This window comes from Oreochromis niloticus, linkage group LG3, assembly GCF_001858045.2.
Source record: "Oreochromis niloticus isolate F11D_XX linkage group LG3, O_niloticus_UMD_NMBU, whole genome shotgun sequence".
Classification (NCBI taxonomy): Eukaryota; Metazoa; Chordata; class Actinopteri; order Cichliformes; family Cichlidae; genus Oreochromis; species Oreochromis niloticus.
Genome location: NC_031967.2, coordinates 63,039,858 through 63,111,946, shown reverse-complemented (window position 1 = coordinate 63,111,946; position 72,089 = coordinate 63,039,858). Strand labels below are relative to the sequence as shown.

The 72,089-nt window shown below is 40.0% G+C and overlaps 3 protein-coding genes and 1 long non-coding RNA gene across 4 annotated transcripts; 2 read left to right on the top strand and 2 right to left on the bottom strand.

Annotated features, from left to right (window-relative positions):
• Window positions 1-13,467: 13,467 nt before the first annotated feature.
• LOC109196616 (Fc receptor-like protein 5) lies at window positions 13,468-41,080 on the bottom strand. Its single transcript, XM_025905187.1, has 5 exons — window positions 41,047-41,080; window positions 22,540-22,779; window positions 22,215-22,460; window positions 21,985-22,053; window positions 13,468-13,583 (listed from the first exon to the last, which is right to left on the bottom strand). Exons 1-5 carry the CDS (start codon window positions 41,078-41,080, stop codon window positions 13,468-13,470), a joined length of 705 nt encoding a protein of 234 aa, XP_025760972.1.
• Window positions 41,081-43,878: 2,798 nt separating this feature from the next.
• LOC102079180 (uncharacterized) lies at window positions 43,879-48,014 on the top strand. Its single transcript, XM_019357032.1, has 3 exons — window positions 43,879-44,129; window positions 47,065-47,400; window positions 47,639-48,014. Exons 1-3 carry the CDS (start codon window positions 44,060-44,062, stop codon window positions 47,764-47,766), a joined length of 534 nt encoding a protein of 177 aa, XP_019212577.1. The 5' UTR covers window positions 43,879-44,059; the 3' UTR covers window positions 47,767-48,014.
• A 5,705-nt stretch (window positions 48,015-53,719) lies between these two features.
• LOC112846359 (uncharacterized) lies at window positions 53,720-57,219 on the bottom strand. The gene is made up of 3 exons (XR_003219297.1): window positions 57,109-57,219; window positions 56,664-56,733; window positions 53,720-54,161 (listed from the first exon to the last, which is right to left on the bottom strand). It is a non-coding gene; the product is annotated as an uncharacterized LOC112846359 (long non-coding RNA).
• On the top strand, window positions 57,120-58,739 carry LOC102078707 (nuclear factor 7, ovary-like). Its single transcript, XM_019356969.2, has 2 exons — window positions 57,120-57,220; window positions 57,322-58,739. The coding sequence occupies exon 2, from the start codon at window positions 57,339-57,341 to the stop codon at window positions 58,722-58,724; it is 1,386 nt and encodes a 461-aa protein (XP_019212514.1). The 5' UTR covers window positions 57,120-57,220; window positions 57,322-57,338; the 3' UTR covers window positions 58,725-58,739.
• The last annotated feature ends 13,350 nt before the right edge of the window (window positions 58,740-72,089 follow it).

Here is a 72,089-nt window from a genome sequence, read left to right as displayed (position 1 = left end):
AAAGTAGGAAAGCTATGACTATAAGGCTTAATGCAGACTTCTCCTTACATTTTCGTCTTTAACAGGTTAAACCACAAGAAATAGCAATAGCATATACATGGTGTGTGTATGGTCTGCCTTTTATAACCCCAGTGATTTTCCTGCAGTTTGAAATTTCATGTGATCTTGGGAATTTTGTGAGTCCCGGCAACTAACCACTCTTAGTAGATTGTATCACATCATCTTAACAAGAAAAAATTAAGTTGCTGAATTTCATACAGATACTACATGATTTAATTACATTCACCATAGAAACATGAAATTATTTTTCAAGCATCCATCCCTACTCAAATGGCCTCAGTCAGTTTTTCTTTAGCTCAGGTTTGTTCTGCTAGCTCTGCTGCCCTCTTGTATCAGTGTTATACAATCTCATCTTTGAGAATGTGAGAGCTCACCTGAACTAGACAATACATTTTATTTAATTTTTCTTACTTACACCATTACACCATCTCTGAATCAAGGAGGGGGGCTAAGGGTACATCTTTCACCAACCTAGAATGCTGTGATTGCAGCCATTCCCCAACTCTTTGTGAATGGTACTCATGGCCATTGACCAGTGGTTGTTGATCAATGGTCATGAGAATTTGCATAATTATGATGAAGGAACTGACCTCCCAGACCTTAGACATTTTCCTCTCATTTGTTCTATTTTTCTATTGTTAATACATTTTAAATTACGTTTTCTATTGGGTATATATGATGAGAATCACAGCCCTCTTAGTGTCTTTATGGTGAAAGTGTACACCTTTGTATCTCTGTACCTATAAAATGTTTTTAGTAACATGCTATGCAATGGCTCTGTCTTGTCTTGGAACAAGATGGCATCGGTGGGCAAAAGATGAAAATAGGGCGCTGTTGTAATGCTACTACGCAAGTAACCCCAATTTTTGATACCCTGCATCCAGATTGATGGAGAAACAACTAGTAGCTCTGTGTTTAAACATTTGGACAAAGAAATTAGAAGGGGGGATCACCACCTGGTACAAGAGATTGGGTACCAAGAGGCCATCGTAGTATACAGAAACATCTGAGACAAGAATGACCTGGAAGTCCCAAGGTCGATATGAGAAACACCCCCTAGGATGGTCAAGATGGTCAATGGTCTTTCTTTCTGATGGAGCTAAGATCCTGCGAGACTTCCATATTCGGACAGACAAAATGATGATGGCTAACCAACCGGACATAGTAACGGTAGCCAAGAATAGGAAGACGGGCATGGTGTCGGCCCTAGAGATACCGAATGACAGCAATATCAGGAAGAAGGAACACAGCAGTGGTGTTGTGTTTACTGTGTTTCTCTCGTTTTGCCCGTTTTCTCTTTTTTTTTCTTTTTTCTCTCACCAGGTGGTCCAGTTGATTTTTTTGTTTTTGTTTTTGTTTAAAGTGTCTTCTCTTACTGTCCCTCTTCTCCTCTTTTTTTTCTTTCCCTCCCTTTCTTTCAGCAAAGCTGCGATGATCCACCTGGTAAAGTAAATACATTGGGCACCTTTCTTGGCCTTCAGAGAATAATTCAGATGGCTAAAGAACAAACAGGACAGGCAAAAAACAACCAAACAAAAAACCAAACAAACAAACAAAGAAGAGATCTCTGTCCAGAAGAGCCCAGTCCTAGGAACAGCTGTGCAAGTTCCCAGGCCTCTGACCTCTGCAATTACAAACTCTGTTTAAACAATCTTGGTATCATAATAAAGTGAACTCTTTTGAGATTTTGTAAATGACGAGTAAATATTACAGCATATGTTACTGTGTCAAAGTTACTGAGGCTGGAACACAGAAAAAGTAAGTAATTTTTTTCCTTGCCTAATTTATTTTTAACCCATATAACCCCTTTAGAAATCTGCTTTAGTTCACATTTTAATCTAGAAAATCAGCAATCAATATATAAACATCATCTGTGCAAAGATGTATGCTTCCAACGTGAAGCAGTGAAAAATTACAGCACTTTTACTAAATAAATGTTCAGATGTTTTTTAGATATTAAACAGGAGAAATGATTTAATTTCATTAAAATGCCGATAACTCCTTGTTTTTTTAATATTTTTGAAGATTTAACCACACATTCAGAAGCAGCCGGGTCTTTCTGTCATACACAAGAAGAGTTTAAATTGCCTCTGGCACTTGAAACTCTGAGGCGTTGTAGCTTTGGCTTCTCTTAGCTAATGTGGATGATTGACAGCTTGTTTTTAATAGTTTGAGCAAATAGAATTATGGTAGCGATGCCGTGTTCACATAACTTCAACCAATCAGAAGTTGCAAGGGCAGACCCCATGTGGCCCCAAAGTTATAACACGCAGTGTCTGTCCAGTCACGTGTCTTTAATGGGCCTAAAATGACAATTGTTGATCGAAGTGGCTCTGTTGCGTCATATTGCCAACACTCACGCTACATGATGTCTTGCTGTTTCATGATGACTGTTTGCTGCACCTAACTGAAGCATATATTGGTTAGCCACAGCCGAACTGGAACAATTCACATTTTCCATTTGACACATTTTTGAAACCCACATGAAATCCCCATGAGAAAAACACGTGAGAACAAGTTTATTAATCCTGCAGAGTATGGAGGACCAGAAGAGCCACGCGCATCGAAATAAAAATTTCTGTTCTTTAATAATGAATTGTAGAATAAATTCTGCAATTGTAAATTCATTTTTGAATTCCAATTTAATAAACTGCATTTCAAAATCCTTTTTCCAATTGCATTTCAAAATCCTTTTTCCAATTGCACTTTAATAAACTGCATTTTAAAATCCTTTTTTCAGTTGCACTTTAATAAACTGCAGTTCAAAATCCTTTTTCCACTTGCAATTTAATAAATTGCAGTTCAAAATCCTTTTTCCACTTGCAATTTAATAAACTGCAGTTCAAAATCCTTTTTCCACCTGCAATTTAATAAACTGCAGTTCAAAATCCCTTTTCCACTTGCAATTTAATAAACTGCAGTTCAAAATCCTTTTTCCACTTGCAATTTAATAAACTGCAGTTCATAATCCTTTTTCCACTTGCAATTTAATAAACTGCAGTTCAAAATCCTTTTTTCCACTTGCAATTTAATAAACTGCAGTTCAAAATCCCTTTTCCACCTGCAATTTAATAAACTGCAGTTCAAAATCCATTTCCCTTTCCTGTTCGCTCCTGGATTAGCTCCTGGATTAGCTGCTGGATTAGCTCTTCGATTAACAACTTGCTGGAGGCTATTCAAATTAGCCACACCGTGGGATGTAAGGAGCTCTCTGATTGGTTGGTCAGACACAGGCTGTCTGCCAGCCTGGATTTTTCTAGCTCATAGCTTCTCCCTGCTACGAAGCGTGTGTGCTTGTACAAAGGCCGTTCAGCGTCGGGATTTACACTCGGCTCGACACGGATATGTGAAGAATGAAGGGAGCCTGCAGCGAAACGGAGAGCCAACCTCTGACTGAGTGCCCGTTTACTCAGTCTGACCACCTGTTGAAGGTAAGGTGCTAACGTGGCTAACGCTAGCATCACCGCACGTAGCCCCGTTATTTTAAGATCATCTTAGCTAATGAAAGTTTTACGTCGCAGCTGTACGAGCTCGCTACGTGTTTTGTAAGCTGCTGTGCTCTTCACAAATAAAGCTGGAAGCAGCTCAGACTGTTAGAACCAGCACTGAGGCCTGTTACATTTATACAGTGTTAGAGCAATGGCTGTAACCTACAGCCTTTAAACTAGCGATTACAATGCTGACAGTAAACTCGTCAGTCCAGATGTTACCACATTACTCTATGGTACTTAGAGTTAAAACAAACGAGACAGGCTGATTAAAATAACAGCTGTCAGTTCTCTCATTCCTTATATCAAGACTGGAGATGACACTACTGTGATCAGTTCATTTAATATGTGAGTGCACAGATTCATTCTCAACTGGACATAAATGATGATCAAAGGTTGTGTATATATGATGAATTCATCAAATCCCAGCCTCTAACACAGTGCGCTGAATCTCAGCTTTGAATGTCCAGTATATTCTAATCAGTGCAATGTAAGCATTCACTGAACCTACAGTATCTACACCTGTGTGGCAAATGTGTGGTAAAGATACAGATAATGAAATTGAATTATTAATACAATATACATCATGAAAAATGAAAGCTGAAATTGATTCAGTTTAGTACTTTTCTCTGTATGCTCTGTGATTATAAAGGCCTTAAATTCTGTGATATATACTGTAAATGATTTTCACAGAGGTCTTAAAGTACTTAAATCACTGCTGATAGTCTGGTTGTTTATATTTTCACATGTTTTTGTGTCTGTAAGGCTGTTTGATGACGATTTGGACTCCTCTGGGAGATGAGGACACACCCACATCTGTTCCATACTGCAGCCATTGATGGTGTTACAGCTCTGAGTCAGCTTTGGGCCATCAGACGCACACACTGGAAAACCAGTGCCTGTACTTCATGCAGGAGAGACGGCCTCGGTGATGTAGGTTCATAAGCGAGTTCAAACATTTCTGGCCTCTTATCACTTAGATTTTGAATGCATTTAAAGCAGGAACTGCACACTAGGGGTGGGTTTTAATAATCGATTCATCGATTAAAATCGATTCTGGCTTGGATAACGTGAAATCGATTCATTAAAATCCTGAATCGATTTTTTAATATAAATTTATTTTGCCCGAAACGCCAGAATCTCAGGTGAAACCTCACAAAATTTCAACAACCACCAAAAAGCTAAGACAGTAAATGAGAGCAGGTACACGGATTCTGCACAAGGACGTAAACACACAGCGCGACCCGCGGATCAGAAAAAGTGAGATGTCGCCTTTCTCACCCGACGGGCGCTGCAGCTTTAAGCGTCTGCGCGCGACGGCAATCACTTTCTGGCACAACAACTGCACGGACACGGTCGGTGCCGAAAGCCGACAGCTCGCTGATTCTGATATTTCGGTGGGTAGCACTTTGTGTTCACGTCATTTTTGCGCTGATTCTAAAGCTGTTAGTTTTATCTCTCTCCAAACAATATTGACCGAACCAGCAGCAAAAGAAGATCCAAACTACGCTTCACGTAAACATCGTCATGAATTTCCTCTGACTTTTACTGTTTTGCTTCACCCACGATAAAATCACACTTCATGCACAGCTCTCTCTCTCTCTCTGTACTGTTTTCTGCATTATTTGCTTGCTTGTTATGCGCAACTCTACTGTTGTTTACAGCGCTGTCGGCCGCTGTTTTTTTTTTTTTTTTTTTTTCGTTTTACATACTTCTGAAAAGAAAACCTAATTTCTGCCGTTCAATACTGAACAAATTTAAACTTTTTAAAATTATGCGAAATGCAAAACGCTTAGCCGTGTCTCTAATAAAACCGCTGTAACGTCAGAGGTAACGTTCATATTTTGATTAATGGTTTTCTTTCGTTTTTGATGTACTGCAGATGCATATTTTTATAAAATCTCAGGCCAGGAAATCCACCTTCATGTTTTTCTGTTTTATCTTCAGCTACTTTGACACAAAGGAATCTGCTGTGACGCTCACACCTTTGATAGTCTTGCGTGTGTCAGCTTCCTTTTTATAGATACAAAAATATGTCAATGTACTGATCTGAATTATAATATTTCTGACTGTCAAAATTTCCCAGATTCAAATCGAATTGAATTGGGACCTTGTGAATCGGAAATGAATCGATTCTAGAAATCAGTGACGATACCCAGCCCTACTGCACACCTAGCTGTCAAATGTTTGGCAGCATGAGTACTGTAAAGTTTTGTAGGGTCCTTGTTGAAAATTCCACAAGCACCACACCACATTTGTCATATACAGTTCCATTTTGTACAGGACATTTTTGAAATTATGTGTATGTGTGTGTGTGTGTACATATACATATATATATATATATATATATCCTAGTTATCCACTTGTCAGTAATTTTTGAGTAAATGGATGTCACTGATGAATCAGTGGTGATTCACCTGCAAATGTTTTTAACTAACTTTGTTTTTCGTAGAATTCATCAGCAGCTGCGGAGAGATGCATTTGAATATCTTCTGGTTCCACTTTTCCTTACCTGGAAGCTGAGTATTGCTGATTTCTGACAAGGACACAAACCTCAGCGCTTATCATGGGTGTTACATCCTCTGTGCAGCAATTCCAGAGAAAACGAGAGAGCAACGACCACTCATTAAGACCAGCCAGAAATCTGTCCCTTTCTGGCAGCTGTGGAAACGTCCAATAAGGAAGTTTGCATTCTTAGAACAATGCTGGGTCATGTGTGATGTGTCATCATATGAGGATATTACATTTTGACTTAATTCTGCTCAATTAAGTGTTTTCTTCATTGATCCAATATGGCAGCTTTGTGTTGTGCTGCAAGTTAAAACCCATTGTCCTCATGAGCACAGCATCTAACAACTCTCCTTAAAAAAAAGTCGACTGACTTTAACTGGACACAATGGTTTCCAGTGGGAGATACATTCATCACTCATCCGTGACACTGGAGAAGTCATCTGGATGAGTGATAAAACAATTTTCCATGGAAAATCAAGAGGAACTAAACTTTGTTTCTTTGGGCTCAATTTTGCCTGAGGCTGAAATTGAACCCAAAATGTTTTCTTCTTTCAGAAGAAAACATTTTGCCAATAATCAGATAAAAAGATTGTTGAACCAGGTGGTATTCTCTGGAGTTTAAGACCAAAACTGAACTCAGTGAATTGACATTAGACTGGAATTCATAAGATGAATAGAAATACTGCTGAAGCTGAATGAGATAGATAGATAGATAGATAGATATCTATCTATCTATCTATCTATCTATCTATCTATCTATCTATAGATAGATATATATATAAAAAATGTGTGTGTGTGTGTGTGTGATCTTTGTTTTCTCCAATTCACCAGGTCTGTAAAGTTCAGTATGACTGTAGTACATGATACAAAAGAATAAATACAGAAGAATAACAACTTTATGTGAATAACTTTACTCTTCTTAAAAATAACTCATAAAACAAGTAAAAGTACAAATGTGTACAAGTTAGAGACTTCCTCAGTAAGTTTACACTCTTTTGGAGTGATTTTAATTGTGTGTTAAAGAAGAAAGAGATTAGAGGTAAAGTAGAGGATGCAGAGTCCATCATCACTGAGGCCGTCTCTCCTGCATGAAGTCCAGGTGCTGGTTTTCCAGTGTGTGCGTCTGATGGCCCAAAGCTGACTCAGAGCTGTAACACCATCAATGGCTGCAGTATGGAACAGATGTGGGTGTGTCCTCATCTCCCAGAGGAGTCCAAATCGTCATCAAACAGCCTTACAGACACAAAAACATGTGAAAATATAAACAACCAGACTATCAGCAGTGATTTAAGTACTTTAAGACCTCTGTGAAAATCATTTACAGTATATATCACAGAATTTAAGGCCTTTATAATCACAGAGCATACAGAGAAAAGTACTAAACTGAATCAATTTCAGCTTTCATTTTTCATGATGTATATTGTATTAATAATTCAATTTCATTATCTGTATCTTTACCACACATTTGCCACACAGGTGTAGATACTGTAGGTTCAGTGAATGCTTACATTGCACTGATTAGAATATACTGGACATTCAAAGCTGAGATTCAGCGCACTGTGTTAGAGGCTGGGATTTGATGAATTCATCATATATACACAACCTTTGATCATCATTTATGTCCAGTTGAGAATGAATCTGTGCACTCACATATTAAATGAACTGATCACAGTAGTGTCATCTCCAGTCTTGATATAAGGAATGAGAGAACTGACAGCTGTTATTTTAATCAGCCTGTCTCGTTTGTTTTAACTCTAAGTACCATAGAGTAATGTGGTAACATCTGGACTGACGAGTTTACTGTCAGCATTGTAATCGCTAGTTTAAAGGCTGTAGGTTACAGCCATTGCTCTAACACTGTATAAATGTAACAGGCCTCAGTGCTGGTTCTAACAGTCTGAGCTGCTTCCAGCTTTATTTGTGAAGAGCACAGCAGCTTACAAAACACGTAGCGAGCTCGTACAGCTGCGACGTAAAACTTTCATTAGCTAAGATGATCTTAAAATAACGGGGCTACGTGCGGTGATGCTAGCGTTAGCCACGTTAGCACCTTACCTTCAACAGGTGGTCAGACTGAGTAAACGGGCACTCAGTCAGAGGTTGGCTCTCCGTTTCGCTGCAGGCTCCCTTCATTCTTCACATATCCGTGTCGAGCCGAGTGTAAATCCCGACGCTGAACGGCCTTTGTACAAGCACACACGCTTCGTAGCAGGGAGAAGCTATGAGCTAGAAAAATCCAGGCTGGCAGACAGCCTGTGTCTGACCAACCAATCAGAGAGCTCCTTACATCCCACGGTGTGGCTAATTTGAATAGCCTCCAGCAAGTTGTTAATCGAAGAGCTAATCCAGCAGCTAATCCAGGAGCTAATCCAGGAGCGAACAGGAAAGGGAAATGGATTTTGAACTGCAGTTTATTAAATTGCAGGTGGAAAAGGGATTTTGAACTGCAGTTTATTAAATTGCAAGTGGAAAAAAGGATTTTGAACTGCAGTTTATTAAATTGCAAGTGGAAAAAGGATTATGAACTGCAGTTTATTAAATTGCAAGTGGAAAAAGGATTTTGAACTGCAGTTTATTAAATTGCAAGTGGAAAAGGGATTTTGAACTGCAGTTTATTAAATTGCAGGTGGAAAAAGGATTTTGAACTGCAGTTTATTAAATTGCAAGTGGAAAAAGGATTTTGAACTGCAATTTATTAAATTGCAAGTGGAAAAAGGATTTTGAACTGCAGTTTATTAAAGTGCAACTGAAAAAAGGATTTTAAAATGCAGTTTATTAAAGTGCAATTGGAAAAAGGATTTTGAAATGCAATTGGAAAAAGGATTTTGAAATGCAGTTTATTAAATTGGAATTCAAAAATGAATTTACAATTGCAGAATTTATTCTACAATTCATTATTAAAGCACAGAAATTTTTATTTCGATGCGCGTGGCTCTTCTGGTCCTCCATAGCAGAGAAACTACATGAAGCAACGGGCCAATTTTATTACCGTTCTGATATATAGAGGTATGTGTATATGTACTCATATATAATACACAGAAATTTCTTTAAAAACACATTTTTTGTTCATCAATGTATTTCTGTAAGAAAAACAAAAGTATTAAAATCTGTAACATGTGGATGTCCTCTGGTCTGAGGTGCTGGAGGGACCAGTTAGAGACCAGCAGCTGGACGTCAGTGGTTGGACTGGTGGACTACTTCAGTGAAGAGTAGATGACGTCTGGCTCTGGTTTAAAGTCTGAACACAAACACACACAGTTCAAACAACAGGAAACATGATTACAAGCTTTTTAGTTCAATCAAGACCTCCAATCTCCACCTCTCTGCATCACACACAGTCCCAGTTCAGACTTTACTGGGAACCAGTTTAGATACAAATCACAGAGCATCCGTACTGCTCACATTTTATCTTTATGTTAAAATGTCCTGGAGAAGAATGACAAAACCTGAAACAAGGTAAACTGTCTGCATATTTCCACAAAATTTGATAGCCTTTAATTCACATAATTTTGTCAGCATTAATGCAGTTTTTACAGCTTAATTAAAGTTAATGGGATAAAATCTAAATCTACTTCTTCTTAGGAGGTCAGGTTGTAGGCACACACACATTTTTCATTGACTAACTAGTGTTGGGTAGGTATTTGCTTCTTGGTTCACCTTGTCCATCACACATCCCAGCCTTTCATCCTTACTTTTTAAAACAGTCATTTTATATGCTCTAACATTTTCAGGAAGGACTATAGCATCTATGGACAGTACCTACTGTTTCAAACGTCTCCTTCTCCTTGTGCTCAAACAGTGAGCAGTGAAGCTTCAGACATTATTTCTAGATCTTACCCAGCATAAGATCATCAGATGGAATGTCTTTTCTGTAGTTTCAAGCCTTTTAAAATTTGTCATTCAGTCTTTGACCTGTTTTATGTGCAATTAACAGTAACAGTAAGGGATCCTAGTTTTTCTGGGAGCCCAAGGTTAGAAACAGGGTAAACCCAGGTTACCCAGGGTAAAATAGGTTATCCTTCACAGGCCCCATAAGGTGAGACACACCTATGAACACTTTAGAACTGCAAGTACACCCAACATGGCTGTGGAAGGACATAAAAATTCCACAGAAAGACCCACAGCTGAGCAGAAACCTCAAACCTTCTGCCAATAAATCTTCATCAGAGCAAAGTCTGAGTCTCAGATCATATACTACATTTTCTAGTTTCTCAGATACAATAACATTTTGCAGTAAAACAATAACTGGTATCTATTGGATCCAGCTCCATATTTGTATTTTTGGACTACTCAGAGGGGCTTTACATTGATTAGCACAATTTACAAAAAAATCCCCATTTATTACATACAGGGCTTTGTTTCAAATTATCAGTTCATCATCTGTCTGAAAAAAGACCGACAAATGGGACGTTTTGGTCATCATATGTGAGTATGGAACTTCTGTGTGAAACAGAATTTAGACCAGTCTAAAACCTGAGCTATGATAGACTGGTAACCTGTCAGGGGGATACCCCACCTTTTACCCTGTGCCTGCTGGGATAGACTACAGTAACTCCATGGCCTTAAAAATGGAAAACTATTAGAAAACACGTGTCTAGCTGTATGGATGGATGTTGTTGTGATTTCAGGGTTTTGGGGTTTCTAGTACAATTTATTTATATGTATTGAAGTTTATTAATATAGTAAATCTTGTTTGGTTTTAATGACCAAAGCACTTAAAGGACACTCAGATTCAAACACACTTTTAATACTAATCTATACTAAACTGGACAGTGACTGTTTTGTTTCTCACACACTTAAAAAAAATGAAATACAGTGACCACATAGCACTGCGAGCTGTTTCTGTGAAAAGGAAGGTGGACGGCCATAAAGCTGCAATCTCTTTTAAGTGCAGACTGATACACTTCACCACAGAGCAGAAAAACAAAAAGTACTCACAACATGAGCACTATTAATAACCATAACCAATAGCAATAACTAAGACACACTGCAATAAGACGTCTCACCAACTTTAAACTACAGGTAAGTAGAATAAACAACAGGATTAGAAACAACAACAGGAAGTAGCTGCAGCTGTGGTTTTCATGTTTACAGAAGTAAAGAGGGGAAAATGATTCATTGTCTTAAAGAACATTTGGTCTGTTCAGTCTGTCTCCTACCAGCAACTAATTAATCAGTAATCTAGAAAACAATCTGTCTGTGTAGCAAATAAAAAAAAGAAAAAGAAAAAACAACTGATCTGAGCTGCGTTTCATGTTTAATGCACTTGAAATCAACTCAACATTTTTTGTGTCTGCTTGCTCTATTATAGAATAATAAATCAATAAATGAAGAATGGGCCTCACCTCACAATAAAACTGCTTTCCAGTCAGTTGTCTGAATTCTTTCAATAAATTCATAAACAATTTCCACATATCTGTCGAATTTCTAAAAGCAACTATAAATGCATGCAAAACAGTTTGGTGTTAACTATCACATGTTACCATGTTAGTAAAAGCGAACAATGCACCGACTAAAGATCAGCTTGTCAGCGTTTAGCTTAAAGAAAAGCCTCAGTTTGTTTGGCTGTAGATGTGAACAGTTAAGGAGACAGAGAAGAGCAGCTGTACCTCATCTTTGATTCGTTTTTCCTCTCTTTGATGACGATTTCTCCATAACTGACGTCCCCTGTTCTCATTGCTGAGTAGACTACAGCTGGATCACTGTCTGCGCAATAAAGACACACACAACAGTGATTATTTTTATACTGATAATATCTTAAGTAAAATTAAACTGTTATAAAGAATGAATGTTTCTTTCATGGGCTTCACATTCTTGGTTATTATTAAGCATTCTCTGCTTGGTTGTATTTTCAGTCTTAATTCTTACCACAGGGCTATCAGCTTTCTGATCAACATGCAAATAAGTCACACAAACTACCATACTATCAGCTTTACAAATGTGAGATTTAAAATTTAAACATGGTGTTGGAAAGATAATTAGATTAAGTGGAGATATTTATCTGAATTTCAGGAGTGGGACCACACCACATTCACGCTCCTTACGACCCTCACTCTGTATATGCCCCCTTCACTAATACCTGCTGTTCTCATTTTCATGCGAACACTACGACGTCAAACAACTCTAAGAGCACTGAATCCTATTCACCTGCATAGTTGGTCATTATGGATTTCTTGTCTCTCAGCTCATCAGATCAAGATTCAGTTCAATTCAGTTCTATTTATATAGCACCAAATCAAAACAATAGTCACCTCAAGGTGCTTGATCTCAGTCCTTCTTCATCAGACATCTTTCAGGCAGTCCAGATATCCCAAACCCTAAACATCATAATGGAGCCACAGAGAGACCGATCGTCCCCGGCCCACATGGGGAACCTTCCAGCAGCCATTCTCACCGCTCGGCTATCCGGTCTACCATATCCATTCCACAGAATTCCTCTCTGCACTCCTCACAGCAATACAACAACTGTGGTTTCTCACCATCCCTGCAAAATTATAACCTCTGAACTTCGATTAGAGGAAGATCAATCACCAGCAAAAGTTTTTGGCACAGATCCACTTCTGATCGCTCTCAGATGCATCTCCAGCCCAGCAGAACTTCCCAGAAATCCAATCCATCACAGTGCCTAACTCCAAGGACAGCCGCCGTTCCCACGCTCCAGTAAGGTCTCCCGGAAACAACTTCCAATTAAGAATTTTAGACAGGACCGTAGCCTGTCTCTCATTAGTTTTAGAAGAGAGAGGGATTCACTTTCACTGGTCTGACAACAAGCAAACAAACAAAGCTATTCCAATTCTTTTTAACTTCTCAAGACTCCCTCATTCAGACTGCAAACAAAGATAATCCTCTTCTGGGGATAAACAAAGCCAACATCTCTAACAGTGAAGCTTCCCCTCACCTTGGAGTCTCGTCCACCAGCCAGCAACCACATTGTGTGTTTCAAAACGGCGAAATTTCAGCTCCCTTCTCCTCCTACTCCGCATGGCACTGGGTTGCGAGTTCAACAGACTTCCATGTCTCCTTTGCAGCTCGCCTCAGCAAATCTTCACAGCACTGGGTTGCCAGTCCCTCAGCCATCTATCATCTCTTCATGAAACTCGGCAGCAAGCTTTCCTGGTACCGGGTTGACAATTTCTCTGCCACTCATTCTTTCCTTGCTAAACTTATTAACAAACCGTCCAGGCATCAGGTTGCCAGTTTCACAGTACCTCCTCCTAACCCACTTTTTCTCCCTCCCCCTGTCAGATCTTTGTTTTTGTTTTTTTTTAACTCAGGCCCCCTCTTCTCAAACTAATATTGGTAAGTTTACTCCGGCTTCTGCAATTCCTCTTCCCAACCCACCAGCTCCAAAACCTTCCCCAGTGTCTGTTCATCTTCACCAACAAATCATTGCTGGTCAATATATAGATCAAGCAGAGCTCATTCTTCCACCACTCAACCAGCCCGCATCTCCCAGGTTGATTGACAGCCACGACAGTCCCATCATCATGCGTATTCTGGCCTCACCTCTTAACTGCTTGACCTCTACACCAGAAATTTCCAAACACACAGTGTCCACTCCTAGCATGCCTTTGCTTCAAGGTCCAGATAGGAACGGCAGAACCATAATGCACCTAGAAGGCTTCACCATCTGCAATAATTTCAACAGGATGGCTCATGTCTCAGTGCTGCTGTCTCCACTCCTTTTGCGTGTGGTCATTCCCGACCAGCATGCCCCCACAACCAACCCAAGCAATGACTAGCTTTTTCCATTTTGACACCCATTCATATTTCCACTTTAAAATTAGCTTTCAAAAAATCACCCTAACCCAGACTTCAACAACTTTTTAGTCAAGGGTTTCTGAGAAGGTTTCCACCTAGTGATTGTCACCCAGCAGCTACTCTCCCTTTTGGGACACTTAAAGTTTGAACTACGCATAATTCCTCAAGGCCTCTCCTTTATCTCTCACTTACTTTCACTTGCAGCACCTAAACCATCACTCCTTGACACAATCACGCTGGACAGCTGGTTTACGCTGACTTTCAACCTTACACAGACACTGACCCTTCTTTCAGCTTCAGGGGTTAAGATAAGATAAGATGGCCTTTATTAGTCCCACAGGTGGGAAATTTGTTTTGTTACAGCAAAAGTGCAAAGTTATGTAGCAGAAATTAGAAAACACTGGAATGCAATAAAATACAATAAAATAAAATAAAATACTATATACAATAGAATAAAATAGAATAGAATAATATATACAATAGAATAAAATAGAAATACAAATACTATATACAACTGAGTAGGAAAATACAAAAACACAACTTCGTCAGAAGAAGAATTGCACGTATAGCAGTCTTATTGCACATGTGTGGGTTATTATAGCGGAAGGTGGTTCTCTTTAGCATGGTCTCCTGAATTCTTCCAATACAGTGGGATGCAAAAGTTTGGGCAACCTTGTTAATAGTCATTATTTTCCTGTATAAATCGTTGGTTGTTACAATAAAAAATGTCAGTTAAATATATCATATAGGAGACACACACAGTGATATTTGAGAAGTGAAATGAAGTTTATTGGATTTACAGAAAGTGTGCAATAATTGTTTAAACAAAATCAGGCAGGTGCATAAATTTGCGCACTGTTGTCATTTTATTGATTCCAAAACCTTTAGAACTAATTATTGGAACTCAAATTGGCTTGGTAAGCTCAGTGACCCCTGACCTACATACACAGGTGAATCCAATAATGAGAAAGAGTATTTAAGGGGGTCAATTGTAAGTTTCCCTCCTCTTTTAATTTCTCTGAAGAGTAGCAACATGGGGGTCTCAAAACAACTCTCAAATGACCTGAAGACAAAGATTGTTCACCATCATGGTTTAGGGGAAGGATACAGAAAGCTGTCTCAGAGATTTAAGCTGTCTGTTTCCACAGTTAGGAACATACTGAGAAAATGGAAGACCACAGGCTCAGTTCAAGTTAAGGCTTGAAGTGGCAGACCAAGAAAAATCTCAGATAGACCGAAGCGACGAATGGTGAGAACAGTCAGAGTCAACCCACAGACCAGCACCAAAGACCTACAACATCATCTTGCAGTAGATGGAGTCACTGTGCATCGTTCAACCATTCGGTTCACTTTGCACAAGGAGATGCTGTATGCGAGAGTGATGCAGAGGAAGCCTTTTCTCCGCCCACAGCACAAACAGCCGCTTGAGGTATGCTAAAGCACATTTGGACAAGCCAGCTTCATTCTGGAATAAGGTGCTGTGGACTGAAGAAACTAAAATTGAGTTATTTGGGCATAACAAGGGGTGTTATGCATGGAGGAAAAAGAACACAGCATTCCAAGAAAAACACCTGCTACCTACAGTAAAATATGGTGGTGGTTCCATCATGCTGTGGGGCTGTGTGGCCAGTGCAGGGACTGGGAATCTTGTCAAAGTTGAGGGACACATGAATTCCACTCAGTATCAGCAGATTCTGGAGACCAATGTCCAGGAATCAGTGACAAAGCTGAAGCTGCGCCGGGGCTGGATCTTTCAACTAGTGATGTGTCCTGTGTGTCGGGTAATCTCGGGGGAGTTTTTGTGAAGCGCGTATCGAGGCTCGCTTTGATTACGTATGCAGTGACGTTCGAGACCTCTCGGGCAGTCCGTACCACGTGACTGATTCAGGAACTGTCTCGCTGGTTCGCGCCAGATTCGTAATAAATGGGCAGCAAAACACAGCTGATTTCCCATCACGCTGTGTTGTGTTATTGGACTACGTACGTGCTACATAGTTACTTGAGCATTTCTTCTTCGATGGAGCCTGCAAGGAAGAGATTTTTTCCCTCTTCTATAAAGTATGCACACAGTAATAAATGTCACAAATGATAAGTACCATAATATAAATAAACAACACTACAGATTCTATAACCTGATATATGCCTTTTAGTTTATTAAAAAGTGAAGCGCCACACAGTTTGTGTCATTATCCAGATGTACATAAGCATGATTACACAGTTATTGGGGTGGGTTTTGATTATCGATTAAAATCGATTCTAGCTTGGATAACGTGATATTGATCCTGAATCGATTATTAATATAAATTTATTTTGCCCGAAACACCAAATTTCAACAACCACCAAACAGCTAAAACAGTAAATGAGAGCAGGAACACAGATTCTGCTCATAGACGCAAACACAAAGCGCGGACCTGCTGTTGGATCAGAATCAGTGAGATGTCGCATTTCTCACCCAACGATATTGACCGAACCAGCAGCAAAAGAAGATCCAAACTACGCTTCATATAAACATTGTCATGAATTTCCTCTGACTTTTGCTGTTTTGCTTCCACCAGGATAAAACCACACTTCATGCACAGCTCTCTCTCTCTCTCTCTCTCACACACACACACACACACAGTATTCTTCAAGAACAGTTTCCCGTCTAAAAATCTGTTTTCTGCATCATTCGCTTGCTTGTTACACATACGACTACCGTTGTTTACAGCGCTGCCAGCCGCTGTTTTTTTCCTTTTACTTACTTCCGAAAAGAAAACCTAATTTCTGCCGTTCAATAGGCTACTGAACAAATTTAAACTTTTTAACATTATGCAAAATTTTTAAACGCTAAGGTGTGTCTGTAATCAAACCTCTGTAATTTGCTTTGCTTCAATTCAGCAGCATCAGGTAATGTTCATTTGTTGACTAATGGTTTTCTTTCATTTTTGATCTACTGCTGAATATTTTTATAAAATCGTTTTTCTGTTTTTAGCCTCAGCTTTCTTTTGATAGTTATAAAAATATGTAAATGTACTGATCTATGATCTGAATTATACTATCGACTGACTGTCTGAGGCTAACAGTTACACAATCATACCAAAACTGTGTCCTGATAGTTTCCACTTTCTTTTTTGTATCAGACATACTGAGACAATATTCGGGATAAATAACCATGAAAACAATTTATTCAGTTTAGAGGTTTACACATCAAAGAGCCTGTTTCACTTGAATCGTCCACTTGATGGCGCAGTAGAGCAAGTGAATCATCACAATGCTTCGAACCATGAGTCGACCAGTTGGATGGAAAGCTTCACTTCATCACGAGGCTTCATCTCACCATCACTACTTTCAACAAGACAACGACCCGAAACACTGCTCAAAATCCACTAAGGCATTTGTCAGAGTGAATTGTTAATGTTTGTCATTTTTATGCTTACCATCCATTTCTACATTGTTTAACTGTGGGATGAAAGCAGTTCCACAGTCCCCCTCCCCAGATTCTTGAGTTCTGGGTGAGGGGCTATAGTGTTTTATTGCAGATGCATCCTATCTGGAAGATCTGCTTCTTTTGATGTAAGCTTCCTGCCCAGCAGGAGGTCTAACACACACACACACACACACACACACACACACACACACACACACACACATATATATATACATTTACATATAGTGCCTTGTCTTTGTAACCAAGGGGGGTTCTGAGGGGAGGTACTATTGTGTTGAACTGTCTCTCAATAAAAGGCAGCGAGAGGAGGCCGGATTTGGGGTCATTCGTGATGAGCTAAGATACCAATGAGGCCTCCCTTGCGCAAGTAATCGATCGAACACTGTTGCCTTGTTTTTCTTTCATGGGAATAAGTCCTGGATACAGCGGGGTCTGAGTTTAGACCCAACAGCATTCATGCAGAGGAACAAGTACAATGTTCTGGAATGGCCATCTCAGTCCCCACACCTGAATATTATTGAAAATCTGTGGTGTGAGTTAAAGAGAGCTGTCCATGCTCGGAAGCCATCAAACCTGAATGAACTAGAGATATTTTGTAAAGAGGAATGGTCCAAAATACCTTCAACCACAATCCAGCTTCTCATTGGAACCTACAGGAAGCGTTTAGAGGCTGTAATTTCTGCAAAAGGCAGATCTACTAAATATTGATTTCATTTCTTTTTTTGTCGTCCCCAAATTTATGCACCTGCCTGATTTTGTTTATCTTCCCTTTCCATTATTCCATTATTCGATTATTCCATTATTCGACATTGCAACCATGTCTAGTTTTGTATCTTTTGGATTCTTTCCAATTTCTGGGCATTAAAATTCCACAATAAAGACATACCAAGGCGTCAATTTCTTCGCAAAAATTCTCAGGTTCACCTTACTCAACCATTTAATCAAGCCAGATATCATTACTCACAACCCCATACCGTTTGCCACTAACTTCGGAACTCCTATATCGCTGCATTTCCATGCTCCGGCTGAAGTACAGTGACTACTTCCAGGCATGCAAGTTCAAAGCAATGTTCCTGTTTGCCTTTTCGGGTTCTTATGCTGTTCAGAATTTAACTCTGACATCACATCTGATGAAGGCCCTCGAGAGGTTGGTTCTAAACCATCTGCGCCCCCTGGTGAGGTCTTCATTGGATCCGCTGCAGTTTGCTTACCAGCCTGGCATCGGGGTGGAGGACGCCATCATCTACCTCCTGCACCGAGCTCTGACTAACCTGGAGAAACCTGGAAGCACTGTGAGGATCATGTTCTTTTACTTCTCCAGTGCTTTCAACACCATCCAGCCATGACTTCTGAGGGACAAGCTGGAGCTATCAGGAGTGGACCACCACATGTCATGGTGGATACTGGACTACCTCACAGAACGTCCACAGTATGTGAGGTCACAGGGCTGTGTCTCTGATACGCTGGTCTGCAGTACAGGGGGCCCCACAGGGAACTGTGCTGGCACCGTTCCTCTTCACCCTCTACTCTGCAGACTTCTCCATCAACTCCCCACACTGCCACCTACAGAAGTTCTCTGACGACTCTGCCATAGTCGGCCTCATCACAGGTGAGGACGACTCAGAGTACAGACAGTGGACTCTGGACTTTGTGGGCTGGTGCCAGCAGAACCACCTGCTGATCAATGCCGGGAAAACCAAGGAGTTGGTGGTGGACTTCCGGAGACGCAGACCCACCACACTGACACCGGTGAACATCCAGGGAGTGGACATTGAGATAGTGGACTCTTATAGGTACCTGGGTGTTCACCTGAATAATAAACTGGACTGGAGCCACAACACTGATGCTCTTTACAGGATGGGTCAGAGCAGACTCTACCTGCTGAGGCGGCTGAGGTCATTTGGAGTACAGGGAGCGCTTTTAAAGACCTTCTATGACTCTGTGGTGGCATCTGTCATTTTTTACAGTGTGATATGTTGGAGCAACAGTTTATCAGCAGCTGAGAGGAAGAGGTTGGATAAGCTCATTAGGAAGGCCAGCTCTGTTCTGGGATGCACCCTGGATCCATTGCACGTGGTAGGAGATGGAAGGACTCTGGCCAAAATAACATCTCTGATGGACAGTCTCCCACCCCATGCATGTAAATGTTGCTGAACTGCAGGCCTCCTTCAGTGACAGACTGCTGCATCCTAGATGCATGAAGGAGCATTTCCGTAGATCCTTCCTCCCTGCAGCTGTCAGACTGTACAATCAGAACTGCTCCCGACAAACATAGATGTTTACATCAACGCTTTAACTTCCACTGATTTAACTGATTCACACTATAACCAGGGTTTGCCTCTTATCTGTATTTAATTTTATTTAATGTAATAACAGTACAGTACTCTGTTTTTGGTAACCATTGTCCTTAGGAGTGTTCTGTAATGTTGGACCTCACGTCAGCCTTTGACACCGTTGACCATTACATTTTGGTTGAAAGGCTGAAATACTGGGTTGGTGTATCTGGGTCTGCCTTAGAGTGGTTCTCCTCGTATCTCTATGAACGATACTTTTCTGTGGCGGTCTCTAAGTTCAGGTCATCTTCCACGTCCTTGTCCTATGGTGTGCCACAAGGTTCTGTGCTGGGGCCCTTATTGTTTTTAATATATTTACTTCCTCTCCAGCATGTTTTGAGCCCCTTTGAGGACATTCGCTACCACTGCTATGCAGACGACATCCAGCTATATATGTCTTTTAAACCAGAAGATGTTTCTAAGCTGCAGATTCTAAATGTGTGCTTAGAAACCATCAAAGGTTGGATGGCTGACAACTTCCTCCAACTTAATGAAGAAAAGACTGAAGTCCTTGTATGTGCTCCGGACAGACATGTACCTAACATAATGAATGCTCTTGGTCCTCTTTCAACATTTGTGAAATCGTCTATCAGGAACCTAGGGGTAACCTTTGATTCTGCTCTTACCCTGGATGTTCACGTTAAATCTCTGGTTCGGTCCTGCTTCTATCATTTAAGAAACATTTCTAAACTGAGCCCCATAGTATCTCATACTGAACTGGAGATTGTTATTCATGCATTCATTTCATCACGATTGGACTATTGTAATTCACCGTTTACATGTCTAAACAAAAACTCCCTGGAGCATCTGCAGATTGTCCAAAATGCTGCAGCAAGGCTTCTGACAAGAACATCTAAGTACTCTCATGTAACACCGTTGCTTATACAGCTGCACTGGCTCTCCGTTGAATTCAGAGTCCATTTTAAGATACTGGTTCTGACATTTAAAGCTCTTCAAGGACAAGCACCAGCCTACATCATTGAACTTTTACAGCCCTATGTCCCTAGTAGGTCCCTGAGGTCTTGTGATCAGGGCCTACTTGTTATTCAGCATACAAGGCTGAAAACCAAGGGTGATAGAGCTTTTGCCACTGTGGCCGCCAGACTGTGGAACTCTCTTCCTCAGAACTTAAGATCTGCAGACTCATTGATTACTTTTAAAAAACAGCTAAAACCACATCTTTTTAGAATTGCATTTTGTTAACTTTGGACTGTTTTTGTTTTATACCTTGTGAAGCACTTTGTAATCTTTTATCTAGAAATGTGCTATATAAATAAAATTTTACTTACTTACTTCATGTAAATATGTAAAAATTGTGTATGTTTCTGTTCTGTGTCTTGTGTACTGTTTCTTTGTATGTGTGTCTTTCTTGCTGCTGTTACATCCAAATTTGCCCTTGTGGGACAATTAAAGGAATGGAGAAATCCATTTCCAAATGATGTCTACAAGTTCCTCTCTTTAAAAAAAAAAAATGAACAGCCCTGTGTTGAAACACCTGCAGCTGAAGTGTTTTCTTTCTATCAGAAACAGGATGCTGGACGACTGCAGAGCTGTTAGCTTCAGTTAATCACAGACCACAGACACACAGTCCAGCTCACTGTGAACAACACTCAGTAAGGACAGAGTTAAAGATGTATGATTACATTTACCGAAATTATGAAGTTGTCGTGTTGTGATTACAGAAAGGAAAATGTAGTTTAAAATATGAATACTGAAGACTGTATCATCACGTTAATTTCATTTATATAGCACCAAATCACAACAAGCTGTGTCACGATGCTTTACCATTCAACCCTCTACCATTAAAATGAAAAAATTATCTTTTTGTGAAATCTCGAAAAAAAAGTATGACAATTTGTTCTATCAATTGTGGGGCATTTCGAAAAGCTTTGAGAGATATTAAACATCAAAATTTTAGAGGAGATAATAATAATAGCAATAATAATGATAATACTGCCTTAATATATTACAGCACTGTAACACTAAATAATAATTTAAATGATACTAGCATTATTTGTATTATTATTAGTAGTAGTCAGTTTAAAAATGTATATAGTTTCCACACAGTTTGGAAATTTATTTCTTAACCCTCAGCCCTCGTCCGAATAACTAACAGAAAGAATAAGGCAAAAAAATCTACCTCTGTTTTGTCTGACTTGCTGACAATTTGACATTTTAATATCATTATACGTGATGTCATCTTCTCCAGTTGGTTCTTGATCTGCTGAAATAAATCATAATGAAGAATAATATAGATTAAATGTATAAATAGAAAATACATATAAGAGAGCTGGAAATGAGGGTGAAATAATGCTCTTCCAAACGTTTGCAAAATGATAACATGTCCACAGAATGGAGGCAAATTGTCACACTGAACATTGTATATGCATAATCTGAGTCTCACCGTCAGGTGTCCTGTGAACACATCGTCTCACCAGCAGAACCAGTAACACCAGTAGAACCACAACACAGACTGACCCAACAAATGACAACACAGAGAGAACAGGAGGAGAGAGTGATGGAGGTGGAGGTGTGGTGGCATGTTCCCCTAAAATAAAGCAAACACAGTCATTAAGTTGTCGTCACATTGTAAATGTTGAAAGCTGCAGAAACACAGACAGGTGAGTGTGTCACCTGTGACAGTGATCCAGCTGGATGGAGACTCTCCATGACCGCTGATGTCACACTTGTAGAGGCCTTCATCAGACCTGGAAACATGCTGGATGGTCATGTGACCTGTAGGCTGCTTCCTGATGAGGGAGCCATCTTTATAGAAAGCAGCTGGGAGGTTGGAGGGAGTGGTCTTTGTTTTACAGAGCAGAGTGACGTCATCTCCCTCCATCACAGGGAGGACAGGACTCTGCAGGATCACTGATCCACCTCAACACAGAGACAAACTACAGCATTTCATCCATTTACACACAGCTTCATCAACACTAACTCCACACACTCAGCTTACCAGTGACTGTCAGGTTAACCATGTTACTGATGGGACCCTCTCTGGACTCACACCAGTAAACTCCATCGTCCCATGGATACATGTATCTGATCTTACAGAAAGAACCAGCTGGTTTTCCCCACCCATCTCCACACTGAGTCCTCTGTCGTTTGCTTGTGTTTCTCCTCAGAGTCCATCCAGCAGAGCTGTCGTCCTCCTCACAGCTCAGAGACACAAAGTCTCCTTCAAAGAACTGAGAGCTGCTGGGACTCACAGTCAGACGAGCTGTGAGGGTTAAAATGAAATTTTGATGATCTCTTTGTTTTTGTCAAAACTGATACATCGTGTGTATTTTTGGCCTTTTTCAGCTTTATTTAATAGAAAAGGGGACAGGAAAGCAGGGTCAGAGAGAAGGGGAAAGAGATGCAGCAAAGGGCCACAAGTTGGACTCATCCTAGGTGAACATGTATCAGGTTTAAACTGTGACAGAAGAAGGTTACTGACCTTGGTTTGTTGTGCAGCTCAGCAGTGAGATCAGAACTAAAGAGAAATGACACTCAGGCTGATTTGAGGTGAATATAAAGAACAACTCAACACAACCAGCTGACAAACACACAAACTCATCTCTCTGATATATCTGCTGAATGAACAAAAAGTCTGAGGCGAGTTTAGAGACTTTGTGGGGTCTAAACTCAAGTCCCCCTAAATGTGATCACAGAACCTCTAAAAATAACTAGCAATGGTAGTAATAATACATTATTTAAATAAAATATAATTTTCTAACATTTTCTTCTAATGTTAAATTTTGCCATCTCTACTAACATGCTACAGGATAGGTTTAAAACAGGTGTAAATGATAAGTGATTAATGAACTGGTTCTTGTATAGCACTTTTCCACTCTGAGCACTCAAAGTGCTTCACACAACTTGTACATTCACCCATTCACACAAGGCACTTTCTTCTACGTTTAAAAGTCCAGTTATTGGTATCATGCTGTTACAGCGCACTCACACAGAGGCTTATATGTTTCAGGACAGTGAGACTTGTCTTTTTTTGCTTGTTGCTCCATCAGAAAGAAAGCATAGAGCTAATTTAAAGACAAAAAATCCATCCAGCTATGAAATACATCATCAGGGGTGAAAAGCCTCACAGAGAATGTACACCTGAGACTGTCACCTGTCTGTCTGTCCTGCACTCTCTCTCTGTTTCTTTCTCTCTGATTGTGGAATAAAAGTATGAACATGTATTTATAAGTTACACTTGTGTTTGAATCCTGCAGCTTATCACACATTTGATTTCCATGTGTGACAACTGCAAGTGTCCAGAGTGAGGACAGACTGAGGGACCCACTGCTGCACATCATCTGTGAGGCTTTGCACCCCTGATGATCCACCAGGACAAACTCAGCAGTGTGTGAGGAAGAGGAGGAGGAAGAGCCAGCAGCAGCTGACAGATGGAGAGAATAGACAGACTGTTCCCTGTTTGTGAAGGACTGCTAGGAAAGTTTAACATAACTAATTGTCTGTCCTGAATCAGTCTTATTAGGTAATGTTCAAATAATGTTATCATCCCAGTGTTTTCAGTGTGGGAGAAAGTACTCAGGGCCTTCAAGTTACACACTATGAAAGGCAGCAACAAGTTTAATATTCAGAAACCTAAAGTATGTATCAGCAGCAGAATGGAGCTAAAGATAAATGTTTGTTTCAGTTCTATGAAGCTTTGAGTATTTTGGATTAGTAGCACTGCTGTGTTTGTTGCATCATATTGCTGTAATTGTTTATATGCTTTATATATTCTGAGGTAAGTTGATCTATAGTGTTACATCATATTCTATAAGGATGTTATGTGTTTGTATACTTTCTGCCCAGTTTGACCCATTTAGCAGAAGTCAGCCTGTTTAAGGCTCTGATATCTATTCTGTATGACTTAAAGCAGTTATGACATGTTCTGATTTTCTCACCCAATAAAGGAACATTTCATATGTCAGTCTACTCTTCATTCTATCAGAAACACTTTTCACAGCTCGTACATTTGCTTTCTACACATATATGTAAGCACTGAGCCAAATTTAGTAATGCCAACATACTGAAGGAACAATATTTGTCTCTTATATATAATACATCTGTATATACACTGTCAGAGATACTTGTCTTTGAGTGAAGATTTAAGGTGATAGGAAATATAACTATCTGAAACTTGAATCTTTACTGAAGCTCAGTATTTGACACAGAGTTCACTCACATGTGCTGTACCAGTGTACCTGCACATGTGATGTGGCAAAAGTGATTTGATTTGAGACTTCAAACTCACTGCTGTAATAACTAATAATGATTGATATACAGTGTTGGGGAGTAGGGGAGAGCGGGGATAGTTGTAACATTTTTGACATTTCTGTCTGTAAATTGGAGCTCTTTTAAGGTAGTGGATTCAAAATGTAATGCAAAGTATTTACATGTCTCTGCTATTAAATAGTGCAGCTATTTTCTCTGCAGCACAATTACCCATTGCATGGTATGGTCTCAAACACAAAGAGTGAAATGTTACAATTAACCCCATAGTCTGGGTTAGTTGTAACATATCATGGGGTGAAATGTAACACAATGAAATAAGGGTACTGACAAAACATTAACATGTAATCTTTTTTATTCAACACATGAATGCACATAGAGCCATTTATGTAGCTGTGTGTGTGTGACAGAATGCAGAAATCTAGCTTTTGAACATATTCTAACCCCCCAAAAAAAGACAAATGATGGAATTTTCTGCAACTGAATATTTCATTAATTTTGGTTGGTCTTCCTTGAGTTTGGCCTCATTGGCTCAGTGGGCATTATAACCTACAACTCTTGCACCAACTTTTGAACATAACAATGAAGCTAAAAAAAATGTAGTTGTTCACCAGCATCACAATTCCATTACTTTTTATCATGGCTTACCTTGGTGTGGTTTGCAAAGTGCTTCAGAAAGATGAGGAAATCTGTTTCTTGCACCCATCCTGATTTATTTCCACTACCAATACTTCCTACTGGTCCATCTCTGACACAGTGATCTGCATAATGTATGTGTGGGAACACAAACAGTGGAGGAATTGTGTTGCCAATGGCATTAACCGCATATACAAAGGCGACCAGTGAACCTCTCTCTGCTGATGTCACTGCCCCAACTTGTTTAATATAAGTTAAAGTAATAGTGTGGTAAGTTGTAACATTTGCATTATTGTTACAACTAACCCAGACTGTTGCTGTTACAACTGACCCAGACTCCTATAGCCATGAACTAGCTAACATTACAGCCAACGGCTAAAACATTAGCACTAAAGACCTACACAGAATATATCCCCATAGACATACAAATAACATAATTTAAGTTTGATGAGTTTAACTGCAACGCAGATAATGCTATTAGAAATTGAAATAAAGTAGAAAAACCTACTTTTTGGCATACAAATTACTTTTTTTCGTGTTAAATTGTCTGTGTTTGACAAAATGTGCTGATTTTTCACATGTGATAGCAGAACTGAATTGGGCATGCACAGGATGAGTCACATCATTTGAAACTTAGCCCTGATTGGAGAAATTGGAAGTGTTACAACTGACCCACGTTACAACTATCCCCGGTCTCCCCTAACGGAATACATGTACGGCCGTTACGTATTCAGAATACAAAATATGAGTAACTGTATTCCGTTACAGTTACCGTTTAAAAAGGTGGTATTCAGAATACAGTTACTTTGGTGAAATAAATGGATTACACGGCGGTACTTTCCTGTTTCATATTCTCGCGGGTCAGGACTGTTTGGGTTTGTTTGACAGCTATGTTCTGTTGTTCCAGGCGGCAGCGTTACGGTTGCCATGGTTACAGGGTGACTGTCTCTCTGCGTGTTTCCTGGGTGAGAGAGCGCTTTTTTTGTTGTTGTTGTTGTGCTAAGCTAAAAGGCAGAATGCTACAGGCATAGCTGTAAAGCATGTAGCCTGATGGGCAGTGTAGTCCGTGCCGCAGCGAGAATGGACTGCCATACACGTTATGTGTCTGTGAGCGAGGGAGGGAGAGAAAGGAAAAGTCCGAGCTGTCACGGAGCAAAAACGGGAGCTGGAAGCATGTAAATATAATAATAACCACTGCAGCCAAGAAGAGTGCCTGACGAGCCCAGCTGTAAGTAAGCTATTAAGACTCAACTGTACACTGTGTTCCTGTTTTCCTCCGGAAAAAATAAGTTCCGTTGGAGCAGCCTTTCAACGCCTCTCTCTGTCTCTGGCAAGCAAAGTTGACCCAGACAACAAAGTAAAGCTAGTTTTCGGCTACCAGCCCGACACGGAACCCACCGTATTAGCCCGAGGTCCCTTTACTACGTTTCGGAGCCGCGGACCTTCAGTAACAGTAATAAATCACAGCAATAGGACATTCATGTAGTTGTAAACAGCATGATAATATATTAAGTAATCCAAAGTATTCAGAATACGTTACTCTCATTGAGTAACGTAACGGAATACGTTACAGAATACATTTTGGGGCATGTATTCAGTATTCTGTAATGGAATACATTTTAAAAGTAACCTTCCCAACACTGTTGATATAATAACTATAATATTGGCCATATCATATTTACACTGACTTTAGTCTCATGAACAACATTAACTAATTCTTATTTACTAGCTAATCTTAAACGACTGTTCAGTACAGATATGAAGCCCAACAATCATGTTTTACAGTCCTGTGGTCTCAGCCTCAGATACTTATTAAATCACACATAGCTTGTGTAGAAACAAACAAACGAACAAAATATGTTCTCCTTCATTTCTGTCAACCACACGTTTCCAGCTATCATGGTTGCTAGGCAACCTGGGCAGCGCGACAGAGGCTAGACCGTCCCATTTCACAAGCCTCGCACTTCCGGCCTTTGCGGTCTTTGAGTACGCGGCCCTTTGAGGACCGTTGAGGCTGCATACTTTAAAGCTGCAGACCCTGAATTGGGATACAGCCTAAGATCCAGGGGAAGGGAAAATGAGGAGATCCAATAAACAGAACTAAGGCTGAACAACTTAGGGCAGGGGTCTGCAACCTTTTACACCCAAAGAGCCACTTGGACCCGGTTTCCACGCAAAAGAAAACACTGGGAGCCGCGAATACTTTTTGAAATCTAAAATGAAGATAACACTGTATATTGTTTTTTTACCTTTGTGCTTTGTGTGAACAACCAAAGTCAGTAAGTAAAGTTTATTTATTAAGCACTTTTCACAGACAGGCAGTCACAAAAATATTAAAATAAACAATACAATCAATAGACATTAACCACAATGTAAAAGATCAAATGTAAATAATATAAAGAATATAAAATACGTAGATCAACAACAGGCTTGTTTGAACAGAAAAGTTTTTAACTGCTTTTTAAAAGAATCTACAGAGCAACTAAGGTGTGTTGCTTATAAAATCCATGAAGTGCTACAGAGAAAATTTCATTTTATTTATGTAATTAACACATTTTGAACTCTTAAAGAAATATAACAAAAGGAAAGACACCCAGCTGAACTAAAATGATCCATGTAGCAAACAAAAACTGTTGTGAGCCGCCACCCTTTTAAAAAGTAATTGGAAAAAAAGCACTATGCCGCTAAAAAAAATAGATATTTGCAAAATTCTGCCTAAATATCTATTTTACCTGGTTACTGTGTGTGGCGGGGCATGGTCTGCAGTGCCGCTGCATGGGAGTCGGACACACCTGAGCGGCACCCGCAATCGCGCCTCGCCGCCTTAAAGCCTGTGCTCTCTCTGCTGTTGTGTTATCGGGCTGTGAGCTGAAAAGCTACAGCCGGCTGTATGCGTACAGCAACCGTGTGTGAAAAGTGGTCAATAAAGAGATGCTGAAAAGCATGTTCACACAAACATCGTCGGGTCTACCGTGGTACAATGAGACTTCTGCTCCCAAACCTCTGCGCACAGCGTCTGCAAATCGGGGCTTTCATCTTTACGCAGGACTGTAAGCTGTCATCTGTGAGGCGTGAGCGGTGTTTGTTTTTAACATAATTCACGGTTGAGAACAGCTGCCGACATAATGTGGATCCGAAGATCCATAATTGGCCTACCTGGGGTTGAAAGTCTCGATAAATGCACGGCGTTTCGGCGGGTACACCGGCTTCCCCGAGTATGACGCTTATTTTGAGCGATGAAAAAATAATAAAATAATAGTTTATTTTTATATTTCAAAATCACAACAATCTTCCAATATAGAACTACAAGTTTTTAAAAAAAAAAAGAACTAAACACAAATAAAATGCACTTCAGCTAAATACTTCTAATTTATTTTCCCAAACCACGCGGAGCCGCACTATAAGGACTAAAGAGCCGCATGCGGCTCCGGAGCCGCGGGTTGCCAACCCCTGCACTTGGCTTTACAGCAGAGCCTTGTCTCTTTCTTTCCTGATTGCAAACACAGACCCAAAAATACGCGCGCACGCACACATTGCATTGAGATAGTCTGGTTGTATCATTTTCAAAAATTCATTACCCCTGACCTGACTGAGATGAGCTTAACCCAAACAATAAATGACAAAACACAAAGACTTAAGTTCTAACTAATAATGCAAAAACAAGAACTTAACATATCCCCATACTAAAAACAGAAATACACAATATATAATGAACTCAAAATGCTGGGTAACAGACCCAGCCATGACAGTTGCTTTGAAAAATTGTATTGTAATGTTGTAATTGCAATTGAAAGGCACTGCAGTGTAACCTAGAGATGAAAATGAAAATGATCAACCTACAGAGGAAAAATGCGTTCCAAATGTCAAAGTGAAAAAATTACATGATAGGCCAGTTCATTTTCCTAAAATTTCATTACAGCAACTCAAACTGATACTCGGTGCTTTGCATGGCCCTTGTGCTTGTATCCATACTTGAGAATATTTCAATTCAACTAAACTTTAATTTTATACTGCTAAATCACAATTGCAGTTTCCTAAATGTATTTTTTTTTGTAAGGTTAAGACCCTACAATAATATAAAGAAAAGCCAAACAATCACTTGATCCCCTACTAGCATGCACTTTGGTAACGTTTGCACTGCTGCTCATGATAATCTGCTGGGGGAGAGCTAACAGGGGTTACGGCACCTTCGATAGGGTGCACGTATCAGTGTGCCATCCTGGAAGAGTTGGACTATCTGTGCGACCTCTGTAGAGTCCAGGTGTCACCTTATGCTACCAATCATGACACTGAACATAGCCAAATGCAAAACTAATGAAAAAAAATGTCACAACAGTTGTGGAGAGAAAAACTTTTGTAAATCCATTCCTGTTTTCAGAGATTGTTTCATTTTTGCCCCTCTAGTATACCTGTTGTTAGTTTCACAAAGACCTCATGAATTCAGCCTGATTTGTTTTTCATGTCTTCTCCTCCATCATCAGTTATCAGGAGAGCAGACAGTCAAAGTACAAGAATTCAAACAAACACAGAGATTCTACTTACAGAGCAGACACAGCACAGATGTTTCCTTCATCGTCCTTCTCACTCATTTCAGCTTTTTTTCATTTCTCTCACTGACACCAAGTAAAGCCCGCCCTCTTCCTCTGATCAGGAGTTTTTTTGTTCTCCTTCCTATTCTAGACAGCACTGGAGCACTTTTTTCACTGTGTAGAGATACAATTGATGAAACTATTTAATACTATTGAACACAGAAGCACTTTGAATTAAAACACTGTAGCTAAATGCAACTATATAAACTTAATCAGTTAAATACAAGTGTAAATAAGAAGATAAAAGTCTGTAACTTCTCATGGAATATAACCTGATTATATTGCTACGATGCTCTTAAACAAGATGAGTCACACAGATGAAAACACAAATCATAAGCATAACTCATTTTGACTGTTTTGACATGACTGCATGAACATATTTTAACCCTTGTATGGTGTTCGGGTCTGTGAGACCCATGCCATTTAGAGGCCGTTGCCCCTTTAGGCAGTATATACCATCAAAACCTGCAAAATATGGTATAAGGATATGTACACTTGATTAGAACTGATTTTATTTTTTTTATAACATTTTATTGACAAAAAACGAGAAGCACATTAATTCATAAATGTGATTGAACAAAGGTAAAAGGAAAAAATTAACCATGTTTGCTGTTCACATGGCTCGTAATTGGGATAAAGTAAACATCTGTTGAGTAATTTAACATAAAATTGTTTGATAGTGTTAATTGGAAAGCCAAAACTCTAGCGGGTCCACCAGACCCATGAACACTGGCTGAGTAACAAAAATACAAACACCATACAAGGGTTAAGTACAGCTGTGCATATAAACACTTATGCGGGGCTGGGCTGGTAATTGGCACACTGACCTTTTTCCTAACAAGAGCTGACAGCAACTCTTCCTTTTGGGCTCCTTGCGATAAAATTTGTGTACAGCATGGAAGACGGATTGTTGAGTGTGAGAGGAACTGACCTGAAAGATAGAATCAAGGCAACACTTGAAACGTGGATCATCCATAGTCAGCTACCAAGATTACATGAAGTACCCTCTGAACATCTGCTTGATAATGTGAATGAACACTTGTGGCAGGGCATGGTCGTGGCACCACTGCAGGGGTTGCTGGCAAAACTGAGCTGATTTAGCTCATCACGCCTCCCCTTTATTAAAGTCTGTATTGGGTCCTGAGTGGTTTTGTTGTTGTCTGTTGGGCTGTGGCTGGAACCGAGTTTCGAAGAAATGACAACTGAAATAAAAGATAGTGTTAAAAAAGTTTGACGATGTGGTCGAGTCTACATGCTTCTTCTACAACACTTTGGACAATACTTCCTGCAGCAATGATCAGTGAGATGCTTGGCTATAAGATGAACAACAGCAAGGAGCAATATCATCCATAGAGAGGGGGCTAGGGGCCAAAATCAAGGTAGCATGGTGGGAAGTTAGTCAACTATTGGAGCCGCAAAAAGGTAAGTAGAGGTTACCTTTCTACAACTTTCTTCTCCTAAGAAGTACAGCAAGCTTTCCATGCCTGCGGCCTTGGAAATTGCCAAACAAAGCAGCCTTGGCCAGCTGATTGATAGGTATAGAAGAGAAATAGAAGGCAGGAGGATAAACCAGCTGTTCTCCACAGAACCATCCAAAGTGTACTCATAGTGGAAGGGAACAATATGAGAGTGACTCCATGAAGGCTGGAGACAGAACAATACTGGAAGAGCATATGGGCAACATGTTCTCACCCCCAAGGCGTAATATTTTATGCTAGGTGACAAATCGTCAACATGTTACACTTCCGTAACCTTGTTACGTCTAAAGTTGCGTTTTGCGTTCCTCAGCCACAGGACATGACAAATCATCAGGATGTTATGCCTCGAGAGTGAGACCGGCCTGATATGGAAGAAGGACATAACACATAACCACTATGATCAGTGGCTAGAGGATCTAACAGCAGACCACAGCAACAGCAAACAATACAAACAACACTAGATGCCAACTTCAAACCCATAGCACACGTCACTATTAAATATGAAATCTACCAAACGAATACTCTGTACTCACTGCTGTTCTGCACCCTGAACCCGCTCAGGGAAATCATCAAAAAGCTGGATACCGACTATGGAATGGAGCAATCACCTACATGGATGACATCAAGCTGTATGCCAAGAGTGAACGAGACATCGATTCACTGATCCACACCACCAGCATATACAGTAAGGACATTGGAATGTTATCCGGACAGGAGAAGTAGGAGATTAGTCAGAACTGAGGGGATAAAACCTGGCAACACTGCAGACATTGAGGACAGCTACAAGTACCTGGGAATCCCACAGGCCAATGGGAACCATGACGATGCCACTAGGAAAGCTACAACCACCAGTTACCTGCAGAAGGTCAAGCAAGTCTTAAGGAGTCAGCTGAATGGTAAGAACAAAGATCTATCAACACATATGCCTTGCCTGAGATCAGGTATCCTGCTGGGATTATAAGCTGCCCAAAGAAGGAGATGGAAGCCACTGACATCAAGACAAGAAATCTTCTGGCCATGCATGGAGGGTTTCAACCCAAGTCTACAGACTATATGATAAGTGTAAGGAAGGAAGCCAGGTCTGCACAGTATGTACCACTGGAAGATAAAGAACGTTGCTGACATCCAGAAATCCCACCAGTGGCTGCACAAAGCTGAACTGAATTGAAAATTGAACCTGAATAAGAGTGACCATATATAAACCATGTGTGAGGATGGTTTTAATGTAAAATGTGAATCATAGTGTTCCAGTCAGTCATCAGTGTGTCTCTGCACAGCTGCAACTAAAATGTGTTCAGAGGGCCTCAGTGTCTGAATGGTTCCAGTTCGGCTCCATAACAGCAGCGTCCCTGGTTTGATTCCTGTGTTTCAGCTCATATCTGCCTCTCTCACTACATGGAAATTTACTTTTTGTATATGTTATTGTGTGTCTATACTTGTCCACAAGAACAAATTAAGTAAATAGTAAATAGTGTAAATACGACTCACCTCTGTGTTTGAACCAATAGAAAAGCCACAGACTCAGAGGAAGAGGGCGGGCTTTGCTTGGTGTCAGTGAGAGAAATGAAAAAAGCTCAAACGAGTGAGAAGGACGATGAAGGAAGCATCTGTGCTGTGTCTGCTCTGTAAGTAGAATCTCTGTGTTTGTTTGAATTCTTGTACTTTGACTGTCTGCTCTCCTGATAACTGATGATGGAGGAGAAGACATGAAAAACAAATCAGGCTGAATTCAAGTTCAAACACCACGAGGACCAACTGCAGGTCTGAACTGACTCTTTATCTTTGCTCAGGAGTCGAGGAAACACAGCAGGCAGTGAAAAGCTCAAATCATTCACTCATTATTTTACCACACAAATATGTACAGTGTAACAGTAATATTTTCTGTATAACTCCACAGTGCAGTCAGTGCACCTCCAGTAACAACAATGATTGTTTAAAAAAGGTTTTTAGATAAAAAGAAGCAGAGAATGTTTAAAATCTGTTTCTTCAAACAGAAGACTTTGCTAAAACATGTTCACATATTGTTTGAGGATAATCAGTGATTCAACGTTGGCCGGAGGTGTGAATGTGAGTGTGTACTTATTATTATTATTATTGTGTTGTATTTGTTGTTAAGCCAGCACTGGAATACGCTGCTCAAGCAGTGACAACCGGGCTCCAGCTCTGCACACCGAAAGATGAGAAATTAGTTGAGAAGAAGATGGACGATCTATCAAATGTTCAACCTTACACTCTTTTTTAATTTTGTCAAACCTTATTCAACCATGTTGCTGCCATCAAACAGAAAATTAGCAGATATATCAGAGAGATGAGTTTGTGTGTTTGTCAGCTGTTTGTGTGGAGTTGTTCTTTATGTTCACCTCAAATCAACCTGAGTGTCATTTCTCTTTAGTTCTGATCTCACTGCTGAGCTGCACAACAAACCAAGGTCAGTAACCTTCTTCTGTCACAGTTTAATCCTTTAAGACCCACCATAGAACCAAATCCGCCAGAGCTTATATTATATTTTCACATGCTGTACTGCCATTTATGTGAGCGTTTCAAGTTGCTATACATCAATAGAACCATTATAGCCCAAATCTTAATAATATGTATGCATTAAGTGCATAGTAATTACATAAATTGCAAATCAAAAAGTGCAATAAACTACAAAAAAATTGAAAATCATTTTTGTTTTTTTAACATATATTTCTAGTTAGAGAAATTTAAGAGGCTTATCCCTCAAAAGTTTTCCACCACAGGAAATTTATTTTGAGTGGTAATGGCAGGTAATGGCGGACATGCGATAGTTCGCTTTATGTGGAAGTAAACCGTGACCTAGGGCAAGCTGATGGCATAAGATGTAAGTACAACTCCTCCGGTTTCATATGCAAAATAAAATATTGCTTTAGCTTACATGGTTCCGGTTCTATGGTTATTTAAAAAGTAGTTACGCAAAACAGAGCATGCCTGCTCTGACCGGTTTCAAAGGGTTAAACCTGATAAATGCTCACTGATATGACCTGATTGGGTTCATGTTTTAGAATGAATGTCAGATATGAAACCAATGGAATTATTACTTAAAACACCAATTTCACGTTTTGCAACATGTTGACAATTTTAAGGTCGTCTGACTGTGAGTCCCAGCAGCTCTCAGTTCTTTGAAGGAGACTTTGTGTCTCTGAGCTGTGAGGTGGACGACAGCTCTGCTGGATGGACTCTGAGGAGAAGCACAAGCGAACGGCAGAGGACTAAGTGTGGAGATGGGTGGGGAAAACCAACTGGTTCTTTCTGTAAGATCAGATACATGTACCCATGGGACAGTGGAGTTTACTGGTGTGAGTCCAGAGAGGTTCCCATCAGTAACATGGTTAACCTGACAGTCACTGGTAAGCTGAGTGTGTGGAGTTAGTGTTGATGAAGCTGTGTGTAAATGGATGAAATGCTGTAGTTTGTCTCTGTGTTGAGGTGGATCAGTGATCCTGCAGAGTCCTGTCCTCCCTGTGATGGAGGGCGATGACGTCACTCTGCTCTGTAAAACAAAGACCACTCCCTCCAACCTCCCAGCTGCTTTCTATAAAGATGGCTCCCTCATCAGGGTTATCATAAATTATTCTGTAGCAGTTACAGAAGAATATCCAGTAATGTCCCTGCCTACAATTAAACACATTCACTTAACATATATCGGGGGCATCTGCTGGTGCAAGCCTTTGACCACAAACTTAGTCACTGCTCGGTGACATTTGTCTATCCTGGCCTGAAAGGAGACGCTACCGGTACCGATTTGCTGAGTCAGAGGATGGCTAGAGAGGGCCAGAGCGAAGGCAGTGGACCTGGGAATGGTGGTTTCGGTGCCCATGATGCCATTAATGGATCTAGAGGTGACAGAGTGGGTCGAGGAGTGACACAAGAAAACGGTGTGGTGACGTCTCTGGAAGAGACATCAAGAGAGGGAATTGTAGGATTAAAGAAATTATTTTACTGCTACTGTTCATAACCATCATCTTTATCGTTGCATTAATTATCATTTCATCAAAGCATTTATTGAAGTTGCTGGCATTATGTTATAATTTGTATTACAGGGGTTATCATAATCACATATTAACATGTTTATTACAGGTGCAGTTATAACCACTTTAAATCGTTGAGTTAAATCTATAATCTTAAAAGCTTATATGCTGAGTGTATTGTTACAGTAAAATAGTAGCTGAGCAAAGGCCTGAATGTATTCAGCAACAGGTTGCACTAGAGTTTACTTGACAATAGGTGACAGAAGGAGGACAAGTCCATGGGGACCTCAAAGGCCTGAGATCATCACCATATTCGGAAGAGGATGCCAGAAAGGGGAACTTCTGTGTCTGCATTTATCTCTTAAGATTGATCATTGTCTGTAAAAGAGGCAAATAATGTTCTTAAGATGCAAATTATGTGCTTGTAAACGCAAGAGGGGGCGTTATAATACCCTGATGTTATAAAAACAATCTGGAGTGTATTTTTGGGCGGGGATTTACAACTGATGCTTTGCAGTGTACACCTCCCCACACTGCGTGTATTCAATCAATCAATTGTTTTGATCAAGCTCTTCTGGACCATCGTTGTTTTACTGTCGTCCTCAATATCGGACCCTTAACAACTGCAGTGAGAACTGCCAGCATCTGAACCAGCCAGACTTTGTCTGTCTCTCTCATCATGGTCACCTAAATGCACAGTAATGGCAGGTTTTGTAATGAGGCAGATCGCGCTAACATAATATGCACTGTTAGTTGATTATTTACCTGCCGCATTAACGGGAGAGGACGTGCAAACGTTACCGCTGCTGCTGGATTGAGATTCACAAGTCCAGAGCGGAATTAAAAACACGACATTCATTTAAGGTTATCGCGTGTTTTGTGAGAAAATGCTTTTGGATATTCGTAGTGTTTCCTCCCTTAACCCTTTAAGACCTACCATAGAACCAAGTCCACCAGAGCTTATATTATATTATTACATGCTGTAGTGCCAATTTTGGGAGCATTTCAAGTTGATATACATCAATACAACCATTATAGCCCAAATTTTAATAATATGTATGCATTAAGTGCATAGTAATTACATAAATTGCAAAAAAGTGCAATAAACTACAAAAAAATTGAAAATCGTTTTGGTTTTTTTTAACATATATTTCTAGTTAGAGAAATTTAAGAGGCTTATCCCTCAAAACTGTAAATACAAAAAAGTTGCACAAACTAGTTTCCCACCACAGGAAATTTATTTGAAGCGTCTTCATAGTTTTATTTTTGAAATACACCAATTTTTATATACTGCAGGAAAAACGAAAATAAATATTATAGTGCAAATTTGCAAAAGAGCAGCATATGCATCAAAATAAACTATTTCCAGCAGTGCAATTCGAGTTCTAAGCATCCCAGAAATGACACAGAAAGTCATAAAGTCAAAGATAACTTTTAAAAACACCAGTATAGGCTCTGAGGCCCTGATAGTAAAAAAAACCTACATTTCTGCGAAAATGACGTCACTTCCGGTTTCGGGCAGGTAATGGCCCTAGAGTAGGTAATCCTAGAGTATTTAAAAGTAGAATGGGAGGGAGAGCCTTCAGTTTTCAGGCCCCTCTTCTGTGGAACCAGCTTCCAGTTTGGATTCGGGAGACAGACACTATCTCTACTTTCAGGGTTAGGCTTAAAACTTTCCTTTTTGGTAAAGAATATAGTTAGGGCTGGACCAGGTGACCCTGAATCCTCCCTTAGTTATGCTGCAATAGACATAGGCTGCCGGGGATTCCCATGATGCATTGAGTTTTTCCTTTCCAGTCACCTTTCTCACTCACTATGTGTTAATAGACCTCTCTGCATCGAATCATATCTGTTATTAATCTCTGTCTCTCTTCCACAGCATGTCTTTATCCTGTTTTCCTTCTCTCACCCCAACCGGTCGCAGCAGATGGCCCCGCCCCTCCCTGAGCCTGGTTCTGCCGGAGGTTTCTTCCTGTTAAAAGGGAGTTTTTCCTTCCCACTGTCGCCAAAGTGCTTGCTCATAGGGGGTCATATGATTGTTGGGTTTTTCTCTGTATTTATTATTGTGCGATCTACTGTACAATATAAAGCGCCTTGAGGCGACTTTTGTTGTGATTTGGCGCTATATAAATAAAATTGAATTGAATTGAATTGAATTGAAAGAAAAGGAAAAGATTAAAAACATCTAATGTCTGAACTACAGAACTAACTTTAATAAACATTCTGTATTCTTTATTCAGAGTACAGTGATTTAGCTCACAGTGTCTTGCTTTCCAACAGCTGACTGCTCATTTTTGCTAGCTAAGGGCGTTAATTATTCACAGTGTACAAATTCATATGCTACATCCTCCTGAGGACCCAGCCTTTGCGGTCTACGTGGGCTGGATCCTCCGAAGGCTGGAAGTGAGCAGCTGTGAAATTGGATGGTCTGTCTCTCAGTTTTGTGTCACCAGCTGTGTCGGTGGAGTTTAATAAATTCAGCCGTCTGCTCCTTTCTATCTAAAATATAACAGGACACTGGTGTAAATTCTCGATCATCTCACACTTCTATTTAATCAGTTTTTCGTTTGATGTTTATTCACCTGTGTGAAAACTATAACTTTAATCTCAGCCAAATCGATTTACCCACAAACAAATGAAACACTGAAAAAAGTCAAACAATAACATGTTAAAGTTATCTAAGTGACTTATATGGTTTGGCTCTTGACGAAGGCTGTCGCATTTTTCTCCCTCTCTCTTTTCTTTCCTCCTTTGCGTATGTCTTTTGCCTACTCTCATCTAACGCCAACCCTCAAAGAGTCTTTCAGTCTTGTTCTCTAAAACCTAAAGAAGTTATCGCCCCGGCTAACTATCAAGCTGGTGGGTGTCAGATGTCTCCAAAAATGTCGGAGCACTTTTGCAAATATGTGATGTCTTGATCAGATATTTGAAGTTTATACAGCTACATTCTCACCTGAAAATATTTTAAAAGTTTATTTTGTGACCCAGAAAGAGTAATAAGACTAATATTCTAACTTAGTAGCGGCCGTCATTGTAGGAAACTGGAATTGGCAGGGCCATGCTATGAATTCTGGGATTTGGTGGGACATGAAGGACACACCCGACCCATCCTTCAAATCGGGGAAAAGGAGGACGCATTTGTCGGCTGCATTCGGAGAGGTCTTTGAACGCCGCTGTGACGCAATCGGTCTACAAATGCGGCCTCATGAGGATGCAGCTCATGAATTTAGAAACCCCCATTGATTAGCTTAGTAATCAAACATCTAAGAAAAACTAATGTCCTTCTGAGTTAATCCAATTTAGCACAGAACACCTCACATTGTCAGTTTGAAACATACAGTACAGGTTTCGGATAGTAAATGGCCTGTTTACTATATAGTGGTTTTCTAGATGATTACTCCCAGCCATTTATACAACATGCCCCATTCACCAGTTCATAAAAACACAATTAGCTTTAAGTGCTTTGAGATGTCAGTTATTCGTCAGTTGCAGTTGCCCACAACCGAGATGACAGACCTTGCCGACCGTACATACAATACAAACATCACATTGGGGAGACAGGTCAGGCCAGGCAGCAGGGAAAAAAACATCGAAATATGTAACACAAAAGGATAATACAGGAATGTACAGATATCAACACACCATAACACAATAAACACAGAAAAGCAACATGGGAGAGTGTTCCAGTGTGCACAGTTGATCTGGGACCGCTGCAATCTTTGACTGCGCCTCCAGCTGACCCGATGTCCACATCAGAGGGGAGGTAAGCGTTGGAGGTGGCGTTGGATCCGGGGTAGGGAGGGTGATGCGTCAGTGAGTGCTTATCAGTATCAGTATATGTATGTGTGTGCGTGTCCATAGTTCAGCTGAGACAGTGTCCTTCGCCCTGCCAGGCTAAGTAAACAGTCTTCCAGCCAACCCAGGTGGCCTTGCATGGAATGGGAAGGAACAGACTCGACACAGTCGTTATCAGGAAGTTTTTGTTCAGCTCCAGCCTTGAGCCCACAGCTGGCGCCGAGGGGGTAGCCGCATTGATGAGTGCTTGGTGCCTGTGGTCGGTTTTGATGATACTTCTCGGCCTCGCTGCCAATGCCCTCCCAAGCTAAACCTCCACTGTGAACTTTGTCGAAACCTGATATCACTGAGTCGGGTTTCTCGACTTTCTGAACATCATGCTCCAGCTCCTGCCGGGATATTTTTTCTGCCGGACTTTTTCAGTTCCCGTGACCTGGATTTTATGTGTGTGACTGAGACGTGGCTGGTTGATGAGTCCAGTGCTCTATCTGAACTTTTACCAGTGGATTCTGGCTGTTTTAACTCACCACAGACGGCAGGCAGAGGTGGAGGCACAGTGACAATTTACAAAAAGGATTCTGCCGTCATCTATCACCCCCAAAATACAAGAAGAATGACTTCTCTAATTTCTTTAGCTGGGATTATGCCCAACTATGATCATGTTCATCACTTTATTGTTAGAGATTTTAATATACATGCGTGTTGTCTGGATAAACCACTGGTAAAGGACTTTTCAAGCCTTATTGAGTCTTTTAACTTGGTACAGTCCGTGCCTGGCCCTACACATGAGCACGGACACACACTGGATCCTATTCTGTCATACGGTCTGTCTGTCACTAACTTGGAGATTTGTGACTCTGTACTCTCAGATTATATTACCTGTGTCATTCAATGTTGATTTTACACATACTGCAGTCAAAACTCGAACTGCCACTTGGTACCGTCAGGTTGCCCCAACCCAATGTTTTAGCTTTTCAAGCAGAATATGGTGGTCAACTGTGTCGAAAGCCGACGTGAGGTCCAACAAAAGCAGAACAGAACATTTTTCTGCATCATTACTAGTGTCTGGTGAAGCGGTTGGATTCATCATTAATGTGTATATTAAAATCCCCCAACTGAAAGCAACCTAAACAATTACATAGTAGAGAATAAGAATTTGCTGAACTTTGATAAAAACCTATTTCAGACAGGTGGATGATATACCAAAGCACAGTAGGAAAGATCCTTGTTTTTGGCTTTAACCAGCTATAGCTGAAAAGACAGAAAATGTTCAGTTTTCTTAGAGGTCCTGGAAAACGACAGCAAGACCACCACCCCAACCAGATACCCAGGCTGGGTAATGAAAGAATAGCCATCCGGGCAGAGTTCGATGAGTGGCAAATTGTACAACTTAGATAATATAAAATCATTCAACAAAAATGATTTATTAGTCAGAGATCGAGCCTTAAAAGGCGTGAAATAGAAGCCTCATTATTTGCAGAGGCTTGAGTTAAAGGACGCAAATACTCAGAGTTTGAGCCTGGTTTTTGAGCTCATCGAAGCCACTCACCAAGGGAATAAAAAGCTAGCCTGCAGGGGAGTCTAGATAAACCTTCCCATAGGCAGCACGGTCTCAAAAGCTGGGACCAACATATCCAAGCAGGGACATGGAAAACAAGCCCCACTCCATGGAGCTTCTCTGAGCACAGGAGACAAGGCAAGTTCAGCGTCGCTTACTAGCCAAACCCCGCCGTCAAAGAAATCTGAGCATCACCTGAATGCCTGCTCTTCTCCCTCTCCTTCTCCATGGTCTAAGGGGACCGCCACAGTTGCCTGAGAAGGATTCAGCTCCCATTAGAGGACGGAAAATACCGAAAGTGGAGGGTGAGACATTGTGAGGCTTCATAGAGGATTAGATGGATCGCAAAGCAAGGTGATCATAAACCAAGGAAGCCAATATATTGTTGATACTTAGATGTTCTTTATTAGAATAAATCATATTCAGTTAATCATACTGAGGTCTTTACTGTACATGTAAAGCCACAGCTGCAGCTACTTCCTGTTGTTCAAACTTGTTTTCTGGAGCCTGAACCTGGTGAGAGCTCTCACTGCTCTGTGTCCTAGTTTGGGTGGCCACAGCATTCATGCTGTGAGGGGTTTCATGTTTTTGTGCTCTATGATCAAGTGTGTCAGTGTGCAGTTAAACAAGATAACATCTCCCCACCCTGGAGTTCCCCCTGAACAGCCTCCGGTTCTTTGTGGTCACTTTGAATTTCTCAGCAGAGTTGATAAGAAGAGGAGAACAAGAAAAACAGTAGAAAGACCCTGCAGGTTATAAACAGCAATATGAAGAGAATCAAATTACAAAATGAAAAGTGTCGAACTAAAAGATGCTGGAAAAAAGAAAAGAAAAACATTCATGCAAAGTAAAAACCCTTCTGCTAACAGAAAGCACTGGCTTCTTACTAAATACCAAACAAAGCACACACATGTACACACCTACACTCAACAGACTACTGAAGCTGTCAGCGTGATTGATTGCTAAGCGGTATCTATGCATTGGGTCCTCAGATAGGTGGCTGCTGCAGTCAGGGGAGAGGGGACAACAGGGCACTTCCACACAACACAGAGCTGTGAATAACACAACATCATCACGTTTATTTAAGCCGCATCACATCAGAGGCAAGCATGCTAATGTAGCATTGATTATAGATAGCTACAGGTAAATCAGTTAAGACACAGGAGTGATTCAAGATGACTCTCAGAGCTTCATCTCAGCCACAAGTCTTCCTCATATGCAGGTGTCAGTGGTGTTTTTGAAATTTTGAATTTGCACATTTTGCAGCACATTACACATAAAAAGCAGCCATGATGTGTATGTTGGCGCAAACAAAAACTGGTTGCATGATCAGTGAGAGTAATTTGTCGTTGCTATGAGTTGACAATTTGACTTGTTGGTTCTGGTTATCTATAGTGTGAAGCTCGTGAGACTTACTGAGGTGTGCCCTAGTTTGGCTAAGAAAGTGTTCAGTTCATGGGAACGTTTTTTACTTTTGTGCCTGTGGTCAAGTGTGTCAGTCTTCATTTAAACAATATCGGCGCTGTCAAAGATGTTATCTTGTTTAAATGCAGGCTTAACGTCCACCTTCCTTTTCTCAGAAAGAGCCCCCACTTCTTTGTGGTCACTGAATTTCTCAGCGGAGAAGTTAAAAAAGACTTAATCTCTTCATAATGCCACATAAAAAAAGTTTGGCCATAGATGTAGGGTAATTATAAAACAGCACTAAACAGTCAACTCAGCAAGTCTTGAAAAGGTAATGGCCAACAACTTCCTCCTTGTCTTTACCTGATGATCATTTAACCTTCCATCAAATATGATTATTAGATGACAACAAGCAGGAAACATCCTGCAGATTCGAAATAAAACCAGACAGGTTTCCACTGAAAATGAAAAAAAAAAAATTAGAACTGGACACTTTCTGCTTTTCTTAGATGTCATGTGTAGATCCTGTTCATTTTAAACATGGATAACATTACAAATAATCAGATTAGTATTTTCAAGTTATCTCCGTGTCAGTGTTTTGTGGCTCTGTCAATTGTAGCCTTTTAATACTGATAACAAGCCCCAAGAGTATAACAAAGCACACTTTAGAACATTAAAGCAGTATGGAAGCCCTGTGATTTGTATCTAAACTGGTTCCCAGTAAAGTCTGAACTGGGACTGTGTGTGATGCAGAGAGGTGGAGATTGGAGGTCTTGATTGAACTAAAAGCTTGTAATCATGTTTCCTGTTGTTTGAACTGTGTGTGTTTGTGTTCAGACTTTAAACCAGAGCCAGACGTCGTCTACTCTTCACTGAAGTAGTCCACCAGTCCAACCACTGACATCCAGCTGCTGGTCTCTAACTGGTCCCCCCAACATCTCAGACCAGAGGACATTCATATTTTTCTTTAAAAAATTTGATCTGTTTTGCATTGTTTTTTCTCACTAAACTAGACTGATATGAATAAAAATGCCTTCTTTGTGGAATTTTTAATTGTGTATTAAATATACATGTAAATACACATTTTTACATGACAGAATTTGGTCACATCTTCTAGTTGCTTTATTTACTCAGCAGTTTCAATGTCGCTCATATTTTATCCTCTTGTTTTTACAGCAGCAGTTCACTTTGTCTTCTCCTTGTGTGTTTCTCTGGGTTTCTATCCTTTTTAAATCCTCCTGTGGAAACATTCACAGAGAGTCTCTTTCTGTGTAAATGGGTGTCTCCCATTTACACAGCCTGCACATGGGGTACAGACACACACACACACACACACACACACACACACACATATATATATAATATATATCTATATATATATATATCTACATATACATATATATATATATATATATATATATAATATATCTATGGTATATTATAGGTATAAATACTGCATTAATTACTCTTTTACATATTTCATGTTATACACTAAAGCTAAAGCCTGCCTACTCCACAGCTCATTATGTATTTTTCCACAGTGACATCATGATGAAGTCCAACCTACTAAACATTAGTCTAATGTGACTTCCTTATAAGACGCTAAAATTAAAGTATGGCGTTTGAGGGAGCTGGATGAGTAGACCTTTACACACAGTCAGTGACTTTCAGCTTTATTTAAGCTTTAATTTATCCTGATGTAGTCAACGTTTAAACTTAGGTTCTGTTTTGTATTTAAAATACCAACAAGCTCAGACATTTTGAAAAACGAAGAAACAGATCAGCAGGAGTAGATAACACAGAAATGTCTGCAGTAACTTTGTCGCTCTGCTCGACTTTCCTGTTTTTTGGCGTTTTAATGTTTGTCTCTGCAGGTGAGGTTTAAAAGCTAATCACTATTTCTGGGGCTGGGCCACTGTTTCCTTCTTAGATAAAGATTAAGAAGAACAGTCAAACTGATTTCATGTTGATTCTGCATGTCTGTGCATGTTCAAGCAGATTGAGAACTGGTGTCTCATGTGAGATTAAACACTTTAACTGCTTTCCAGTTTCCAGCACAGAGACAAAGAAGTGTAATGTGTGTGTCAGTGTGATGTGTTGTAGTGTCAGGAGTCAGTATACAGCTACAAAGCTTTTTGTTCAGTGTATACAAACAGCAGTAGCTCCATAAAGGCAGCATGCAGAGACTCACAGTGTCTTATAATGAGAGGCTGCTTTCTCTCACACATTATCAGGACATCTCCAAAAGTTGAATCTGGCAAGTTGAATCTCATCCAAGTGACTTCTTCAGTCTCTCTGAGACTTGGATGAGTCTCTCTGAGTCTGAAGAAGTCACTTGGATGAGTGACGAAACGTTTCTCCCACAAAACGCTACGTCCAGATGAACAGATTCAACTTTTGGAGATTTACTTTCCTGGATGATTGAGAATGCATCAAGACATTATCAGGACATGTTTCTGTCATATCATAGATATTCAACTAAACATTGAATTATGCAGGAACTTAATTCAGGATCTAATCTGTAAAATCTAAATCAAAATATGTATTCAATTCACTTTATTTTATATCATGACAAATCACAGCATCAGTCGCTTCAAAGTGCTCTGTGTTGGAAGATAAAGCCTAATCTCAATGTAGAGAGGTGGTCTGTCTCCTAAATCCAAACTGGGAGCTAAAGGATGCAACACTGTTAACAGGATAATCCAGCTCTGTATAAGAAGTTCATTCTTGAATGTAGTTACAGTTCTTTACATTATATATTTACATTTTAAGAGAAGTGAATTGAATCTAATAATTAAATCGAGGATTGAAATTGTTTGTCGCAGTACTGAGTTCCTGAAAATTTTAAGTTTAGTATCTGGATATTTGTTTATTCAAATATATCATTCTAATCCCTGGATTGTATAACCTGTTAAGTCTCAAGGGGCGTGTCTACCATACTTGCTCAAACTTTCAGTTTCCAGATGCTTTAAAGTTTAATTATTGTTCCATGCTCATGTGTAAAGTCCCTTCTGTTTAATATATTCATGCTTGGTTTTTGTACCTCTTTGTTTTTTGAGTTAATGTTTAATGTTCCCTGTTCTTTGTTGTTTAAGTGCCTTGCAGTGACATCAAAAAGAACAGTGCTGTTATTTTTTTACGATATCATTGAAGTTGAACTGTGCTTTGCTTTTAGTTTGGCTTATTTGTCTCATCTTCTGTGATGTAGTTCAACTGTGTATATATAGTTGTTTCCTGCCAAAGCGTCTGTTCCTCTAGCCTTAATGTAGAGACACAAATGAGGGCTTTTTTATTTTTTATTTTGATAGTAAGGAAGTTCAGTAAAAGGTTTCTGAGATGCAGATTCAGATAACTTTATTTATCCCTGAGGGGCAATTAAGAGACTGACTTTGCCCATTGTACATACAATACACAAAAATCACATTGGGGAGACAGGTTAGACTAGCTTGCCGGTCAGCTGCACGAGCAGCGACCCGGAACCGAACAATGGAAAAATGCACAACATCAGCAAGGACAAGGACAAAAGAAACTCCCCCCAGACTGAGCTCCAACAGGGAGATCAGTTTGGGAAACACCTCTGCGCATAGCACATAAAAAACTCTTAATACACCACTGAAACACATGACACATGACACAACAGAGATGGGTAAAAGGTGAGAGACAGCCAGTGTAGACCGTGCATCTGGGCCTACAGCACATGTGCTTTGATCCACCGTCTGCATCAGAAGGGAATAAGCATCGAAGGTATTTGGAAGGGGAGAGGGGATGAGTGTGTATCTGCATGTGTATATGTGTGTGTGTATGTGTCCAGAGTTCAGCTGAGAGAGTGTCCTTTGCCCTGCCAGGCTAAGTAAACAGTCTTCCAGGAACAGTCTAAACACCGTCTGTTATCAGGGAGAATTTGTTTTGTTCAGCTCCAGCCTTGAGACCACAGCCGCATGAAATAATGGTGGTTTATTCTTTAGTGTCACCTGCCTCATCATTTGCAGCAGCCTCGCCACCATCTTGTCCTGCATTGTCTGCTCCTGCCTCTTCTGGTCCTGGGTTAGCACAGCCAGCTGGTCTACGTACAGCACACCGTCGCCGGACACTTTCCAGGCCTCACCATCGCTGGTCCATGATCGGCCTCCAAAACGCTTTTGCCCATGCTGCCACTGTTTTCCGTGCGGCCGGCCTCTGGACCTGTTTCGCCTGGGTTGCTGCTGCTGCCTTTCACATGGCTGGCTTTTGGATTTTATTCGCCTGTGTCACCGTCGCTGCCTCCCGCATGGCCGGCTTCTGGATCAGTTTTGGGATGCACTATTGAGCTGACCTTGTAGTACCATATCAACCTATTATAACACTTCGCCCTCACACTGCAGGCCTACTTGCTGTCCCTAGAGTATTTAAAAGTAGAATGGGAGGCAGAGCCTTCAGTTTTCAGACCCTCTTCTGTGGAACCAGCTTCCAGTTTGGATTCGGGAGACAGACACTATCTCTACTTTCAAGATTAGGCTTAAAACTTTCCTTTTTGCTGAAGCATATAGTTAGGGCTGGACCAGGTGACCCTGAATCCTCCCTTAGTTATGCTGGAATAAACGTAGGCTGCCGGGGATTCCCATGATGCATTGAGTGTTTCCTTCCTGATTTTTGGATTATTGTAGGGTCTGCCTTACGATATACAGCACCTTGAGGCAACGATGTTGTGAATGAATACAACTGAATTGAATTGGAACCAAATAAAAACAATAAAAATGTTTTTTTCTACTGTAAAATGTTTTTGCTCTTTTAAGTATCAAACCTCTCTGCTCTCTCTGTTTCCTCTTTCAGAACAGAAAACCATCACAGCTGATTCTGGACAGGACGTCACTCTGACATGTCGAGCTCCAGACAACAAAATCATAGCTTTAGTTTGGATCAGAGCTGACCTGAAGACAGCAAATGTGCTTTTCTATGAGAATGGGAGGTTTGTTCCAGATGATCAACATCCATTTTATAAGAACCGGGTGGATATGCTGGACAGACAGATGAAGGATGGAGAACTATCTGTGACTCTGAAGGATGTGACAACTAATGATACTGGCACATACGAGTGTCATGTTGTCCAAGGAGTTGGAAAACATTTAACTCTCATAAGCAACATCTATCTTTATGTTGTTCCTCCAGGTGAGTGAGTAGAGTTGAGTGTGTGTGTGATCAGAGGTGAAGCTGCTTCCTGGTTGTTGATGTTTGTTTCTAAAGATGTTGTTGATGAGACTTTGTAGAAAGCAGCTGGTCTGAGTGATGTGATCAGAGTGCAGTAGATAATGTCTGACAGCAGTTTGAAGAGGAAATGGATTCTGTTCTGTTCTTCACTCATCACCTACCTGACAGCTGACACCTCACACCTGTTTCTCACCTGCAGGTCAGACAGGAGGAGACATAGAGGATGGATCTCTTGGACTGATCCTTCGTCTGTCAGTTCCTGCTGTGGTTCTGGTGTTAATTATCCTTAAACTACATAAACATTGTGCGACATTTTGGAAGCTGTGATCCATAGTTGCAGGGGGGCTGATCAGGCAGATTTTATTCACTGTAAGTACAAATGTAATATAAAATCATATACTGGATATCATATGTATACCATGTGATATCACATGTCTGATCCAAAGGTATTTCACATCAACATTTCGAGTCTCTCTATCTTATATTTTTGCTCTTTACCTGACAGTGTCACCGTCAGTGTTGGTCAAGTTACTTGAAAAAAGTAATCAGTAACTAATTACTTCCCCCCAAAAGTAATCCCGTTACTTTACTGATTACTTATTTTCAAAAGTAATTAATTAGTTACTTAGTTACTTTTTAAAAACACGATTTACAACCTGAATAGGTGATAAAGCGATAGATCTTTCAGCCCAATTCTACTTTTTCTGCATAATCCATCATACAAAATGTAATCAAATGGAAAAGTCTCTTTTTAAAACTTGTTTTATTAGTTTTAATCTTTTAACTTTATGCATCAAGCAAAAATTAAATTATATGCAACATTCTCTGACTGGAAGAAATTTGTTTAACATTTAAACCTATTTTCTGCACATTCCAGCACATAAAATAAAATATTTTTTTGTGTTTACACTCACTCTTTCAAATAGATGCAAGTAAAACACAGCAGAAAATAAATAAAGTCAAAGACTAGCGGTCCTGTTGCTCTATTTTCACCTATAAAGCAGGACTGGGGTAGGCGGAGGTTTACCCTGGTGCAGGTGTGCCGCAGCGGTCAGTGGAAGAATCCACGAGTTTCTCTGTGAATTTCACATTACGTCGTAGTACACTCGGCGCTTGCTTGGAAGTTTAGGGGTTTAAAAAGAAGTTTTCTTCCCACGCAGTGAACAGCGGACGCTAATGTTTTTGTCACTTTTCATGGAATCAAACTCAACGTAAGGTCAGTACTTCCACGCTTTAAACGCTGCACGCTCATACTCTCTCCCGCACTAGATATATTGTCCATTGTTGATGTGAAGACAGCTGTTGTCACGAACGTCGCACTCGCTTACGTCACTGTCATGAGACATTATCACGGTTTTAGTAACGCAGTAACGCAGCGTTCCTACGGGAAAGTAACGGTAATCTAATTACCGTTTTTGCAATAGTAATCCCTTACATTACTCGTTACAAGTAACACATTACTGCCCATCTCTGGTCACCGTAAACTATTATGACAACATACTGTTGTTGTGACAGCACTTCAAAATGACACACAATTAAACAGAAGTGAATCGAATCATGTAAAGTATCCGATCATTATTTACAAAATCTTCTCATCACTGTTTTTCAAAGGAAATGCTGATTTTCAGAAAGTGTTAGTAAAGGGCTCATAGTGTCTGTCAGAGAGCTGTGAGATACTCCTCAAACTGCTCCATCTTGTCTGCAAGTGAAAATGAAACTACTGAGCTCATCCTCCATAGATAGACAGAGGTGTTTGAATATAATACCAAAGGAAACTCCTTTTGTCTTTTGCTTTTCTTTGAAGTGTGTTAAAACTCTCTCTTTTTTAAGTGTTCTCAAGGGAAAGGGAATGAGCTGCCTAGTGCATTAGAAACGTAATGCCATGGAAAGTTTATACAAGGCTGTTCTATTTGTGTCTAGATTAAAATAAATACTTTATTACCAAACAATTAAATGAGTTTTACTAAAAATACACATGTGGTATATCCATATAAAACAAAGGTAAAATGGATTCCAAATAAAAAACCTGTATCTGACCCTTGTTTTTGCTTGCTGTACAGAGAGTGAGCTCATGTTGTGTGATTCCGCCTTCTGTGTCCTCCTCTTAACCATACTGAGTTCCTCACAGCTTGGTTTGCTCACTGCTACTTTCACCCGCACTACAGCAGTGACTTTTTTGACTAGTGCGCAAAAATTTCCTGCCACAGAGAGGATGGTTCAGGTTCTAACAGTAAATTGTGCTTGCTCACCCAGTCACACTTTTACTGTGAAATAATAAAAAAACAAAGTCCTGTTTTTGTATAGCGCTTTACTAGTCCCTAAGGACCCCAAAGCGCTTTACACATTCAGTCATCCACCCATTCAAACATACAATCACACACTGGTGATGGCAAGCTACATTGTAGCCACAGCCACCCTGGGGCGCACTGACACTTTCTCACATGACTGTTATTGGTAGTCATGTGGTCGCAAATCTTGGAGCTAACATGATAACCTTATCCCACCAATGATGTGGAGGGCTAGCTTTTCAGATCCAATTAAAATCAATTCACTCAAAAAAAGATCCTCTGGGAAACTTACCATCCTTTGTTCTTTCTTCGTCCATATTAAGTTTTTGCCTACTAAGTATAGTTTCAACTTTACAAATGTCAATATCATCTCAGTTGTTAATCATACTTGCACTTTGTTCCTTTTCTTTGAATCTTTCACTTATGTTACATAACGGATCTGGCACTACTCCATATCCCTTCCTTGGTACTGTCCCCTGAGGTTGCTGCACCACCTGTCCTCTACAGCTGAGCTATAGAGCACACCTCCACCACACAGGTCCCATACCCGACTGAGGCCAGGGACCCATCAAGCCAAGCCTATCCCTGTCCTGTGAGCAGGAGAAAATAATCAGCCATTACCATCTGTGCCCCGGGCCTGTGGACCACCTTGAAGTTAAATGGGTGTAGGGCCAGATAATACTGGGTGATCTGAGTGTTGGCATCTTTCATGTGGTGGAGCCACTGTAGCAATAAATGGTCTGAAAAGTTCATTTTATTTATATAGGACATGTAATTACAACAGTAATGCTGTGGTGTAATCCAGTGCTGTACAGAAGTACAAAACTATTACTACGAAATACAATATAACGTAAAATATTATTACCAAAATGATCTCATACTGTATTAAAAGCCAGTGAATACAAATGTGTTTTTAGATTAGATTTGAAGAGATTGATGATAGGAGCCTGTCTGATGTGTAGAGTTAGATTATTCACTTCGGCACGCAGGCTGCATGGTCCTGCGTGCTGGCCATCTGCCCAGCTGCCTGTGAGCCCCAGCTCACTTCCACGCCTGCTGCGCCGCCACTGCTTGCCATATGGGTGGCCATCAGGCTAGCTCCGGGGCTTCCGCTGGAGGCACGGGCGACCGCCAGAGTGGACACTTCCCCGTCGCTGGGATGGGGCATGGGGCGCCGATGGTCCGGGCCGATTCCCTCGCCTGCTTCCGGGGTGAGGTGAAGCGGGCGAGGGGGTATGTGGCAGGGCGTGTTCTGTGATGTCGCTGCAGGTTTGGTGGTGGTGATGTGTACAGCTGCCAGTGGAATGTACTGTATTGAATGTACTGTTACAGCAACCGTGTGACTATTGTAAGAATAAATGATGCTGCAAAGCATGAAAATGCCTTCGGGTCTGCCATGGTGGCGATCTTTTTTTTTTTTTTTTAAATCTTAAGTAAACAAACCAGTAAACAAATTAAAACAAATACTGTCGATAAACTATAATACGAAAATTACAATTAAGATTCTCAACAACAAAAACAAAAACAAAAAAATATAATTAATATGTAAACAACTTAACAACCCCCAAAGTGTCGAAGTCACGTGACGTGTCAGTGCAACACCGAAACATAAGAGTGGGGGAGGGGGAGCAAAGTGTGTCTGCTCTCCGCTGACACAGGAGCGGTGAGTCCAGTGACCTGGTTGTTTTGTTTTTGCCAAAAGCTCAGCATAGCAAACAAGCAGAACTCAAAGTAAAGAATCGATCTCACCAGGCTAGTATCGATCCGATACCGATGCCGACGCCGACTTGGGATCGATACTATCGATATTTGGATCGATCCGCCCACCACTAGCATGCACTTGTTGCTCATTCACTTAACCATGCCACAAGGAAGCAGCTCATGCGTCCAGTCTCTGCCAGACTGTCTGCATATCGAGTGCAGTAATCAGGCTCCTCAATGCATGTGTTTATGTACTTTGTTCCAAAGATGTCTCTCTCTCTCTCTCTCTCTCTCTCTCTCTCTCTCTGGGTGAATGGCAGAGTGAATGGTGCTGGGGACGGGAGTGTAGGAGTGAGTGGATTTCTGTTTTCGAATACCTTTTTTCTATTTTTACTGTCAGGTGTGATTATTTTTTCAACACACGGTTGTTAATTTGTTTTGTTTGTTGCCGGCTGGTTTGGTAGCTTTTGCTGCCAGCTTGGCTCGGCACAATGCCCGCTGTTGAGGGTGATGCAGAGTTTGAAAAGCTGACACACCGTCATGCTGTCAAACTTATACCGACTGTGAATTGCTAGGTGGAAGAAGCTGTTTTGGCTGTAGGAGAGGTGGTGGGCTATGACAGCGTGAAATCTGCCTGAATCAGAAAATCAGGCTTTCATTTCAGCCTGCATCCATGGAATGGACTCAGTTTATCTCGATATCCTGATTACATCGTTTCTCAACTACCTCCCTGTTGTTGAGAGATCAGCTGTTGAGAAGGCTCTGCTGGCACATTGGATGAAAATGATGAAGATGACCTGCTTGACCTTTTTACAAGGATGGGTTTCCACTTCCTACCACCTAAGAACAACATGCAGCCTGCCATTGAAACAATGGCTCATAAGGCTCATGGCCATTCTCCAAGAGCCAAAGTGGATTGCTTCTCCACACCCATGTCTGCAGCTGAAACTGTCAGACAAGGAAAGTGTGTTGTCTCTGTATGAGACAAAGAAGAGAACACACAACCTTTAACCATCTTCACGTTATGTCAAAAACACTGATGAAACCAAAGTCCAAAAATACATAAAGACATACATAAAGCATTAAGTTCCATTGGAATCAAGAGAAAGGTATGTTTCTACAATATCTCCAAAATTAGTCAACTCACACTAAAACAATCTGGATTAATGAGTGGTACAGCTGGTGAGAAGAAACATGATTTTAGGGTTAAAGGTCCATTAATGTTTGTAACAAATGTCTCTTTATGGTTGAGAAAAAAGTGATAAAAAGTTAATGATCAGACCCATTTTACAAATTCTAAAAGCTGATGTGTGAAATGTGGCCTCTAAACATCATCTTGCAACAATAAGTCATAGTCTGCTTCATTAGCTTCCAAGATGTTTACTAGTTGTTTTGTTAAAAAAAACATTGCCATCACATGTTATCCTTTTTAAAAGGACTTTGCCAAAATATGACATACAGATAGTCTACATTTTTTATGCTGTTTTACATAATTAGAAATGACCAAGCAACAATTTTCTGATTTTTTTTTTAATTGTTTTGAATAATCAAGATGGTAGGCCTCAATTTCACAATTATTAAATAATATATATAGTCATTTAGAAAACATTGCTAAATTTTTACAGATTAAGCATGTCTACCATCTACCCTTCTCTGAAATTAAAGTGTTAGGTAATGCATGCATTCCATACAGATCTATCATGGTCCCCGTGTCTGCCCAGCCTGCCCTGTGTTTTATATTCCTTCTCTCCTCTCTGCCTGGGCGGAGCTCACTGTGGGCTCCCGCCCTTGGCCCACACACCTGTTCGCGATTAGCTGTCCACTATTTGTGGCTCGTCGCTGGATGATTGTGCGAGACACGTTAATGATCCTCTCAGCTCCCATTAATCTTTGCTTAAGTGTTTTGTGATTTCTGAGTAATTTCCCTCTCCTTTGTGATAGTTTTCCTCCCCGGACCTGTGACCTTCCTGCTGTACGAATGTGTGGGAGTTTGGGCGTGAAGACGAGAATGAGTGTGAGAGAGTTTCTCCTTGGACCTTTGGAACCATGGATTTCCCCCCCCTCAGTGTATATATTCTGCACTGGTGTTGTAAATAAACTGAGTTTGGAAACGTCAACCTGCTCTGCACTTGAGTCCCTGCTATTTTTGTTGTCCGCATTACATGGTCAGAAAAAATAAGAAATTGATTACATTTCATAGTTTATTTGTCCAGTACTTAAAAAACACATATCATCCTTACAGAAGTGGCGAGTGTTGCCATATCATTAAAAGGAAGAGACTCCCTTCATACTTTAGTTCATTGACCCTCCTAGAACACAAAACGAAATAATATATAAGATATTCTCATAAATGTCAGTGTACTAGAAAGCTTACAGTTCAAAGTCTGTTTAACATCCAGAAGTTTCTCACATATAGCACAGGTCAGTTTGGAGAAATGTTGTCTGCAGTGCAGTGCATGTGTTTTACACCAATTCCATGATGGTCTCTCTTAGATGCATGTACAAGTTCACAGCCTAATATGGGTCTGTTGGTGGAGTCAGATGGGACTCAGCCATAAGGATATTACACAGTTCATATACATCTGGATCACATGGTTTCATCAGTCGAAAAACACACTCATTTTTACACAGTTCAACATGTTCTTGAACTGGGGCAAAGGAAGTCTGTTGTCCTGTAGAGCTCAGGTAATGTAAACATTACATTAGGCTGACCACTGTGTCATCCAGCTCATCCTGTTAAAAAGAATACATAAGTTTAAGAAATGTGTGTGAGAGACATATGACTTGCATATATAACTGAAATAACAAGAGAAAAGAAAAAAAATGAAACAAAAAGTTTTCATGAATATCGCTGTCTACACAATGTTTAAGCTAGAATGAAGTTTGCAATTTGTCCTGTTACCACCCCCTTATTTTAAATGTCATTAATTGCATATCAGTATTCAGAATTCAACATTATATGATTCAAACTATATACAAGTCTACACTCACATACAACACATAAACATACTCACATAAAACAGTTTCAGCTAATAAACCAAAACAACAGCAAACTACATTTTTACATAAAGTAAGAATCCTGTGGTTTACACCCGATTAATCTCGGAGCTTATTTTATATCTATGTGACAAATACTTGAATGAACACTTTAAGTTTGGGTTACCTTTCCCTCGGTCTATAAAAATTAGGTCAAAGCTTAAATAGATCACAATGAGACAACTCAGGCACTGAGAGGATGATTTCCTATATTCATGCAATTTATTATTTTCAAATAATCATTTTTATATTGATGTACTTTTCCTAGTGCCACCTGAAAAAGTGTTCCAAACACTAACTCCTGTTACTGTAATGCTGTGATATTTTACACTAGTCCTTACTACTGGCGTGGCTCATCTACTCCCCTCATAAACATTGACTTTGCTACATTTAGAGTTTTAGTTTTAGTCCATTTGTTACAATCTCTTTAGCCAAGCCTAGACCAACATAAAGAGGAAAGTCATTAAAACCATTTGCAATTTGTTTCATGTCACTGAACATTGTATTTTTTATTTGAAAGTTATTTGGATATTCCAATCCCTTAGTTCCTTTATTTACAATATTATTTAACACTGTCCACATGTTTTTCATATTGTTTTTATTTTACTGTTTACTGTAGTAATTTCTTTTGCTTGGCATCCAGAAGACCATCAGGGTGTACAACCTCACCCCTGGCGCTGTTGCCTGTAAACACGAAATAGTATTGCGTGGCCACAAGTAAGTATTTCATGGGCACGTTATACCCATTTATTTATTTTTTGGACCATGTCATCAGAGGGGCTCTGTAGATAACATTCGAAGCGGGTGAATAAAGTCACCCAGTCGCTAGCTGTGCCATTACCCAGCATACATCACTCCCTCCATAAATGCAATAAACGATACAAAAGTAATGGCCTATAATTAATTTATCTGCTGTCTGCTGTTTCTCAGGTAGTTGTTTACATTATATAATTTATTGTGTTCAGTACACGTCACTACAATGTGATTTCGGAAATGTACGGACAACAGGCTCTTCTGCGGCAATCTCTTGTCGTCAATAAACAATCTTTAGGGAGCTCTATAGTATTCAATAGGAGGACCCTGCACGTCAATTCTACATGTGAGGGGGTACCCTGCCCGTCGATAATAGTGATGGGATTTCCGGCTCTTTCAGCTCCGAACCAGCTCTTCAGGTTGTTTTTTTGCTTTAATTAATTTATTATTAACAACAATATAAAATTATGCACAAAAGGAATTACTAATGTAAAAAAAAGTGGTTTTATTTATATATGTTTATATACAAATATATACAGTGGCCCCTAGAGACACGTCCAAACTCCAAAACACATTTCTAGCGTTAACTGAACTTTAAAACAGAGCTACCTAGATCACTTAAATTACACAATTGAAAGCATATGTGTATTGTTTGTGTATTTATACACAAGCATTCATATATATTCAAATAATTAAAAAAAAAATGTTCATTTACCTGTTACTGCCACACACCAAATCCAGTCGTTGGTACTTGCTGGCTTGTGACAAAAGCTCAACACTGCGCCTAGCATCCTGGAGCACTTCTGTTGTGTTTTGTACGTGTTTTAGAGTTTGTACGTGCGTCTAAATTTTAAACTTTTAAATCTTTTATTAGATTTTATTAAATTTATTATTTTTTATTAATTTTACTGCTGTTTTTGTCTTAGCAGATTTTGTATTTATCTAACTCTCCTGGTCTGTTAGTGCCTCTATCCTGTCTGTGCTAGTGCCCGATTTGTACCCTGTTATTGACTTATGTTGACTCTCCATATTACTGTGAAGGACTTTGGTGTGCCTTCGGGTTTTTAAATGTGCTATATAAATAAAATTGTATTGTATTCTGAGTTTCTACGTCTTTTGGAGTTTGTACGTGCTTTGTCTCTAGGGGCCACCGTAAATATACTTTTATTTATTCACTCCACATAAAATGTAATAAATAAATCATATAATGCAAAAACCAACTATTCACAGTTCAACTTTTAACTATTTAAATTTTCAGCTTTTTCCTTTTAAACATATTTAAAGTGTAACAACACAAAACACTGCAAACCACAACACAATTAAATATAAATTAAAATATGAAAACAAAAAGAATATGCACATTCTCTGTCATATGGGCCTGCATGAATAAACCTTCTGAATCCTTTATCATCTGCAACTGAAAATAGTTGTGGATGATTACTATACCTTTCTAATGTGATGTTGTTGTCCCTGGCTCTCTTTCTCTGTCTCTCCCTCCCGCTCTGTTCCTGTGCTACTGCGAGTGTAAGAGATGAGATGAGATGAGTGTCAGTAACACAAAAGTAAAACTCAGTGTCATGCAGTGACTTTCACACAACCAGATCAGATGAACCAACTCACACTAAAACATGCATTTTGCTGCACTCTTTACACTTGTTTCTTTTCTTTCTGCTCTTTTATATATTTTGTAAAACCACCCCAAAAAAAATGTCTGCAGCAAGTTTTCTCAAACTGCTGCATCACAGCTTTCATGCTCTGACCTGTATGTGAAATGAAATAAAAGCTCTTTATTAATAACTTTTACAACTTCTGGCAGGTTAATGTCTGAACTTTGGAATGAAACACACCCTTAGTTACAAGAAATAACACCACTGATTCTTCTGACACTCACACGTATTGTTGGACCAAACAGCAGCTTCCTCTGAGTGAGTCCAGCTACAGGAGAGAAAAGTGGAAAACTCCATCACTGCTGCTTCAAGCTGCTGACGCTCCACACACTGAATGTGAGTTTGAGCAAAAACACGACTCAAAGGAAGTTTCAGTGACGGTAGTAGAGGAGGGAGGGGAGCCAGGACTGACTGTACTTCCTGTCTGCTGTTTTCAGCTTCACTCACAGACTCAATGGCTTCCAGATCAGAGGAGGATCTCTGCTGTCCGGTCTGTCAGGAGGTCTTCAGAGATCCTGTTCTTCTGTCATGTAGCCACAGCTTCTGTAAAGACTGTCTGAAGAGATGGTGGAGAGAGAGACCAACATACGAGTGTCCAGTTTGTAAGAAAATATCAGTGTATGATCCACCTTTAAACCGGGCTCTAAAGAACCTGTGTGAGTTGTTCTTACAGGAGAGAGATCAGAGAGCTTCAGAGGCTCTCTGCAGTCTGCACTCTGAGAAACTCAAACTCTTCTGTCTGGACCATCAGCAGCCAGTGTGTGTCGTCTGCAGAGACTCAGAAAATCACACCAACCACAGATTCAGACCCATCGATGAAGCTGCACAACAACACAAGAAGGAACTTCAGGAAACTCTGGAGCCCTTAAAGAAGAAGTTAAAGGTTTGTGAAGAAGTTCAAGTGAAGTTTGATCAAACAGCAGAACACATTAAGGTCCAGGCCCGACACACAGAGAGGCAGATTAAGGATCAGTTTAAGAAGCTTCACCAGTTTCTAGCAGAGGAAGAGGAGGCCAGGCTGGCTGCACTGAGGGAGGAAGAGGAGCAGAAGAGTGGGATGATGAAGGAGAAGATGGAGGCTCTGAGCAGAGAGATAGCAGCTCTTTCAGACACAGTCAGAGCCACAGAGGAGGAGCTGAGAGCTGAAGACGTCTCATTCCTGCACAACTACAAGGCTGCAGTGGAAAGAGTCCAGCGCTGCCCCCTGCTGGATGATCCACAGCTGCCCTCAGGAGCTCTGATAGACCAGGCCAAACACCTGGGCAACCTGACCTTCAACATCTGGAACAACATGAAGGACATGGTCTCCTACACTCCTCTCATTCTAGACCCAAACACTGCTCATCCAGAACTCATCCTGTCTAAGGATCTGACCAGTGTGAGAGGAGGAGATGAACAGCAGCTTCCTGATAATCCAGAGAGGTTTCATTCTGCTTACCTTGTCCTGGGCTCTGAGGGCTTTAACTCAGGGACTCACAGCTGGGATGTTGATGTTGGAGACGGTACAGGGTGGGTACTGGGTGTGTTAGCAGAGTCTGTGCAGAGGAAGGGAAGCATACGAACTGGATTATGGGCTATATTGTTTAGTAGAAGAAAATACTACAAATGCTCACCATCAGCTCCTCGCACTGCTCTGTCAGTAGAGAAGAAGCTCCAGAGGATCAGAGTGAATCTGGACTGGAACAGAGGAAAGCTGACGTTCTCTGATCCTGATACTAACACACACATACACACCTTCACACACACTTTCACTCACATGATGTTTCCATATATTCACACTGAGGGTAAAGTGAAGGTGTGTCCGTTGTTGGTGTCAGTGTCAGTGGAGCAGATGAGTTGAGGATGATGATGTTTCTAATGTTGTTTCCTGTCAGTGAATTGAAGCTGTTAAACTGCAGCTGTCCTCCTGCTGCCTCGTTGTTCCAAAGCTCTTTGTTTCTCTTTTAGTTCTCACTGTTTCTTTCTGTTTCTGCTGTCCACCTTTTCACATGGAAAATCATTTCACTGTTTCTCACTGAATGACTCCCCAAACTAGATTTGAAATTCTATCAAGTTTCTAATCATTACAAGTGATTCATGTTTCTATTTGATGTGTGTAAATGGAGATGATTTAGTTTGCTGGGATATGGACTGACATGTGTTGAATGGGAGGAGCAGTTTGTTGTTGTCTTCTTGTCTGTTTATGACAACAATAAATATATTGTTGAAACAATGATTCATGTTTAACTCCATATATGAAATGTTTCTGATATTTAAATTCTGTTTGATTAAAGACTTTCTTCATGACACAAATGAGATTTCAGTGTATTAATAGAACTAAATAAGCTCAGAGTTGAAAGGCTGGAGTATTATGTACGTGCTTCACTGTCAGTATCTTCAGGGGGATTCAAAGGGAAACATCAAACTGCTGTAATGAGATAAACTAGTTGGGCTGAACACACTTATCTGTAGTTTGTCTCCATCCAGGATCATCAGAATATAATGAACATGTGTGAAGAGCCAAAAAATGCTGCTCCCCTCTCAGCATGATGAGCTCCAGCCTTTGTTAACAGGACAACAGGAAACATGAGACAACTTTCAGAGACAGTAACCAACTGTGGCCACAAGATGGCAGCAGCTGATCTGAGATCCTTTATTGGACAGAACGACTCTGTGACGTCATCAGATAGACGGCCTTCACTTTGATAGATCTGACGTCATGTCTGCGCTGCGATGATGAAAGCTGATAAACACATTGTTATTTATCCATGAAATCACCTCTGTCCTCTCAAGTGTAGCTGTTTACAGAGCTAAAGAAGTCCTTCATCATCAAAACAGAAAAACATGTATTTTCTGTATTAAGTGACGTCATCCTCACTCTAACCTCTTACATACATTCTGTTCAGTTTTCCTGCTGTAAGAAATAAACTGTGTGGAAATATAAATGCAGGGAAACATCCATTAATCACAGGTGAGCCGTTTGTTTCTGACTCACATTAAATGAGGCTTCAGGTGTAAATACCTCAGAAGTGTTTCTGAGTTCAGTAGAACCAGACCCAGTCAACCATCATGGCATCCACAGCACTACACAATGCAACAGAAAGGCCTTCATCATCTGCTGAAGCACCTCTGAACCACGACGCTCTCCCTGCATCTAAAAGCTGTTAGTCAGGATGAGATGCTGCTGTGATCGCTCACAGTTTACCTGTGAGATCTTTGTAAATATTGTCTTTGTTTCTGAAGGAAACACCTTTAGTCTGTTTTTATTTGGAGTGCAGATCTGGGCGTCCATCACTTTAACCTGCACACGTTTAGTTATTGAGTGTAGTTGATGTTTGGCAGCATTTTATAAGTGACAGTTCATGAACGGTGCAGGAACAGAGGACGCCTGACCATCCTACCTGTGTCAGTAAGAAAACTTTCATCACAACTTCACAACTTAACACAACTGAAACCTGAACTCTGTGTTGCATAGTTTACTAACAGTGTGTGCTAACACTGAAGTTAGCAGTTTGTTTCCTAAGAGCTGCTGGGACAAACCACAGTGACCGGCTACAGAGTTTTAGTTAAGGTGGTTCTAATATGTGACCTGTTGAATTATTTACAGGGATTTATTTCATTTAAAGCATCATTTGTGAAGTTTTTATGGAGTTTAGTTCTTTTACTGAAAGTAATAAACCTGAGTTGAAATAAACTTTGGACTTTAGTAATCTGAGCTCTGAAGCTGTGATGGAGCTCAGTTGGTGTGAAGGTGGCTGCTGTGCAGTGGTGGAGCGGAGGGGTGGCTTACTGAAGCCCGGGGTCTTTTGGAGTGTAATTTTTTCATAGTGAGATGCCTGGCTGACAACTGTATATAACAAAAAACTACACACAATATTCGAAGCACACAGTGTACACCGTGGGAATTTACGACTGTGCATAAATCCCCCCTAATATTGGTATGATCCGAGCTCAGACACTAAGTGACTGAGCGAGGGGGAGGAGCCAGGCAGACAGAGGAGAGCTTAAGTTTGACCAGGTACCAAAGCAAATCATTCGTACTGTACAAATAATGTAAATATGACGGTGTATCACGAAAGACTGATATCAAACTGATCACTTGACCCATGTTACGTTACTTGCTCTTCAAGTGAATCAACAAATGGCGAAATGAAAAGCCGAACAACAACAAAGCTGTTTCTTTAGAGAGTCTTAGCTTACATGTGTGTTTATTTCATATTTTCAGTTGTTACCCTCCACGGCTAAATAAATCGGTTTCAGTAATGTACTGATATACAAGAATGGACATAAGGAGCTTCTTTCAAAGAAAAAACTCTGGCAGTATTTTATATATTATGCTTTGTGTGTTGTTCAGTATATTTCTATGCAAAACAAGAGAAATTTCAACACACAGCAGTTTATTCACAGTTGAAACCAGATATTTACATACACTTTATGGAAAACACAAGAACATTTTGTTTACTGTACAACATCAATTTAGAGTAAACTTGTTTTGTTTTGGATAAATAAATATTGAAATATCTTTTAAATTTGTTAAATGTCAGAATAAAGAGAGAGAGAGCTGTCTATTTGTTATCACTTTCATCAAATTTAGGAGTACATATACACTAAGTTTATTGTTAATTAATAAGAAAACTCCAGACGATTCCATTCTGAGCTGAAGAAGCTTCTGATTGGTTAGTAGAGTCCATGTGAGTAAATTGGTGGCACACCTGTGGATGCATATAAGGCAAAACACAGAGCCTGTTTCTTTGACATGGGAAAATCAAGAGATGTCAACCAAAACACCAGGAAAAGAATTGTGGAGCTCCATAAGTGTGGCTCAGTTTTGAATACACTTTGGTGCCATTTACAATTAAGAAATACAGATAGTTTCTCTCTTTACTCTTAAAGTTAACAAATATGTTTTTATATTTATCAATCTAAAAAAATAAACATTTAGTCTGATTTAATGTTACAATGAAAAAAGTGTTTGTGTTTTTATTTGAAGAGTGTTTAAATATCTGGTTTCAACTGTATATTTGATGATTGTCAGCACAAAGAGAGAGAGAGAGAACAGAGAGGGAACAAGAGCAGGTGAGACACACATGTTAGTCAAATGGTTGTTTACCAAAAGTATCACCGTATCATAGGAACTCGTGTATCTCGTACCTAGTGTTTCTTTTTAGGTTTGTTATTTTTCAATTTCTATATTTATTAAGTTATGCAGGCTTGTTTGCACAACAAGGCTAAATAATTACATAAACGTTTCTGAATCTAAATAGTGTACTTTGGTAGAAAATAAGTGTAGTGCAGGTCTATGATGATTTTTAGTGCTACTATCATCTAGTTTTGATTCTGGTTCTGTTTTGGTTAAGTCCCACAGCAGCTCTCACTGTGAGCTCAGACGTTTGAGGACACTCAGTTTGTTTGAACATAGTAAATAATCAGAGATTCTCAGACATTTAGACGACTGTTTATGGAGACACCACCTGCCCGAGGGTGTACTGTGTCAGAGAGGTGGTGTATGGTACTATACACCTCTCTGACACAGTACACCCTCGGGCAGGTGGTGTCTCCATAAACAGTCATGGGTGTAGTCTCTCTGCTGGTTCATAGTTTTTACTGAGGAGCTGTGTTCATGTCAGGAAGGTTTAGTCTGAACACTGTGGTGCAGTTTGGTTTACTCTGTTTCTGAGTGTTTGTAGGATCAGTCTCTGCTGGTCACCTGATACCTGGCAGTGAAGTTTTTATAAATCAGCTCCATCAGATTTAATCCAACAGAATAACATGTAAAACACTCCAGGGCTTTTAATCTGAAACTTCTCCAGAGCTGTCTGGAGTTTTTCTTACATTAAAATATTCTGGGATTACCAGACTGTCCACATCATGTGTCCTACCAAAACTTTCATCTATCATAACTTTCATCCACAAATATACCCTGACATTAAACCCAAATATGTCAGAGTCTGCAGTGTAATCATTTAATGTGGTCTGGAAAAGCTGCAAATGTTGCATTTATCTCAGATTTGAGAGCGAGTCATTAGTATCAGTACTCTGTGTGTGTGTGTGTGTGTGTGTGTGTGTGTGTGTGTGTGTGTGTGTGAGAGAGAGAGAGAGAGAGAGAGCGCTGTGTCGTCCATTAAGTGTGTTCCACAAGAAAGGTGAACGGATGGCAAGACAGAGAAATACATAAATCGCAGCAAAAAAAAATTCTGGCACAACTTCACCTGCTTCCAAGGTGCATGGAGGGGATGAAAGAATTCACAAAGCAGGAACTCCAGCAACACTTGAGGGAAGATGAACTTTAATAATTGACCAACGCGTTTCGGCTTGTGGCCTTCATCATGGTCAATTATTAAAGTTGTTCATCTTCCCTCAAGTGTTGCTGGAGTTGCTGCTTTGTGAAGACAGAGAAATACTACAGGAGAGAAGACCTGCAGAAAGATTGATCGGATGGCTTCATTTAAGCAGTAATGAATATCATCTGAGAACTAGAAATGTTGGAGGAACAAGACATGCAACAGTGGAGGAAACTACAACTGTAGCTTAGATTTTGGAAATGGGAAAGGACCTGTTTTTTTTTCCAGATGGGAAGACTTTATCATTGATTAGAGATGGACCGATCCAATATTACATATCGGTATCAGTCCGATACTGACCTAAATTACTGGATCGGATATCGGAGAGAAAAAAACATGTAATCCGATCCGAAGTATCACAAAATCACCTCATAAAACGCGCTACTTGGCCTAACCCAGCTCGGCGCGTCGGAGCAGTATGTGTCACGTGATAGAGCCGCTGTTGTCTGCCAGACCTGTCGGCGGACTGTTGGAGCATTTGGAGCCTCGCTACATGCTTCCTAAGGCATTTCATCTCGGCGAAAACTATCCCAGAGAAGTAAAGCAAGTGTGTAAGTTCATCCCTGAATGTTTGCATAGTATTTCCACGTTAAGCTTAACAAATGATATATTGAGCCACAGCTGAACTGACCTTCGTACTCCAGCTAGAATTAAAAAATAGACACAAAGTTGAAGTTATTCTGTCTTTGCTGCGCAGTTGCATCTACTTCTCTCATTCACTCCCCTCCTTCTCCTGTTATTATTTCAAACATGAAAATGATCAACGATCAGCTGATCGGCTTTTCTGTCGCGAGTCCCGACTTTCTTGTTTGTTTATCGCCCACTTTGCGCTATAAAGAGGAGACCAGCGGCTGAACAACGGCAGCACGTTTAAGCGTGATAAGCTGTTGTTAGAATTTATTTTATATTACTTTCTACACTAGGATCTTTTTCTACGTAGCTGACGGCTGGTAACTGTGCAGGGGCGGATCTAGCAAAGTTTAGCCAGGGGGGATGATAGGGCATGAACAGGGAAAAGGGGGCACAAAGACATACTTTTCTTTCTTATTCTCATTTAAAATGTCTAGCTTTTAATAAAGAAATATCCGAATCTTACACCCAAAATTTCTATCTGATGTAAAATGTATAGAAGTCCATTACTGTATATAGTAACTATTAAGTCTAATATAACCTAGTAAGCTAGTACTTTTTCCTTTGGGAATGTACAATCTGTGCAGTCTGCTATTCTGTTGAAGAAAGATGTTTAATCAATTTAATTATTTTTGAAAAATAATTGATTTCTGTGCATTTTTATTCACACTGCATCAAATTAAAGTTGAATACATCGATTAAGCATCATGAGGTGGAGGGTGGGGGGTGGTTCCCTGGTTTTGTTTTGGTTTTTTTGCTGGGAGTTTTCAACCCTATTGGTTAGGCTGCTTACTCTTTAAAATACCAGAATAGGGAGGATGGAGCAGGTTTAAGTTTATTAGATTGATCAGTATTGCTGAACTATGAAATATTTTGGGTGCAGGGTAGTGTATTTTGGGTGCTGGAGAGATTATATCTCTCGGCTGGCCTGGGAACGCCTTGGTGTTCCCCCGGATAAGCTGGAGGAGGTGGCTGGGGAGAGGGAGGTCTGGGCTTCTCTGCTTAGGCTGCTGCCCCCGCGACCCGGCCTCGGATAAAGCGGATGAAGATGGATGGATGGATGTATTTTTTGCACACAGGTATAACAAAATAGCTTTAGTGTTTTGTTTTGTTTTTAACTTGAGTTTGAACTTATACAAAATTCAGCAAGATATAAAAAACAGTTTTATTGATTAGAAAACACTATATCAGATTCATATCGGTATCGGCTGATATCCAAATTTATGATATCGGTATAGGACATAAAAAAGTGGTATCGTGCCATCTCTATTGATGCATTTGCTTTTAAAAGAAATCTGATTCCTTTCGATCAGGGGTGTCCAAACTTTTTTCACTGATGGCTACATACATAAAAATATAGGAGGGGCTGGGCCACTTACTAGAAATTAGGTATATAGCCTTAACTTTAGTGTATTAAAGTTAGAAAATTCTATTAAAAGTGGTCAGATATGTTATATTGACCACTGCCTTCATCACAGCTTTCCATTAATGGATCTTTATTGATTTATTCAGAAAAAGCTTTGATAGCTCATTCTCAGAACAGCAGCCTCAGATTTCTTCCTAGACAGAAGATTTACAGTACAGAGAAAAAACAATAAAGGGGAAAATGGGGCCGGTAAATTTCGAGCTTGTTATTTAAGTTATTAGGCTTAGCAACTGTTGGGATTCAGAGATTCTTTTATTGTTACCATATAACCTGCCTTATGATAAATGCATTAATAACATGTTTTACAGTATTATTTTATCAGTAATATTTCTTATAGGGTTCATATTGCATTGAATATGTTTGTCATCACATTGACCTTTCTATTCACAGGTTGAGTTCATTCTATACACAATGCATAACTGTGCTGATTTGGAGTTGATGTTCCATCCAAGAGGGTTTTAAGCTTCACTGGTGAGAGTGTCCAGGTGATACATGTTGAGGGAAGATGAGAACATAGCAGGTTAATTGCATGCATGCTTACAATACACATAAATCTAGTAGCAGGCCTGAGCGAAGGCCCAAGTGTCTTCTGCTTCTTTTTGAGACCTGTGCCAATTCAGTCTACTTAGTGACGAGGGTCAATTATTAGCTCTTAACGATCCCATAGCTTGAAGTTTATTACCTTAAAAGGAAGGTGTTATAGAAAAGAGAAGTTATATGACTGTTTATAGTTATTAAGATGTACGAGATGTGCTCATGTCTGTAAACAATGTATTTTTGACCTGTATTGACGTGTATGTGTGGGGGCGTTAATTTTCTATGCTATAAAACCAGCATTCAATGTATTTTTGTCAGAGGAAGACATATGCTGATGTTTCCTCTCCTGTTAATAAACTCATCGTTTGATTGCATTTGTCTGGTGCCTCCATCATTTGTTGTCTGGTCTGCAGTTGATCGATCTCGCTTCACAACACACCTATTAACATTCATTTGAAATGGTTAATAACATTAACAGACTGAACTGGACTTAATAAGAGGAGTGTCTTTTAGACCCCATTCCTACAAAACTGCTCAAAGAAGTCCTGCCATCAATTAATGCTTCAATCTTAAATATGATCAACCTATCTCTAATAATCAGCTATGTACTACAGGCCTTCAAGGAGGCTGTAGTTAAACCTTTGCTCAAAAAGCACCTCTAGACCCAGCTGTCTTAGCTAATTATAGGCCAATCTCCAACCTTCCTTTCATATCAAAAATCCTTGAAAGAGTAGTTGTCAAACAGCTAACAGATCATCTGCAGAGGAATGGCTTATTTGAAGAGTTTCAGTCAGGTTTCAGAGCTCATCACAGCACAGAAACAGCTTTAGTGAAGGTTACAAATGATCTTCTTATGGCCTCTGACAGTGGACTCATCTCTGTGCTTGTCCTGCTAGACCTCAGTGCTGCGTTCGATACTGTTGATCATAATATCCTATTAGAGCGATTAGAACATGCTGTAGGTATTACAGGTACTGTGCTGCAGTGGTTTGTATCATATCTATCTAATAGACTCCAATTTGTTCAAGTAAATGGAGAGTCCTCTTCACACACTAAGTTCAATTATGGAGTTCCACAGGGTTCAGTGCTAGGACCAATTCTATTTACATTATACATGCTTCCCTTAGGCAGCATCATTAGAAGACATAGCATAAATTTTCACTGCTATGCAGATGACACGCAGCTCTATCTATCTATGAGGCCAGATAACACACAATAATTAGTTAAACTGCAGGAATGTCTTAAAGACATAAACACCTGGATGGCCGCTAACTTTCTGCTTCTTAATTCAGATGAAACTGAGGTTATTGTACTCGGCGCTGAAAATCTTAAAAATATGGTATGCTCGTCACGGTTCTCTCCCTCGTGCACGAGATCACACAAAGAGTTCTGCCTGGTGCCCAATGCTGTGCTAGCGGCAATTGAATTGTCTTGGCTGTCCACATGTTTTTCACATCGTTTTTATTTTCATCTAAAAGTTCACTGTAGTAATTTCTTTTTCTGCTTCTTATAATTATTATCAGTTTATTCTTATACTTTTTGTAGGTTTGTTCAGCTTCTATTGTTCTTTTCTTTAAAACATCTTGAATATAGATTTTCAATACGTTCTCAATCCTAACTCGTCAAATGTGCGACGCATGGTCAGGCTCCCTCTGCTTCACTTATTGACACGCCGGGTACCCCCCTCGCATCGAGAATTGACGGGCAGGGTCCTCTTAGGCTACGTTCACACTGCAGGTCTTAATGCTGAATTCCAATTTTATGATCAAATAAAAATTTTTTGTCTGCTTGTTCACACTACAAATAAAATGTGACAGCAAACACGCTCTAGTGTGAACCCTCAAAGCAGCCTGTATGCTCAAAACAGACGTCACACACAACGCGCTCTGTTTAGACCGAGACCAAACAGTATTGTTTGACTGATAGGCCGTTAATATAGAGACTTGTTTCACTTTTTAAATTGTGTTGATAGGCCATGTAAAACCAGAGTTGTGATAAAAAACAAATGTAATGTTTGGTTTTCTTCCTGAATACTATTGTTGTTTATATTTACTACGGGAAGAAATGGTAAAAACTGCGTTTTATAAGGAAACGCTATAAAGCACTCTCTGCCTGTGAGCAAAGACAAAACCAAAGGCATGATTGGTCAACATGGTACATTTTTTGACCAGTGGGAAAGGGTGGGGTGCCTTTCCCACTGGTCAAAAAATGTACCATGTTGACCAATCAAAACATGGCATTTAGTTGTTAAGAAACAGAAGTTGTTAAGAGGAGGACATTTTAGGAATGACGGGAGTGTTTTGAGATGTGAGAGATTTGCGACATTTAGCGCAAATCTTGTGTAGTTAGTGTGTAGTTTAGTCAATACTTTTGTTGTGTGTGTCAGAACAATGAGGCGACTGCTAAATGTTACAGGAGTGATACATCTCCTGTTGTCAGGCCTGCAGGTATCAGGCTTTTCGTGAGTGTGGACGCTTCCTCTCTTTGCTCTTCAAATGCTTTGCTTCTTTTATTGATTTTTATGCTGATTTTTTCCCTTTTTTCTGTATGAGCTTACCTGCGAGAGCTTCTGGACACTTATAGATCATTAAGACTAAAGTGTTCTTTACAGAAACAGCAACATTTCTAGTTACCTTATCCTCAGCGCTCTGTGTGTCTGTGGCCTAGACACAGCTGAAGCCTGATTACAGCGTCTGGACACCGAACAGCCTCAATAGCCTGGAAAGGTGCTAACCGCTAGGCTAACTAACAACAAGATGCCTTCCCTCTCCACAGATGACAACCACAGCCTCCTGCAGAAGATTGCAGTGCTGGAGACAAAAATTCATCGCTTAGAAGTAAACGTGGAGGTAAATGGACTGTGTGGAAATTAAACAACCTTGCCTTTGATTCAAAGCAATGGCGATGAGCAAGCTAATACACAGCTAAGGAGCACAAAGATAACATGACCAAGAAAGTAGACTCTGTGCATTATTATAAATCCTCAAGCGATAATCCCCCCTTGGACTGTCTTGGCGCAAAACCAAGACATAAATCATGTCTCCTGGAAGGGGGAGGACGTATCACAGGCAGAGCACAGCGAGCTGAAATCTCTGAAACCGACTGGCCTTCACTTCCTATGAGGCAGAGAAGCTCTTCTACCCCTGTATACGGGAGGAAACAGGACTGGACAACCGTGAATAGGAAGGTTAACAACAAACCTCCAAAACAACTGAATGTGAAACTGCAGAACAGATTTGCTCCACTATCAAAGGACCCTGGATCTATATCGGACAACCATCCATCTAAAAGTAGCGAAGTAAGGTCTGAAAATCTGTTGAAAAGTAAAAGGCCACAGGGAAAGCTAAAGGCTAGGCCTGAAACTCTGATTTTGGGTGACCCAGTATGAACCTTCCAGATCCCTCAGGTCATCTGGATCCGGTCTTTTATCAGTTCCCAGAGTCAGAACCAGACACGGAGAAGCTGCATTCAGCTTTTATGCTCCTTATATCTGGAACAAACTCCCAGAAAGCCTCAGATCAGCTGAAACACTCAGTTTATTTAAATCCAGGTTGAAGACTCACCTGTTCTCAGCTGCTTTTGAATAAAGCACCAAATCCACACTTTTAAGCTTAAATTCCAAAACTTACATTTTAACTACTGATTTTATCTACTGTTCTGATTTTATCTACTGTTTTGATTTTTGATTTTATATACTGTTTTGTTTGTTTGTTTGTTTGTTTGCTTGTCTTAATCAATTTTAAATCATGCTTTTTATCTATTCTGTTTTTAATGTCTCTGTAAAGCACTTTGAATCACCTTGTTGTTGAATTGTGCTATATAAATAAACTTGCCTTGCCTTGCCTTGCCTTTTGATGTTCTCCTTTATCTCATAGTGGACAGAAATTATTTTTTGGAGAGGCACAAATAATTTGTGTGGCATCAGATTTGATGCAGAACACCTGATTGTTCTGTAAATAGTTTGAAGTGTTTGTTTTAAAAAAATCCCTTAGCAGCATTTTTAGGTAAACAGCTGCAAAAATTTTGTTGTTTGCAATACTCAGTAACTTTTTTGAAGAAGTAACTATATAATCAATTGCCCAGCATTGGTCTTTATATATTTCTGTGAAGGTTCTCAGTCATCCAGGTCATCGTAGTCAAAGGAATTTGCAAAGAAAAGCGTCTGGACTTCTTTGAGTTGCTTGAAGACGTTTCACCTCTCATCCGAGAAGCTTCTTCAGTTCTAAGGTCAAATGGCCGAGAGTCCCAGATTTAAACCCAGTGGGAGTATCCCCCCAAGGAGGGACAAAGGACCCCCTGGTGATCCTCTAATCACATGAGCCAAGGTGTGAAAGCGGGTGTGGTACCTAATCAGTTACTAATCAGTTACTACTTTTGATTTTACTTCTATATTTCACTTTTAAAATATGTTTTTCTTGCCTTGTTTAGTATCATTATTTACAGCACAACCTCAAATATCTGAAATTTGAGTTATTTTTTTCATTTTGGTATACTATATTAGCACAGTTGATCTAAATTCAGACAAAAAATTCAGAATCCGAGTAGAAAAAAGTTATATTTTTTTACATGTTTAACGAATCATTTTCATAACTTGAAATGCAAATAGAAATTGTACATTTCTAAAAATTATGCACAAGTTTTGCAAACAACAAAGTTATATGGTACTATTTACCTAAAAATGCAGCCAAGGCCTCAGGCATTTTTTATATAACCATTTAAATCTATTTACAGAACAATCAGGTGTGCTGCATCAAATAAGAAGGCACACAAATTATTTGTGCCAGTCCAAAAAATGTAGTTTGTGTTCAGTATAAGACAGAGGAGAACACCACAGGCCTAAACCCTGCAGGTCTGACAACTGGAGGTGCAACAGTCCAGTTTTCTATGTGGAGACAGCGTTTACACTGGAATCTGCCTTTGACAGCTTTTTTAGATCAAATATGAAATTCAGCAGTCTAACCGACACACAATACAAAACAATAACTACACAACAAACTAACTATAGCCTCCAAACACGCTAAACATCACTAATGTCTCACATATGAAAACTCTCTCTCTCTCTTTCTTTCGCTCGCCCGCTTTCTGTCGCGGGTGTCACTCCTAAAAACTTCCCCTTCTCCCTAAACAACCAAATGTCACATGTTGCCTTATCATTTTTTTGATTGGCTGACATGGTAAACTCTAACACCAATAGGGAAGGGGTGTTTTTTCTTTTTCTTTTTTCACTCGCAAGTGGAGAGCGTATGCTAGGCTGTCTGTAGAAAACGCCGTTTTTGTCTAGCATCCCTGTTGAGAATAACCTTTGCAAATAAACAACAGCTAATAACATGAGATCAAAGTATTTTATTTGATGTATTGACATAAATGACAGAAGAAAAAGGCCATGTATAGCAGGACTACTCAATTACACACTAAGGTGGGCCAGATTTTCTAACCAAAAAAATTTTTCCCAGGCTCAGACATGCAAAAGTTAAACACGACCATACACTAATTGCAAATTAAACACAGTGATTTTGAATTGTGATGTGATGGTAAAATAAATATTTGTCAGTCTAAACTGGGTTAAATCTACGGGGTTAATGATGGGGAGGAGACGGAGAGAGACTGAGTACAGCTACAGAACCCACTTTCTGAAACGGACCCTGCTCACCATTCACCGACAATTCTGAGCTAACAAGTTGCATGTTATTCTTGGATGCGCTTGCAGGACCGGATTTAAAATAGCATGACAAACATATCATACCTGTTAAAGCCAAACAGTATCATCAACGTAGCCCGGAGAACATTTGCTAATAAGATGAAGTTAGCTAAGTCAGCTGTCTCATCGTAGCAAAAAAAAAAAAAAAAAAAAAAAAAGCACCACCTACCGTTCTTTATGCAACTTCAACTGTCGGACAAAGTTGGAAGTTGTTCCATCTCCGTCTGTGATTCTCTTCTTGCATGTTTTGCATATTGCATTTCGTTTTTTGTTGACTACTTCGTAGTTTATGTACCCGAAAGAAATTTCTCGTGGCAGCATTTTTGGCTCGAGCGTTTTTGTTCTTGTTTTTTTCAAATCTGGTTAATTTGATTGGCTGTGCTACAGCCCACGCTCACATACATACGGAGTGTGGTAAGAATGAATGAAGTGAATTAATGGTCCGCACTTTTTATATAATATGTATGTTAAATTTTAGATTTGGGTAAAATATCAAGTCTTTTCAAGTAAACAGGTTCAAGTCCAATTCAAGTCCCAAGTCACTGGTGTAAAAGTCCAAGTCAAGTCACAAGTCTTACAACCTTTTATCAAGTC

What these genes read in the sequence shown, in the direction of transcription:
- LOC102078707 (XM_019356969.2), top strand. Translation starts at nt 57,339, where the DNA reads ATGGCTTCCAGATCAGAGGAGGATCTCTGCTGTCCGGTCTGTCAGGAG.
- LOC109196616 (XM_025905187.1), bottom strand. Translation starts at nt 41,080, where the DNA reads ATGGAGAAGGAGAGGGAGAAGAGCAGGCATTCAG. An exon ending in GGTTAACCTGACAGTCACTG is followed by an intron (nt 22,461 to 22,539) that starts GTAAGCTGAGTG and finishes CTCTGTGTTGAG; the next exon opens with GTGGATCAGTGATCCTGCAG. An exon ending in TGTTCACAGGACACCTGACG is followed by an intron (nt 13,584 to 21,984) that starts GTGAGACTCAGA and finishes TTTCTGGTGTAG; the next exon opens with AGGTCAAGCAGTTAAGAGGT.
- LOC102079180 (XM_019357032.1), top strand. Translation starts at nt 44,060, where the DNA reads ATGTCTGCAGTAACTTTGTCGCTCTGCTCGACTTTCCTGTTTTTTGGC. An exon ending in TTTAATGTTTGTCTCTGCAG is followed by an intron (nt 44,130 to 47,064) that starts GTGAGGTTTAAA and finishes TTCCTCTTTCAG; the next exon opens with AACAGAAAACCATCACAGCT. An exon ending in TCTTTATGTTGTTCCTCCAG is followed by an intron (nt 47,401 to 47,638) that starts GTGAGTGAGTAG and finishes TCTCACCTGCAG; the next exon opens with GTCAGACAGGAGGAGACATA.